The following is a 72,089-nucleotide window of genomic DNA, read 5'->3' as shown; positions in this document are numbered from 1 at the left end:
CCTGGATAAGACCTTATTATTATTATTATTATTATTATTATTATTATTATTATTATAATTATTATTATTATCATCATCATCATTATTATCACCAGTACCACTATGCTACTACTATTAGGTATGTTGTTATTACACACATGTAACTCACTCATCACAGTTTGATCCATTTGTTCAAACTGGAGTCATCTATGTTTTCTCAGTGTACCAGTCCATTCCATCGCTTTCAAGTGGAATCGACTGGTAAATCTGCCAGTTGTGTCTAGTCAAGTTCAATACAATTATTGTATCTATACAGGAATCGGGTAGTTGATATTTCAGTATGACACTTTATTCCGTTTCTTGCAATTGGAATCCAGTGGTGAATCTGTAGGTTATGTCAATGAATTCTAATTGGTAGACAATTGCCTAGTTTATTTCATTTGTTTCAGTCTGTCAGTTGGAATGAAATGTTAGTTTGGAGTCAACTTGTCTAAGTGGAGTCAACTAGTGAGTCTGCTAGTTGAACGACATGTTTTCCAGTTGGTACAAATAAAACTTCATAATCAATGATTTAGAGCCAGGCCATAATATTCAGCTGGAATTGATTGGGGGTTTTTTTCAGCGTGTGCCAGCTCATTCAATTTAGTGTCAGCTGGAATGGCGTGAGTTGGTATTAATTTTCATCTTTAATTGTATGGTAATTCACACCATGGTAATGTGAACGAGTATCGGCCTACTTCCAGTTTGCAACTATTTGAACAAGTTGGGTCAAACGGATAGCTATAATGGGACCATTTTTTCCTTGTGATACCAGTAGAGAATGTACCTTTTTTCGTCATTATTTGACATTTAAAAGGAGTATACAGTACTGGATGAGATGAGGATTCAGCTTGTAACATTTTGCGAGATATTTAGAAACCACTCTTTGAAATGATAAAGAGCAGAAGAGGACTCAAACGTTTATTTAATGAAAACAGGCTGAGAAATGACTGAGATATCTAAAAACAAATTAAAACAAAGAGCTCCTTATGAAAGATGGGGCCTGTCAATTTCATTTTGATTTTTTTTTTTTGGGGGGGGGGGGGTTGGTAATCTCAGCCATTTCAAGACGAATTTTCTTCAAAACGTTGAATCCTTCTTGAAATTACAGCTGTATATGCTCTTTCATACACTTTATTTCATGAGAGGTTTATCATCTAACAGAAAAAAATAAGTTGTAAATCTGAATCCTCATCTCAACCAGTACCTACTGTACAGTCCCTTTCAGCTATAAGAATATCATAATTGATATGTTGTTGTTGAACCATGGTATCACCATGGCTATTTTTGTGTACCCTTAGAAATACAGAAGATGACAAAAAGACTATGGTTATATATGCTGCGGTACGATTAAAGACCCTGTGGTTGTAGTACATGGTATGATGGTTATCATAATATATGGTATCTCCGTGGTTATTCTATGGTACAAGTAGGCCTAGTAGTGCCAGAACCGTGCCATGGTATGATGGTTATTACATGGTATATCCATGGTTAATTAGTGCAGCGATACTGGGGAAATTCCTTATATACCATGGTTATTTTATGGTACAAGTGGTAATACCGTGGTGATGCCATGGTATGATGGCCATAACCCGGCATCACCATAGTTATTTTATTGTACCTGTATAGTTATACCAGGCAAATACAGTAGATGGCATGGTTTTTCCATGGTACTGGTAGTAATACCATGGTAGTGCTATGGTATAAAAATTATAACATACTATTACCATGGTTATTTTGTGTCGCCTATGGTAAAACCATGGAAATACCATAGACTTCACAATTATTCTATAGTATACGTATCAGTACCATGGTCGTGTCATGGTATTGACAGTTTACCATGGTTTTTCTGTGGTATCACCGTGCATCACCATGGTTTTTCTGTGGTACTCATAGCAATACCATTGATACCATGGTTTTACTATGGCAATTGAGGTTTTACCATGGTTTTTCTGTGGTATCACCATGCATCACCATGGTTTTTCTGTGGTACTCGTAGTAATACCATCGATACCATGGTTTTACTATGGCAATTGAGGTTTTACCATGGTAATACCGTAAATTTCATGGTTATTTTTTGTAAGGGAGCCCTTGTTGAGCGTGCTGCTTCAGCCCTGAAATCTCCCGTAGAGATCGATTGCTCCAGTGTTCCACTCATAGATTCAAAGATGTAGATATGCTGGGTGGTATTGGCAATAAGAATTTCATCTGAAGAAGTTACGCTGACATTTGGGCAAGAATATTTGGTGGGGAGAGTGCTCTTGAATAGCTCAAAACCATTGGGGCTGAAGGCACAGATGTCCGTGGCATTGAGGCTTGGCGCAACTAATGTCTCATTGGAGAGGAAGGCAACATCAGGGTAACACTTCGAAGGAATGTATTGCAGAGGTTGTGTGCAACCTGTAGAGTCTATCAAGTCGATTCCTTCCCTGCTGCGTCTTCTGTATCCCAGCGCCACACTGCCCCCAGGGAGACCAGCCATGCCACTAGATGTGGACCGCAATGAAACACTCTTGGTGATGTGGTACGGTAAGATGGGAACATCCACAACAGCAAAGACATCTTGACCTGCCGGAGTGATTTGTTTGCGAAAGGCTCTCTCTTTGACTGCCACCAGCACTGCATCATCGACTTCTTCCTTCACAAGATTACCGAGTTCACTGCACAATGACTCATGAGCTGCTAAACTCTCTGTCTCTAAATATTTCAACTTGTCAGTAGCCACTTGTTTCATCATGCTGTTCAGTTTGCTTATTTTTTGCTGGTTTTGATGTTTTAGTGTATCAAGCTCCTCATTGTTATGTCTGTGGAGACTCTCGATCTCATATATCAGGGAACATTCTAAGTCTTTCAGCTCTCGTACACTGCAGGCTTCTCTGACCTCTGTTTTTAGATGCTCCATGGCAGAGTTTATCTCTTGGCGCTTTTCTTCTGCGACTTCTACATTTCTGTTGAGATATGCCTTCATGTCCTTGCTTCGAAAATCAAGGATACGCACTTTCTGCTCCAGATCATCTTCAAACTGCCTGCGTTGTATCTTCTCGTGATCAGAATGAGTTGATGGAACACAGTCCGAACAGATGTAGACTCTGCACTCTTCACAGAACAGCTCCTTCTCCAAATTATGAACCCTGCATCGTGCACCTTGTTGAATGCTCTCCTTTGCTCCCATGTTTGTATTCAGCGGCACGCTGGGCAGTACAGTACGCCTCAGTACCACCGTGTGTCTAAACGATAACTAGCAATAGATATCACACATATTTCTTCTACATAAGTTCATTGTCATTGGTGGTGAAGCACTGACTAGATACACAGACCAGGTGACAACACATTCTCATCACAGTCACTGTACACAAGTGTGTGCTTTGCACGGCGTCTGGTCGGGCTGAATACAAGCTCAAACAATTACTCCAGATCCAGTCCAAGTCCAAAACAAGCTAAATTTACATGTGAACACGCAATGCCAATGGTGCTACTGTACTGCTGATCCGACCGTCGGTTGCATGCATCCGTGTTACTGGAGAAAACAGCAAAGTGAAACTGCAGAGCTGACACACCAGCCACATATTTATCTAAACACGAGTCTTTGAATCAATTCCTTTTATGACTAAAAAGAATATGTTGGCTTAGAATTTACATGCACAACGTACACCGCCACCGGCCCGGTATTTACTCAGTTCAGTAGTTGGACACGTTTTAACATGCTTTCGTGCTCACGATCAGGCAGGTGCAGGCAGGCGCAGGCGGGCGGATATCACATCATGCATGGCAACTCTCAGTCAGCAAGGTACTTCAGATCGAATTTAGGCAAGTAAGATGAAAGCTTTCAAGCAAAGTGTGCAATACGGCCGGAATACCCGTCGATTCTTGTGACCCTGAGCCGGTGTGGTGACGATCCCTGGCCCTGCCCTGGGGTGTTGCTGTTTTGGACTCTCCCAGGCCCAGCGCAAAGACTTAGCGTAAACGGAGAAGGGTTTTCCCCCTTGTGAAACACGAACTATGATGGCGCAAGCACTTCGACCTATTCTGATTTTCAGACGGGGTTATAATTTCCTGAATGGACGGAGCGAATGGACGCTTTCAAAAAGGAAGCAACAGGTTAGGCTGTTGTCGAGGAACATCCATTATTCTTATCCTAGTAATTAAAAAAAGAAAAGAAAAAGAAAAGGTGTTGGAGCTTCTATAATTACATTCCCTCTATATAGTAGCTGTTGCGAATGACGGCATAGTTTATGATTATGAGGTATTGAAGGAAATTACAATGGTTTTATTATGTGGCCAAAAATGATAAGGCCAAGTAAAAAAAGAAAGTAGTTTCTCGTCCGGGTTTTTTGAGCAAGGCGATGAGGGAGGTCCTTACTATTTGATATCTTACTATTTTTTCGAGGATTGTCAAAATGAAAGTAATATGTGTTTCTCGTCCGGTAATTCTGAGAAAGGTAACGAGAGAGGGCTTTACTATTTTCTATATCCAATTTATGAAATGAAATATCACTCTGGTAGCTGTGCTTTGAGAGACCAGGTCCCAAGTGTATGTCTTGCCTGCACTCTGTGCATTTTCAACCAAATAGATATACATGTATTGTCGCTATGTATACCATACTTGAAATGAAACTTCATGAATGCAGAAATACATTTGCTTTTTCTCTCCACTACAGATGTCAAGGGAAAATGACCATCTTAATACTGGTATTTAGTGTTGTAATGGCATTTCTGATACCAGTGTACTTGCAATTCTGATGTATTGTGCTATTAATTGAAACAGGTATAAAACATTCTATCAACAAATGTACGACTGAAATAAATTCCATGATATTCAAAACACTGCTTTATCATTGTGTTTGTGACTTTTTGTGTCCACACAGCTGGTATGTTGTATCTGCATCTCTTCACAGTACAATTGTAGCACATTCAACTGGAAACTGGCTGGTACAATTGCAGATGGATGTCAAAATGATACTGATATGGCATTATAGCATTAAACATTTAAAAATGTTTCTTCATATTCTAAAAAGACATTTGATAATCACTCATCATTTGGATGATGAATTGATTGTATCACACTACAGGTGATAGGACTCACGGCCGTGTCCGTGAATTTACATCGTAAAGAAAAGTATCCCGCAGAAATACGAGACAAACCAGAATCCGTGGAAAAGTTATTTATTTTGTAGATACACCCATTTAATAATTCTACATTTGCTGGAAAAGCGCATTCATTTTCTCTTCAAAATAGAACAATACATCGCCGTCAGATGCAACGTTAGCAGAGCAGTGTTTGAGCCGCCCTACACATTCGAATGTGTTCTTGCGTGCGTGCAGACAGCTGATAGACCAGGGGGATGGGGACCCTGGCAGCTAGCTACAGACACGCATATACGCGGCCGGCACGGCCACTGCACTGGCACCGACCTTCCGACACTGCACACACGTGCACATAGTCACAATGACATGAAAATGTAAACTCGATACAATCCTCACAAGCATTTGTACAGTACAATTCATCCCTTTAAAATATGAGAAACGGGGAAAAATACGAACAATGCGCGAAATATAAGTGGAATACTAGTATCAGCGATCGTTCGCAAAAGATGTTGCCGCTATCGCGTTCACGACGTACCGAGTGCGCTGTAACAGCCCAGGCCCGCGCCCGCGCGCCCATCCAACTACAGTTCGACTGCTTTGTGGGTCATTCCTTCTTGCCGAGCTCGCAGTGTGAAATGCATGCGTTATTACACACGCACTACGGAAGCTACAGCTGTACTCAGCTAAGATAGAGGACGCGTACACATCACGATTAGTAGGTGAATTGTCGATTTTGTGTTTTCGGCGGCCGAAAAAATAGTAAATATCAAAAAAGTCGATGCGGCAACTGAAAATCGATGCGGGCGGAGAGCGGGCTTAGACGAGAATTATGAATTTCTTGGTATTTTCAGCGCCATTTTGAAAATAGTAAATAGTAAAAAAATCGATGCGGCGGCCAAAATCGATGCGCGCGAGGACGAGAAACTGGTTTCTTTTTTTACTTGGCCTAATGAAATCGTTATTCAAATTAATGATCCACATTCCTTGCCATGGCAATGACTTCACAGAGACTCCAACTCTCCCGTTTTCGACGGGAGATCTCCCGCCGAAAACCCATTTTTGCAAATTCTCCCGTTCTCCCGCTTGAGATTTAATTTCTCCCGCCCTGGCTCTGTGTCTCCCGTTTGAAAGGATTTCTTAGTATACTTATTGCTATTGTATGTCGAAAAAAATAAGCCCTATAAGATAGCACCAGAGAGCATCTAGAACCCTAGGAACTTCGCGCTTCGCACACATCAACTTGGAGTCTCCCGTTTGCTGGGGGTTTCAGGTGGGAGAATCTCTCAGATCAGAAGGTGCTTTGGGTTGGAGTCTCTGAGTTCATGTAAAATTTGGTTTACATCTGTCACTGTGTGAAATACAGTCCTTTTGCGATCACAAATATTCTCTGTCTTTAATTTATTCTCAAGTTGTTATTGATGTTATTTATGTTATTGATATCATTTTCATTATTTCATTATTGATGTCATAATTATCATCTTTATCATCATCGCATTAAGTTTTCATTTTCATTTTGACTAGCTTGATTCAGTGGCAGATCCAGGGAGTGCATCGGGCGTACCCCTTTAAATTCTTCTTATACAACAAAAGAAATAAAAGGAAAATAAAATAAAAGGGGGCGCTTGCCCCCCCCCCCCCGGCGCTGAAGCCTTTGTTTTTGTTTTTGTTTTTGTGCTTTTCCAGCAGATTAAACCCGAAAGTGGCAAAAGAAATGCCCCCTTATAGAATTCCTGGATCCGCCCCTGATTCTTTCTTTGTATGGCAGTAATTCCATATCATTTGGGGAGTAAGGTATAACTGTAACTCCCTGACATGATTTTCCTCTTTTGACCATGTCAGAAATAATGGCTTATAGTTTTATATCACACAGTGACGTCATCGTGCAATAACAAGCTGCCTCTGGAGTTAGTCATTCAAATTCGTTTTTTTGGTCACTCGATATTTCTCACTTTGATCAAAGAATTTAACATTTACATCACGAAACAGACGGCTAACTAATTCAGCTCATACCCATCACAAACGAACTTTTTGTATCAAGGCTGTAAATATAAATCAGTATAGGATTTCATGAACCAGGTTGTCATGAACATTGATTATAACACCCTTTCCTCAATAAAAGAATAAAAAGATACAAAATTATATTCCGAGTTATACTTCCCCCAAAAATGGACTGACCTCTTCGTGAAATTGGAATTATTTTTACGGTTTAAATTGAATGACAAATTCTTATCCTATAGATCTAATTGACATGAATACAAATTCGAGTGATCAAAAGTGAATTTTAACGACAAAGTGACTATAGGCATGACAAAAACCTCCGAACTGAATGAACGCAATATTTGAATAAAACATCTGTATTATTATTATCATTATTATTATTATTATTATTATTATTATTATCATTATTATCATTATTATTATTATCACAATAATTGTCATTACTATTATTGTCATCATGATCATCATAATCACTATTATCATCATTATTATTGTTTGAAGCATGATGATTGCAACAAAAACGTCAAAAAATTGTTCAATGAAATTGTCAAATTCGCCACGAATATTATCCTCATGTAAAACATAATAATAAAATATATGCCCCCTCCTTCATGACAATATTAATGAAGTTTAATTAGTATAGTACAAATCCGCAGCCGCTATAGAGATGTATAGCATATTTCTTTATGGATAATACTAACTATAGATCTCGTGTGTAATGGATGTGGATTACGAGAAGTTTGGAAGAGATGGGTCCAAAAGTGCTTTTGTTGTCTTGGAAACAAAGTAATGTGTGCTTGTAAAATATAATCATCCGTAAAGCTGCAGGGGGGGGGGGGGTTGGGATGGGGTTGGGGGTTATATCCCCGTCCTCGCAGCCCCCCTGCGAACCCCTGTTTATGGAATAGATCTATAATAGGACTATAGGTGTGCGTGTATGCCGGGAAGAGTAGGTTCCAAAAGTGCTTTTTGTTGTCTTGGAAACAGACTATGTATACAATTATTTATGTGTTCTTGTATATCATACTCATGTAACGCTGTGATGTTCTCAGCTGGAACTATACTTGGCAGAGATTGGAAAACTTGACTATCAGCCAAAGTTGGACACACAAGATGTGGAGGGCATTTCATGAAGCGTTTTGGTGGGATATTTTTCTGACAAACTGTTACAAGCTGCTGAAATCCTTGAAATGAAATGCTCCCTGTGCTTATCTTGATACATGATATGCCTGTATGGGTATATACATGTAGATCCTTTCCACATGCAGTGTTTTTTCAAACGATCTATTTTTATGATACTCTTCACAGCTGAGTCGTTGGTATAACTCTTGATATAACCGTTTAGAAAAATAGCACTAGAACCAATCAAGAGCGCCGGACGCGGGAGGGGGGGGGGGGGGGGCAGAGGGGGAACTTCCCCCCTAAAATTTTGGGGTCAAAACTAGTTTTTGCCCCCCTCCCCCCATGCATTTGCCCCCTGAAAGGCAACACATAATTTATCAATTATTCAAAGACCAAAATGAACAAAAGCACCTTTCTTGTCTAAAAATTGTCAATTTCATAACTGATAAATGCGAAATTTTCGCCCTTAACGGGGCACTTATACACTTATAAGTAAATTTAGTGTGTATACATGTATACACGTAGTAGCCTCGCGTCCTTCGAAGAGTGCCCCTTGAAACATATGCCTTTAGTAAACCCTTTCATTTTTCCTTTTATATACTTCTAAGCTTTTTAGCAAATATTTTCATTGCTCGAACAATGCGATCACGACAAAAACCGAAAGACAAAGTGAAAGTGGCTCACCAATGTATGCTTGCGCAACACTTTGGACATTACCATGAACATTTCCAACAGTTTCGGCTCATACGGATTATCGTTAAAAGCAGCTATATCAATGTGTATTGTTTTACCAAAGTGTGTAGTCTGGAGTCATATGCAAGCACTTTTCTTTAGATTTGCTACGAAAAAACTAAAGTTTGTTCGCAGTCAATGAGTATATCAATAATGCGAACAAAGAATTAAAGACTATGTGATTTAGAACAACCCGCTTTCGAACTGACGTCTCTAACACCTATTGTATTTTTTTTTCTGCACTCCCTAACGCATATCATATAATGTTCCTGAAAGAATTGTGGATGGAAAATATACCAATTTCTGGTATTTGACATTGATCAGGGAGGTTTTCCACCTCCCTGCATTGATACAGGCAATGGTTAATAAAGTAATAGAAACATGACCTCCACAATAACGTGATGTTGATAGTGAGAGAAATGTGAGAGAAATGTGTTACAATACCAAAAGGAAAGAGGGTATAACTTGTGCCAATATAATTCATCAGACAGTGCTCATCAGTCACGATGTGATATTTTAGTCCTTTTCACTCATCTAAAGCATAGAATCGTGGCAACTTGAACGAACTACAAACTGAGTGATAGAATAACCCGCTATTGGCATGCCCATTCCTCAACTGCTAGACCACGAAGCTCTCTCAGATGGACCGCGATGTCGGTCAAAAAAAAAAAAAATGTATTCTATCTATCCGGGCTTCGAAAAGAGAGAGAGAGAGAGAGAGAGAAAAAAGCTTATCTAGGCCTGTGAGGCAAAGTAATGGGCCTCAGGATATATAGGTCACTGAAAATGCCTTTCTTTTTGGGCACCTCGTAAGATTTGTTTTGCTGTATAATGCTTCGTCAAGACGTGTCCCTATAGCATAATCATCTGTCACGTGATCTCCATAATACACGTTATGGCATTATCATTGTGCTCTTGTCCACTAATGAAATTGATGTAACTGTCACGGATGCTGTTTATTTTGTGTTATACTGCTATTAAACCATGACAGAGAATAAAGATAAGTAGGAACTATATATCACAAAGTAATTTTTAAATCATTCCGTATATTGATGAGTATCAGGTTTATGCGTGAAATAACGAGAAGTTCAAGGCTCGGTATCAAATTCGTTGCATAATTAAAAGAATGCATGTCTTGAGATAAATATTGAGTGTAAGTATCCATAGGGCCTACACCTATAGTCTACAGAGCGCTCAAGTCTATACTGCGGACGGCTTATTGCAAGTCTGTACTAAGCACGTGCCTATCAGACAATGTCAGAGCGAAACAAACTGTCAACCATAAGTTTCAAATTTGCCAGTTCATCCATATAACCATTGCACTGATAACTGGTTGACATATAGATGGTGTTCCTCTTTGGCACAATCACAAAACTGGTTACCATTGTTGTTTGTACTTTTTATGAGCGCTGCAGGAAAAAAAAACACCAAAGAGCAAAACAATAAAAAAAAGTGAAGAAGAAAATGTATCATAATTATGATGATGATTAAACAATAATTCTAACAGTGATATTGAAAAAATTTTACGTGACTTTTCACGTGACAACTCCCTAGACCCTCTTTTAAAGAAGAAATCCACCCCCAAAAATAGATAAACTTCAAAAGAAAGAGAAAAAACCCTGTTATACACAGAATACAAAATGACAAAAATCGGATAAGAAGTGAAGAAGATATGACATTTTGCAATTTCACTATATTTTTCGGAAAACATTTCTTGACCAGTCCTTATGAATATTCAAATAAGCGAGTCGATGATGCCATATCCTCACAATTTTTCATGTAGGCCTACATATATTATGAAATTCGGTAACAAATCTTATTTTAGCTAATATAAGTAAAGGCATGTTCCTATATCAAGATATATCAGAGTGAACATTAATTTTTTTCTTTTTATTTCGGGTGGTTTTAAGACAAGTTTTATATTTATACAGCTGAAAATATGAAATTTTTGTTGTTTCTGTATATAAAATGAATAAAAAAATTGTGAGAGCATGACATCGTCAACTTGCTGATTTGAATATTCAAAATGACTGGTCAAGAAATGTTTTCCGAGAAAAAATGAAATATAGAATGTTATATTTTCCTTATTTCATCTCTGATTTTTTTCTCCTTTTTTGTATCGTTCTGAAGGGAATATTTTTCTCTTTCTTTTGACGTTTATTTATTTTTGGGGTGGATTTCCTCTTTAATCCGAAACATTGCCAGAACATGTGGACTCAAGACCGGATACTATTGGCAAAAAACAACAACAACAACATCATGGAGGATTTATACTTCCTCATCTGAATTCTACAGGTTTGATTGATACAACGAAAAAAAAAGTTAAACACGGTACCAAGATTGATTTCAGAGTTCGACGGAATGAAATTATTGCTGTTTTCACGATGCCGTCAATAAAGATATAATAGATTGTGAAAATAATCAATAGCGACTCTACGTTTCAAATGAAGACATGCAATCACTAATTCGCGTTAGTAATTCAGGATGGAGTGTGAAAACATACACTGTGTATTAACACGGGGTCATCCTGCACGAGATCGACACCCACGAGTAATAAACTTTTCATCAGCCCACGAGTTTGTAATTGAAAAAGAAAAAAAAAAAGGTTCAGATGAGTCATACAGCCCACGAGTTCTGCATTATACACGGGTCGAACTAATGGGCTGTGTGACTCGTGGGTTGTATTACTCGTGGGCTATATGGGCTGTATATGACTCGTGGGCTGTATGATTCGTGGGTGTTGGTCTCGTGAATTTGAATGAGCCCCGACTTCAGTAACATTTGAAAACCCATATTCTCCCGTGGAGGAATTAAACCAACAACCCTAAACAGACTATAAAGGTGTAAATCTTAATTGCCTATTGCCCACACCGAATGGATTTCATAGAAATTCGTCCAATATAAAGGCTACACAACAAAGAGATCATGTTCATTTACACATATGATGTGTGAGATGAGATGATTTATTAATTCAGAGACACCAAAATGTTACGTTATAGACAATTATTTTAAAGTGTAACCCCCCCCCCCCCCATATAAGCAGCCGCCTTGATTGTCTTCAAGGATCACAGTTCAACACGAGAGTATTGCAAGCAGGTAGCAGCTGCATGTTTCATAATTTTATTTATTCATCTATTCATTCATTTGTTCACCTATTTATTTATTTATCTATCTATTTATCTATCTATTTAATATTTATTTATCTATTCATTCGCTTATTCATTCATATTGGTATTTATTCATTCATATCGGAAATGTCGATGAGAATTACAAAAAAAAATGATAAAGCCCGCCTTTTGTGCGGGAGGAGCACACGCTATTATTATTAATGTGAGTTTTATGGAATGAAAAATAATGGCAGGTTAGCATGCTATATTAATCTGAGCTTTATGAAATGAAAAGTTAACAAAATGAACAGGTAAACTAAACGTATTCATTTCTGTAAAGCTCAGAGCAAAGCGTCTTTTTTTTCAATCGGGCAAAAGCTGTTAAGTGGTTTATGTTATTAACATTTATTCCTTGCAGGATTGCCAGAAAGGTAACATTTTCCGCGTACATGCAGTCACGAGTTGTCGTCAGCGTTTAGGTTTCCATTCTACTCTACTGCTGCCATACAGCGAGTTGCCATGGGTTTTACGGGGTTTTACCAGTAGTACTCGGAGGGAATTTCTTAAATTGCAATCGAGATAAGTTGACCACATCATGGTTACAATGGAACGCCAACATCTGTAAGGGATTTTTCGAATTTAGCCTTCTCCACATCATGCTATTCCTGTGATTGCAACCTGTCGTCTTGTTAATCTGTAGCTATGACAACGCAGTACAAAATGGCTGCAGTGTGCATCAACGCGAGATAGGAGGATGGGACGCTCACCCTCTGCTGCTACCGCTGCCTCTTTCTCTTATTTTCCGTTTCCTGTAGGACGGTTTGCACAATGGTATTCATGCACCTGGCAACGAACTGTAGTTCCGTGTGCGTTGAAAGCAAATGTTTAACCCCATAAATTTGTAGATTTTGACAATCAATCGTTAAAAAGTTCTGTTTTATACATATTGAAGTGCAAATGATGCTGATATATGTCAAAGAAATCAGGTTGTTGAATAAATATATCTCCGGTGCGGACTAATACACTTGATTTCCTTGTGATGAGGTTTAGCAACAGTTGCCTTGAGAATAAACGCCATAGTCACCGTAGTCCTGGCGACTGTTACCCGCCAACGACAAGGTAATTTTTTCCCTTTTTATCCTACGTGTATACGTTGTGTGTTCCTTATGGTGTGTGGAAGCCATTCGCTGGACTTCACAGAACAGAGTTAATTTATCAAATTGTTTAATGATAATCTGATGGCTTAGGTGTAGAAGAGTAATTCATTGTTCCAAAATGGCGATTTTGCAATTTTCAAGTGCGTTCGTGGATATTGGGTTGTGTGATGTGGAGAGTGGGAAGTTGTATTGCAAAGTAGTACGAACACGCTATTCAGCCATTGCGTGTTGTACGCTGATATGAGTGTTCCTGCTTGATCACGCTACGTAACGACTTAGCGACTGGACGATTTTATGCCGACTATTGGACTTTGATTCTGCAGCTGTGCAGGCCATGACCGTACTTTAAGACATTAGTAGTTAATGATCATGTATATTCTTTCGCTTTTATAATCATAAATCGTCAAATTCGTAAATATTCATGGATTCTAATCTGGGCACTTTGCATGCTGGCGATTAGGCAGACTCTTGACGCTTGACGGTAGTAACGGTTGCGCAGCTTGAATAGCGGTACGGTACTTGCGTGTTGGCATGCATGATACTCGTATGTGATGTGCATGCATATGAATGGGAACGCGGGTAAACGGGGCACAGCGTATGAATCTCGGATCGGAAAGGGAAACGTGTATCGGTATCATCCGGCAACAACTATCCACACATAGTAAAAGGAGAGTTAGATTATAGATAGTTAATCCAATGAAAACACATTAGTCCTCGGCTGATCTTGGGAAAAAAAGAATAATGGACAGCTTACATTGGCATTCATTGCAAAATAGTGGATAGATTACGCTAAAATGTTAGATGTGGATCTCGGTCTAGAGTAAAACCACCACCAGTTTCCGGACACTTGGGCTTTTTTGCAATATTTGTTTACCTAAAATAGACATACCTAACGTCACAGAGTCATATCTACAACAATGTATGTTAACTATGTCCAATTTCTTTTATTTAATGTTAAATTTTCCATCATAGAATTTCACTAAATCCCAAAACAAAACATCACTTTGATTTGATAATCCACGAGAATGCGGACACGCACTACATGCGCTTTCAATGTCAGTGAGCTTACAAGGCTGCTGAAAAATGTGCTGCACCATACCTTGTTGGTGCAAGGTTGTATTGGGGACACTGTGGCACCCGTTGGTGTCCGAATTCTGGCAAGTTGGCACTTGCATTCAACCCCTGTATGGTACATTTAGTCACTGAGCTGCATTGGCCCTTGTGGAGATTTTTTTTTTTCTTTTGTGTTTTGGAGGATACCATCACACTTCGAACTTGCGCTAAGCGAAACTCTCGCAACGGAACGGCTAATTTCTATATTTTTAGCTCTCTTTCGGCAACCCTGGTTCTTACCATGGTAATTTAGGCGCTCTTTGGAAAACTTGCGCCGATTCTGCGGGGTTTTTTTATTGTAAAATTTGGGATTTGAGAATTAGATGGATTTTTGGAGGTGATTTTATAAAGCCACCTTCCTGATCCTGTTATGAATGACAGTGCCAGCTTTTTTTTGTGATGATAGAATTTGCTGGCTTGTGATAAGTGATAGGTGTTCGGATTCTGAAGGCCAGCCCAAAACTGGGAGTTTTACTCGAGTTACATTTCTAATTTTTCAATTTTAGGAGCATTCTTGAAGTTGTGGTTAATGTTACACATCTAATGTTACCGGTAGTCTTTCTAGCTAATGTGTGAAAGATAAGGACGGGAGGTGAGGAAAGATGTGATAAATTGGCAAATAATAATTCATGTTAAATTCTACGGCCACTTCTTACGAGAGAAGGTATTTATGGACAGGATGCAACATATGGTACTTCGTTCAGACAACATCTTTGTATTCTGAACATAAGACATTATATGTTTTCTGAACATTAGACTGTCAAACATTCTGTTTTAAAATTGAATTTTCTATAGATATAGTCAAGACTCAGATAATACCTGTAAAAAAGAAGAGAGAAGGGAAAGAGTTTGCTTGATTGAATTCAATGAAAGGGATCATTAAACAGCATTTAGCGTGATTTTAAAAGATGGAGGAAAAATGGAATATGTGTAGAATTATATACAATTGTAAGCCTACCCTACTGAGTGAGTTACAAGTGTTCATTTTGCCAAAATCATGCTAGGCATCGTACAGAAAAAATGTCATGCAGACATCTAATCATGAAAGATTTTTGTTTGTTTGTTTGTTTGTTTTTTTTTTTACGATTTGCTCAATCTGATTAACGTGCTATAACATTAGAACATAATTATGAAATTTGTATAGTTGATGTACAGGAAAAAAAAGTTGTGTTACATTGTAGGTCCTACATGTATGTGTTTCAAAGAGCTGTTACTGTAAAACAAATATTAAGATCTATTCCCGGCATGAAATTTCCGCAAATTGGAGCCAACAGCCTCTTTTGTGAATTTCCACTGGCATTCAATGCATGTAGTGTAGACAAGAACTTTCGCATGCATTTTAATTTTGCGAATTGGGGTCTTGGCTCTTGCAAAATTTGTGAAATTAAATGCAGGGCTGCCAACACTGGAAACTAGTTGAGAGTGAGACTCCCATAGGCCAATGCTATAATTTAGGAGTCAAAATGAGTGAGATCAATAGAAATGCATGCAAATAAGATAAACTTTTAGAGTGAGAAAGGACCAAAATGAGTGAGTCTCACGCTCAATGCGTGAGAGTTGGCAGCCCTGTAAATGCACACAAATGTTCCTTGTTTTACAGTATTTGCTTTCACTGGGGAGAGATAAGGAAATTTTTTGGATCATTTAAATATATACATGTAACCCTACAAGTGTATGTCTGTCACATTTGTCGTGGTATAGGCCCTAATTATTTTGAAGCTTCAGGGCACCGTTTCTAAAGTTGTCAACCCTAACAAGTTATCAGTCTCAGACAGTTACCATATTAGCAGTCAGTGACCAGAGCATCTCAGGCAATCAAAACCAAGAAGTGTCACTGAAATTGTCAATAGGCTAACCCTATTGCTCCTCATACCCTGCCCCGCTGGCTCCGGCTAGAGACCCATTGCACCCCTTGATGAATAGTTAAAACTGCTGTAGGGGCCTGCTGTATACTTTGTAGCACTGCAAGTCGGTATGAAATACAACTGTATCCATCTGATGTATTGTACAAGTACATTTCCAGATACGTGGCAGATATTACCCGAGTTATACCACTTCACAGAATTCGAAGATGTTGAAATACCTTTTCGGAATGTTTTTACTTCATATTTTACTATTTTGACTGATATGAAATAGATGGAATACCCCATACACAGTCTTTTTCTCGCATGCCCCAATTGTTATTACAACATTGATTCGTGCAGATTCTCCACACATGAAGCCTACATGTACATAATGGCAAAACTGTACACAATACATTGCAGTCTGAATGCAAATGAACATGAACAGGGCCACCACAAATTCTTGATCTTTTGGAGGGCTTTCCTGATTGGTTGAAGGGAGTGAAGCAGGGTGCTACATACACATAACTTTTTTTTCCCCACTTGCCCTGTCAGATAAGCAGAATTCAAATTGTTGCAGAATACCTTCCCAAACATGAATTTTACTTGCCCCCCTAAAAAAAGAAAAAAAAAGAAGTTCTAAGAAAAGATCATATCTAGACAATTACCTGTACACTGTATGTAAGTCAAGGGCTTGATGAAACACAATTATGAATTTATAAACAGTGCTCACTTGTTAATTCACACACTTCAGAGACATTCAAACACATTCAAACACTTTAAACACATTCAAGTAATTTACTTGGTTTTTCTGAGTGTTGGTGTTGCATTGCATTGGGGGTTCTTCACAAAAGTGTAGAAAAGTTGCTTAAATGATATTAAAGTACATTTCATCTCTAAATAGTCATCTTTTGACTTCTTTATTGTTGACTTCATTTCAAGGTGAAAAAGAAAAGTGGCTGCAGTAGTTTTTGCTCGCAAGCATTTTCCCCCGTTGTTCCAAAATGCATGCCTGACTTTGATTTTTAGCAGTATTTTTGAATAAGGTAAACAATATTGTAACCAACATTTCCTTGACAGAATTAGGAAAGTTTATGATACATTTGCTACTACATGATGTAGTGATATGATTTTAAGATGAATATCAATGCAGAATACACATTAGGATTACATTTTGCCAATTGTTATTGAATGTTTCCTGACAAACATGAGAAGAAAATGTCAATGAGAACTCTTTATCAGAATAGAAAAAAAACAACAAAGAAATCCAAATAAGAAGACGGAAACAGAGGGAGTTGTACAGTAGAAATGTATCATTACTATGGCATTAGCAATTACAATCCTTGTAGGTGTGATCGACTGTAGAGTACTAGAAGCATAGTGACTAATTGTGAACTGGAGATAGTATACCTGATACTTACAGTGTTGCAAAAATAAGCAGAAATTTGAGTGCACTGCATAGCATACATTATATTCCAGAGGTGCTTCCGCTTACATGTCATTGAATATGTAGCATCAATTTATAATCTGTTTTGATAATTACTTCAAGTTCAGAGGATCATAAACATTAATTATTGTTCATTACAAGCCGTATCGAAGGCCATCGTCAGTGCATACACTGTCACTGCGATCTTTCAATCTCACAATCACACTTGCATGAATCATTGTGACCTTTACCAGCCCAAGTCATCTTCTGCACAATTGACACAGTCAGCCTGTTTCCATGCAGCTCCATAGTTTCTGAATCATGTGGCAACCTGTCAAGTTTTTTGGAAGAGCATCAGAATTTTTTTGAGTAAATCATTCATATTACATTGACCAAATATATTTGTTGACCAATAAGAGGTCCTGCAGAATTAATATTTTTGCAGTCCCCCACCCCCCAAAAAAAACAAAAAACAAAAACAAAACACAAGCAAACAAACAAACAAAAATCAGAGCAGCTTCAAGTTGCCCCCCTCCAGTGAGTGGCCCAGGGTCCAATTTTTTTAAATGACAGATGTTAGCATAGCAATGCTTGCTAGAGAATGAGCAAATTGTGGTACTGGTATTAACAGTCGAGCAAGAAAAACGATTAATACTAGTACTTGGCATCGTAACAAGAACTGTTATTATACAGGTGTACAACATGGAACAACTTTTTAATAGAGAAGTTGATGTGGGGCCCAGGGTCCCATATTGTAACAGATGTAAGGATAGCAACTTCTTCTATAATAACAACTTCGAGTCGAATAGTAACTTACAGTAGCAACAGCCAATTAGGAAGCAAGATTATTGTCAATTTTGTGACGCTTGTCAGTGCAGCAGGAGCTGCTATCAAAGCAACTTTTTATGAGATCTGGGCCCTGTTAGTGACAGTGAAATTTCAGGGCAGCCTCAAGGTGCTCCTCCAGAGAGTGGTTAAAGGACAAGTTCACCTTCATAGACATGTTGGTTGAGTGAATGCAGCAATATTAGTAGAACACATCATTGAGAGTTTGAGGAAAGTGGGACGATCCCTTCAAAAGTTATGAATTCTTGAAGTTTCTGCTCAGTCACGACTGGATGAAAAGGCTGTATAGCTTGTGATGTCACATGTGTACAACTATATAAAGAAAGCATAAAGAAAATTCAGCATATTTCCATGTTTCTCGCATAACAAAAGAATGCTCGACTTCTCTCTTTCAGAAGGCGGGGGAATAATATTACCCTTAACATACGTCAGTAATAAGTCGAAGAAATGTGCACTTTATTCAAAAAGTAAAGTTTTGTAAAATTCTCTTTTTATTTTTCTTATAGGGAATATAGTTGTACGCATGTGACATCATACACTGTAGTAGTCTTCTGATCCAGCACTGACTGCACAAATACTTTAAAAATTCATAACTTTTGAACGGATTGTTTGATTTTCCTCAAATTTTCACTGATGTGTTCTACTACTATTGCTGCATTCTCTCAATCCTTATGTATATGAAGGTGGACTTGTCCTTTAAGGTGTTGCTCAGTAAATTTCAAGGCAGCCTCAAGGTGGCCTCAAAAGGGTGGCGCTGGTTGTGTCCATTGATTTTCAGGTCAGCCTCAAGGTGGTCCTCCAAACCCAGAGGTGTTGCCCCTTAAAATGTCAGAGTGGCCCCTAGGTGGCCTCCTAAAACTGACCTGGTGCTGTCTATGAGACAGTGTGTTTAAAACGAGTGTCTCTGTTGAGGAATCTTTTTAGACTTGCAGTGTAGGGCTATAACATTTAAAATATGATATGCTCACAAAAACAGTACTACATCTGTGTGTTGTATCTTACTAGATACAGAATCTCATTAGTCAGGACTCAGTCACATTGCAGTCTCACCACTTTTTGTATCAAGTTATGAAATTATCATGAATAAAGCAGTAAAGTCCTATTAAGAAATCTTATGGTTTTGTGTCCACGGTCACCAACAAGCTTTAAAACAATCATTCTGGTCCAGAGATTTTGCTTTGATGTACAAGCAAAGTACATTGTAGATATTCATTCTTTTCTAATTGTATTTAGCCCTAGGCAGATGATAATTTTGACACCCCCTCCCCTACATGCAATTGAGACAATTAAAAAGTAAGTTACAATGATGCACTGTACTCCCTAAAAGTTTTGATGGTTAAGTACAATTCCCAAGATGTTCATTCCCAAGAATACCAGGTACCTGCCATTCTGTGGTGCTGTTGACTGTAAATGGTGGTCAATGAATTATTCATTGTATTGATTGACGGCTCCATGCCGATTGTCCCTGTTCACACTTAAACAGAAGAACCAGATGTTTGCCTGACACACATCAGCGATCACACAAAATCCTTCCCAGCCATTGGAGAACACTAGAAGTGTGTACAATTGCAGGTTGAGCTTTCTTTTGTGCCTCTGTCTGTTTGCATAATCATCATGGTGCACTCTCCTGCAAGTATACAAAATTTGTGTTATCTTGAGGGGATGGTATAGTACCGGTGGAGATGAGGATTGGGCTTTTAACTTTTTGTGAGATAACCAAGAAGCCACTCATGAAATAGTACAGAGCATACCATTTAATTTTATTTGATGAAAATTGGTTTTGGAATGGCTGAGACATAACGTCTAAAAAGTAAACCAAAGCGATTGTAGTAAAAAGGTGGGTCCAACCTTTTATTACGATTGCTCTGTTTTGGATCTCAGCCATTTCAAATCCAATTTTCATCAAATAAATGGTGAATTTCTCTGAAAATTACCTGTTCTTTCATATTTCATAAGAGATTTCTTGTTATCTCACCAAAAAAAAAAAAAAAAATGTTAGAAACGTGAAAGTAGGACTTAACCAAAACTATATACGTGTACTGTCTAGCTTAGTATACATTTCACATCCATACTTCTTTCAGTCATGGTGTTCATTCTGTTTATGACAGTCTATGACTATACACTGTACATGTACCATTGGGGGGGGGGGGGGGGGGGGGGGGGGACGAGGTACATACATTGTAGCATGCAGAAATGCCAAGTTGCCCTGATTCTGCTGGAATCTCCCTCATCAGTTAAATCATGGGGGAAAAAACAAAAAACACTATTCATTTCTTTACATTGTATGTCCTGACAATAGAGCATGGAAAGTTGCCTAATTTGGGAATCAAACTTGCTTTAAAGGGACTGTACAGTACTGGTTGAGGCAGGGATTCATGTTTTGAACATTCCTAAGTGAGATAATGAAAAGCCTCTTATGAAATATGAAAGAGCATGTAATTTTAAGAAGGATTCAATGTTTATTTGATGAAAATTTGTTTTCAAATGGCTGAGATATCCAGAAAAGTGCTAATAATAAAAGGCGACATACCAGAACTTTATTAAGATATCTTTGTTTCACCTTGTTTTTGGATATATCTCAACCATTTCAAAACCGATTTTCATTGAATAAACTTTAAATATCCCTTAGAACTGAATGCTCTTTGACATCTCATAGAGTAGTTTCTGAATATCTCGCAAAACGTTACAAGCTATAGTGTAAATCTTCACCTCGACCAGATCTGTACACACCCTTTAAACATTTGTACATGTTGCCCATCAAGACGACATCTGAGACTCCCAAATAGCTGTTTGGAATCTTGATTTTGATGCATGAGGGTTAGCAGCCCTGTTAAATGTGTAGGAGTACCTGTATTTTTGTTTACCATCATCATTGCAGTGCTTGTAGGTAAAACTGCTCCTCTCTTGAACCTTATTGGTGATTTTGAGCACAAGTTTTGATTTCTTGTATTCTTTATGGCTCGTAAAACACATACGCTGGATTCTCAGAGTATGGCATTCATGGAGCAAAAACATTATACCTTGTACCTTTTGTTTCAGGGGTCTATTTGCTAAACTACATGTAAGCCAGAAGAAATTGTCAATTTTGTTGTACTTGTGAGTTGTTACCCTTCAAGTACATTTTTTTTTTTGGGGGGGGGGGGGGTGGTGGGGGTTGGCTATTAACTGTATAACTGAGGCACTACTGGCATCAGCTGAATTTCCCTTTGATCTTCACCAATGTACGTACATAAATCTCTATCAGCATGGACCAGAAATGTCACGTGATGGGCAATCGACCAATCGGATACATGTAGCTACATTCTAAATAGGTGTTGTATGTTTGTAGTCAACAGCTAATGTTAGGCTTTGCACATCCATCAAAAGGAGAAAATGTTATGTGATATTTGTGTACTTTCATGTATGTACTATTAAAGTGCTCAACTATGAGTAGGACTTGTCTGCAGCTCAAAGCTGCATCAAATTTGTGCAAACTCAAGGCACGTAAAACATTGCTAACTATTTAAATCCATTTTTTTAGAGTAGGTTTTGTCAGCTTTGCCATTTATTTTTCTATTCGTTTATGTATTTATTTATTTATTCATTTATTTATTCATTCATTCATTGATTTCCAGCAATAGGGTGGATAGCCCTTTCGGCACAGCTGATTTTCAAAGGGGTCCACTTGACATGTACAGTCATCTAAAATTCATTTAAAAACAACAGCGATAAATACGCATTAAAACTTATACACCATGGGTATGAAATCATTAAAAAAAAGTGACTTACGGTCGACAAATTAATATGATTCATCAAAATTATTTCAGTAGCAAAAGAAAAAAAATTATACACAAAATGACTTGCAGTCGACATGATGATACGTTAAAATAATTGCAGTAATAGAAATAATCAGACAAAAAGACGATAGAAATATACTCAGAGAACTCGACTTAACACAATTAAATACCTAACAACAACAACAAAAATGTGTTAGAGTTTGTGTGTGTGTAGATCTACACTGTACAATGTATATACAGTCATATGAGGAAGGGGATATCCAAAACCTAAACTTGGAACCGGTGACCAAATAATAGATAAAACAATACTTTATATAAAAACAGATATTGAGAATATAAATGAAATATATCAAATTACAACTTATGTGAAAAGTCTGAATCTCATTTTTCATCTTCTGACAAAAACAATGTATATCTTTCGTGTTCCGGGTGACCAATGTCCATGAATTAAATAAGCTTGAAATTACAAAACTTCTATAAGGTTTCATAAAATTTGTTTTAGGTTTACAGGAACCAAATGCCATAAAAAAAGCCATGGACTATATAAGAGCGCACATAGCCATTGCCTACATTGAATGCTACCAGCTTTAATTTCATAATGCAGCTTTTAATATTTTCTTTTTTTAAGCCAAAGCTTTGCTCCAGTTTTGCATCATACAAGTGCATCTTGGCACACAATTGATCCTGAAGTTCCTCTTCATAAGATCTTGTGTGCATAAATAAAAGTTAGACTAAATGCACCACCTACTTTACTGCTTGAAGCACTGAAGTGTGCCTGCAAACAGTATGGAGCTGGATTTAGATGTCATTGTAAATGTCAGGAAGCATTTTATAAGATGATCAGGGCGTTAGCCAGCAGTTCATGCAAGTCCTGAGCAAAGGACATGACCACAACCCCGTAAAGTTCACATGACCTCAGGGTTGTTCTTTTTTCTCACTTTTTTGTTTTGTTTTTAGTGGAACTCTTCTTGATGTTCAGTGGAGTGCAGTGCCCACATGTGAATTGATGGTGTAGGATTTTATTTCGTGAGCACTTCACTTAAAAAACTATCCTATTCTCCTCTCTATCCCTTCCAGAGAAGCAAGCATTTTTGCAGCGCTTCAGGATGTTGTCAAGCAAAATATCCAATTATAGTGTCAAGAAATCTGATGAGTAATAGTGCTGTCAGAGAAGACCCTGCCACAAATGGCTGAACATGACAAGAGAGGTAGCCTGCACTCTTAAATCAGGGATTAATCTTGATAAAAAAAGAGAGCAAAAAGAAGCAAAATGGGAGACGTTGGAATATCGCTCTCAGAACCATAATTTAAAAATACCATTGACATCCTCTATGTATTTTGCTTTCCTGTAGTATAGAAAGTGTTCCCGAGGGCTTTGTAGTCTTCTAGTGAATGGAAAATTGAGTATTGATTTTAAAAGTTAAGGAATACATCTAGTCTAATGTTATCCCAGGTATGTCCCTAGGGATAGCAAACATTTGAATTCAACATGTACTAGTACCTTGCACCCACCTTTTTCTTCACCTGTGAAATTAGTAACTCTAGTTTGGGTGGTGTGCAAGGACCCAAATAAAATGTATTCTGTAGTTGGCAGAAATATGAAAATTAGTGATCCACAGAGCAGCCTACAGTGTATAAATCTCTCTGCATACTGCATTGTAAAGACACTGATCCTCAGTCTGCTTCGCTATCACACAACATGGAGATGCCTGTTTTCAGTCAAAAACCTGAATTTAGGTCCTGATAATATCAAATTTCAGGCTTTATCATATAAAGGGTAGCTTCATACAAGTGTAATGTATTTCAAACCCCCTCTTTCTTTCTAACTGGCATCCCTGTGTGTAGCAGCATTAATTTGAATTGTAACCTGAACATGGCCAGTTTCACTCTGGATTGATAAGGGACATTCACATTGTTTAGTAACTAGTATTTCCATTAAGTATATATACACAATGTATATATGTATATATATTTATTTGGTTGGTTTTTTTTTTTTTTTTTTTGGGGGGGGGGGGGGGGGGGAGATTGATGACTATTAAAGTCTGCATTAGCTTCTGTCAAATTAATTCAGCTCTTGCCTCTGCTTGCCGTTCCTTTGCTCTGTCTGCCTGTTGACCAGGCACAGTAATCCCCAATTCTTACTCTGTCTAAATTTGTACTCGATGTTTGACCTACTAGGCTGTCTGCAGTAGGCTGCCTGTGTGAGAGTCAATCTAAGTGCATCTGGTGCATGCTAGTTTGATTGATAAAAAGGCCCATGTTCATTGGATGTGAACGTAGGCTGCCTGTGTGAGGGTACAAATGTGTGGCATGTGTGGCTTTGATGGCAGCAAGACACTCTTGCAAGCTTTGGCCCCTAACCGTGCCAAATGGCATGTAGTGAAAGGTCATTGGTGATATTAAAGTCTATAAATATTGTACATTGTGCCCGTGTCTACCTACATAGAGACAGTCCCTTCACTAAGATGAATTTCTGCCGTTATTATCAAAGTCAAATTTAGTGTTTTTAACGTAGTAATAAGTGTTGAACATCTTGCAGGAGTATGTACAATCGTGTAATTGGATGATTATTCTTGCGAAGGCAATCTTACAAATCTCTGTTGATTGTGTGAGAGGATACTTGTACACTAGGATTGCAGTAAACCTTGTCACATTTTATTTCTGTTTCAATGTTTACGTCTGTGAGATCTACCGCTACGTGTTTCTCATGGTTTATCACATTTCATGTGTATCACACATGTACACCATAGCTCACCATGATCACACCTACTAATCAACACATTTTAGCGTCCACTTGGAATTTGTGTGCATTGTGTGTGATGTAATTGGAAGGTGGGCCTTTGATTCAAGCTTGATACAGGATATACCTGTTTTCATCCATGTTGTTATTGCTGGATTTTGATGGAGAAATTTGCAAATTACTGTTGGGCCCCAAATTTAACAACAGGCGAAAATATTGCCATCTAATCTTCATTGCATAAAGTGGCAGAGTGAATGGACAGGCATTAGTGCAATGTTACAATAGCCTCGGTGTCAAATTGTGAAAACTACATCTCACAGAAATGTCTGTGACCTCATTCATAACAATATCTGTTTGTGAAAATAACAACTTTTACAGTTAACTGTATCAGAATTGCAAAGACCCATCTGTACTGTATGTGTACTTCCTCCATTTTCTTTCTTTTTTTTCTTTTTTTTTTTTTGCTTTAATGTTCCCGTTTTTATATTGTGGAATGGCAGTGAGATTTCTTGTACTTTGTAGAATTGTTTGTTGTATGACATAATTCAGTGCCTAACTTTCAGTCTTCCATGCTCTTCATGATCAACTCTTTTCTATCCTGTTTATCCTTCTTCAAAGTGTATAATGGCCACACAAGCTTCATGAATGATATCCATCCATAGTCAAGCTCCTTTTACTCTGAGCCACCTCACACTGTAATTTCTTCTGTCGGGTGAAGCTCAACTAACAAAGGTACGTTTTGTTGGCTTGCACCTAGTCCACACTGAATCATTAGCTTAGGCATCCCCTTTGTAGTTGTACAAGATTCCTCTTCTTGTCTGTTCACTTTCTGCCATTGTTTTCCCTGCATCTTTTCCTCATCATTCTGACTGTGCATTGTTATGCATTGTTGCCATTCAACATAATTCATTCGAGGTGTTTTTACCTTGTATATAACATCGCTTTGCTGCAGACTCCACGTCTCCAGGCAGAATTTTGTGTATGGAGGTCATTAACATTCCCACCCATCAATCTTGGACCATTCATTTTCTAAAACACATTTCATGCATTACATAATTACATGTAGTTCTAACAGTCATGTCATGATATCTCCTCATCATTGCTTCTATGTATATTTGCAATGTGGACTGCTTACAATGCACACATGCTGACTTCAAACTGAACGTTGTTCTTTGCCACTTTCAATATGTACATGTACTTTTCCCTTTCTGTAAGCTGTTGGGTTGATGGCATTTCAAAGTTTTCATTTTGTCAGTCAGAGATTCTTGCACACAGATTCTCCACATGCCCATATCATGAATGTAAACAGAGTATTACATTGTGTATTTATTATTTACAGCTACATGTGTACATTATAGGAAGTGTCTGAAGTGAATAACAGTTTTTATCCTGTTTTCTCATTGCAGTGTATTATGGCAACACAGAGCTTTGTGAATGACATGCAGACTATATCCAGTCAGGCGCAACAGCAACAGACCTCGCAGACGACAATCATTGCAACACAGCCCGTCACCGCCCACTCCATCCAGCCCGCTTCACACACCATTCAGTCCGGAGGCCAGCAGTTTCTGCAAGTAGCAAGTTAGTCACTTCTTCTGTGTCATTTGCTACACTGCAAGTGTGCCCGTAACAGCATGCTGTATTAACAGCATGCTGTATTGGTTGCAGCATTGGTTTGAGAGCTGTATCAGCTTTAATCAGGATAGTGAAAGTGAAATACTGAAACATGCCTTGTAATTCTAAGAGTGCTTGAATTTGAGGAAGTTGATTAGCACTACTTGCCCGCAATATATGCTAATTATGGGCTGATTTATTCAATACATTTTGTTCTGGACCACAGAATTCTTTAATGAAGCAGGCATTCTGAAGCTCCTTGTGAAATGCAGGTCAAATCCATTGGCTTTAAGATTATGAAACAAAGGAGTCAGCTAATAGCCTTCTCAGTTAAAAAAAAACAAAGAAGGCACTGGTATATTGATTGCCTCCTCTGCCTGCTACAGAGTGTCATTTGGTTGAGCCAGTGGCTATTGATCATTGAAACTTATTTCATACAAGGCAGATCAAGTCAATGGCTTTGAAATGTCACACTGCCAGTAAATATGAGCAATGAAGAGTTCTTGTGCTCCCCTCAAATGTCCTTGTCTAATGTGGGCTTAATGTGCTTGATATACCTCTTTATGTGCTTTTTGCTCTCTGAAAATATAATATTTGAATGTGGTAAATATTTCCTATTAAAAGACACAGAGCAAACACGTGGAAATATTTGTAGACCATGTGAAATACATACATTTCACAGACAAAGGAAATTAGAGCAGCACTTTCCACAGCAAATTCCAGAATGTTAATGATTTCTTTCTATTGTTAATCTGATTCTTGGGAGTAAGTTCTGTAGAGACCAGGAACCAATATCTCTATAGAAGAATTATTGCAGTGCTACCTTTAAACTCCAAGCAGTCACACACAAATGTTCTCTTGTAATTGCCTCTTCCATACCATCCTTTTGCCTCCCATCCCTTTTTGACTGGCAGAGGTGATGGACACGCCCAGTTCCGGTACCACCGTGACCCTGCAGACTACCCCTGCAGGCCAGCTGCAGCGGGCTGCTCAGCCCACCATTTATCAAGGACAAGTGCAGTACGTACAGGGACCAGACCATCGACACTCAAGTCCCATCTATGCTAACGGCGCTATGTGAGCTCATTCAGAAAGATCAATTATAGTCGTGTGATGAATCTTGTCTGCACTGGTTTTTCCATTTACTTTTTTTTTCTTCTGACATTTTCTGTTTTTATTCTTTTAACTGTTTCTACTTGAGCAATGCTTAGAATGATATGTGTGAATCTGACACTCTTGTTTTCATTTCTGACAATTTTGTTCTTATCTATCTTTTGCCTTGCAATGCAGTGCACTTATAATTTTGACTTTCCTGGAGCCAAACTTTTCTGTTTGTCATAACTCACATGACTCTCAAGGTTGAATCTTTAAATGAGCTCATAAAGTGATTTTTCTCAAAGTTACCCCCCCCCCCCACCACCCCTGTAAAGTTACAACCCTTAGACATGAGCAATGTGAACACCATTTTGTACTTGAGCAAAGCACCACTTTGATTAAAGCCGATGCAATATCTCCTCTGGGATACAAAATATTTTTATTTAAGCCATTACAGAACAATGATCATTGGCTTCAAATTGTAGTTAATTAACCCGTTGAGGACGAGTCCCGAGTATACTCGGGCAGGGGTCTGTGGGAAATGCGTGTATAGCAAAATCAGCCTGTCCTCAATGAGTTTAATGAGTCAAAATAGGGAATTTGTACAGACTAAAAGAGACTTGAAAAAATCAGTTTGTATCTATAGCAAAGATAGCAGTGAATACAAGAAATATAAACCAGATAGTATACTAGTACTCTTCCCTAAAGCTGCATGCTTGCTTCTAATGGTGTCCACTTAGCTCATGTACCAGGGTGCTATACTTAGTAGACATACTGATTTTGCTCTGATGTAAAAAGGTTTAACTTTATGTTTTGGTAGTTTCGTTATATATTTCAAGCTAATGCTGGTTTCCATCCAAATCACATTCTGCTCCCATTCACTCAAATAAAAAAGAAAAAGAAAAGGCCAAATTTTCATGTATTCATCGATTTCACCTCTAAATTTATTTAATCTCTGAATAATGTACAAGTTTGAACTATTCATGGGAATCAAGGAAGTTTAACATTGGAAGTGTAACTCACTGAAGATAACATTGATAAAGAGCTGTTCCACGTGCCAGGACACACATGCATGTGTTGTTATTGTACATTAACCCGCATGATTCTGTCTTGTATTAGTGGAATGTATGTTTTGCATATCAGTGCAGTTCAGTATTTGGAAATTATACTCTCTATCTGTCGCATGACTATTGTCACAACGTCCTCTTCGCATGACAACACAAACATTGTTACTTGACACCCACACTGAGATACAATTTATGTAATGACTTCATTCACTGTGCAGTGAGTGCATTGAAACACTGGTCTCATCTCTTCATTCACTATTCTTTGGGCCAACATGTATCACGACAAATGGTAAAGTGTCCCTATCAAAGCAGATCGTATGGGTTACTAGTCTCCCCTTTAATACAAGTTTGTACACCTCACATTAGAAGTACATCTTAGCGGAAGAAAGAAGTATGTCAGGCTCATACATGAATTGCGGACAAGCAACAACCAGTGACATTGACCAAATTATGCTCAACAAGGGCAGTAACATAGGCAGCAATTGAAATTGAAGTTACCTGCAAAAAAATTGATAACACATATAAATAGTGGGTTTCACTCAGTTTCTCAGTTTCGTTCAAAAGATTAGCCAGCAAGTGTTCTCCAGATTAGTCAGCAAGTGTTATCTATGATGTTTACAAAGTTGTGGATTGCATACTACAGAAGAAAATACCCTTCAGCTTTGGGAAGAGCAGGTGAAAGCTGCAAAATGTTTAACTAGGCATTTAATCAGTGAAACTTTTGTCAAAGTTGATGAATCATAACCAAAGTCTGAGTGCTGGAATTTTTGGCAAAGAGTCAAAATGTGCAGCCTTGCAAAGGAAGCTCAAAGTAAATTGATCAGTCATCACTGCATTGGATTTTGAAGCTGTACTTTCATATTTTGATATGTTCATCACAGTTGTAGTATATTCCTGCTCGTACACCAGCATGGAAACTATTTTCTTCTCTCACATATACCATACAGTGTGTGCATATTCATGCAAAGTGAAAAGCTAGAAAGAATACTGATTTACTGTTCAAGATGTCGTATAAAAAGAGTCCCATAAGAGTGCTGCATTCCACATGTGAAAATGTTTTTAATCATGGCACATTTGCTGCAAATGTTTGCTGAGTGACTACTTGGGTTCAGCTCAAAGAGATTTTCCCCAGTGACTGCTAGAGTGCGGACTCTTCATAGGCCCTGTACTATTGTTTTGTGAGTGCAAGGGGAGCACTGGATGGCGATGGCGGTGGGCTCACCCCTCATGCTAACACGCAAGTAAACGAGCAATGGAGGAGCAGCCAAATCACAAGGGCGCACTCGCATAAAAGCTCAAAAGCTCGCGTAATACGTGCTGTATAAATGTTACTGTAGTACGCAAAGTCCGCCATTACTAAGTGGGTACAATGGCAGCCCCCATGGAATCACTGACACCATTGTAGAGTCCGCCCTCTAGTGGTGGGGAGGAGAAAAATCTCTTTGGTTCAGCTAAATTTGGATTGATAGTATTCTCATTCCCCTCCTATTCACATTCCATCTGTATGATCATCTGATTACTATGCCATGCCGCAACAGCCTTTGAGCCTCATCTGCATTGTGGAATGACACATTTTATATGTCATCATTAATACATGTGTCTGCATACTTAGCTTGTGATATTAACGAGACTAGTACTAACACCTATTTGAAAATCCATGCAGTGTTTTACAAAGGCACCCAGACATAATTTGAAGTTAATCCACACAAGAAATTATGGCATGATTGCAATGTCCTATAAAAGGGACTCCCTGATGAAAGTGAATAATCTTTCTTTTTTTTCTTTCTTTTCTTTTGGTCTGCAAATTGTTCCTTGATAATGACTATAGCCACATTATCTGTAACTTTCATGGAACTTCTTTGATATCCATTTTGTGTGATCTCTTTTATTTTTTGTGATGATAGAAGACAAAAAAACGACAACAAGCTGTATGATAAAACAACATAGAAATAACACTTGCAAAATAGAGCACCGAGGTTGTTAAATGAACGTTGCATACAGAATTACTACAGTAAATTGCTATTTGAAAACTTGTCATCTGCAATTTGAACTGACATGCATGCCAAGTTCAACTTTAGTGATAATACTACCTCCCCACCCGTTATTACACACACACACACACTTTTTTGGAATGGAAAATGTATTACGTACATATAAAGCACCTTTTTTTTTTTTCTTTTTGGGAATGGAGTATGTATTGCATACATATAAGGCTTGCTTTCTAGTTGCTTGTACATTGTTTTTACCATTTTTGCAGAAATATGGTCTCGTGTATCCATCAAATTTAAAAAATGTGAAATTGGATGGAAAATCATTTATCATTACTTTGATTTTTAGAGTAAGTCTCCCTCAGTTTTATTAGATTTTGATGTTGTCCTCTTAAGCAATACTGCATGGAAGAGACTTGTTTTAGTCTTCATGTTACATGTACTTATTTACAGTTTGTTTGCAGTATGCTATGTATAAACCTGGCCTTGGATGATAGACAAGACAATATGGCCTGCCATAAATGCTGTATGAATTTACTGTAGATATACTATGTGTGTGCGTCCTGGCAGAGTTGCTTCCCTATCAAGTATTTATTATTTCCCTGTATATTATTCCCCTAGCTCATATCATTAGTCAGAATGAGTGTGGCAATTTGTTTGTTAGCTTAGAAGTTTGTTTGAGAATATGATACCGTATGCTGTAGATAAATCGCATGGGTGGAGTCCCCAGTAGTTAATCCAAGACTGTTTGTGCCCTGTATCCTACAGAAGAGTGCAGAGAATACTGAAGGAATATATTGTACCCATTAGATCTTGCCAAACTAACATGACTAATCCTGTGTGTCTTTCCTCCAAACATTTATACACCTTCCTTCCTACGCTGCGTTCCCATCGCTTCATCCTCACCTTGCTGTTTTGTATCCTCTTGTGTGCTGTCATCTCATCACCACGTGGGGGCGCTGTCTCTATTTAAACAAAATCCGTGTGTGGTGTGCTGTGTCAAATCACCATACAACAACTACTCAACCACCACTACCATCCGAAATCTTTAAAAAATACCACCTACTACCAAAAAAAAAAAAAAAATCAACAACGATTGATGAAACAGGACCAACCCCTATCCTTACAGTGAAGGAACAACGATGTACACGCAAGCGACACCGGTTGCGAGCTACTTTGCATCGGGGCAGGGCACTGGCTCCTCGACAGCCAACCTTCAAACGCTGGGCACTCAGAACACCATCACTGGAGTAATGGGTGGTTCCATTGTTCCTGGAGGGGTTCTTGGGGGATCAGTGCTTCAAGGGGCGTCACAGCTGATTGCCCAGCCAGGGAGAACATACCTAGTGCAGGGCCACAGCATAGATGGTGATGGACACCCCATTACACACACCACCAGGGCGTCGCCAGCAACAGTGAGTTTTGACCTTGACAAGGAACACCATTTTCAAAAAGTTTTACTTTCAGAAATTAAAAAACATCAGAACATAATTTCACCACTCTGTAGATACAGTATCTCCATACATCTATAAATGTTCAGGGTGCTACACAGCTTTATTTTACCACTTGCCCGGTCAGGGAAGCAGATTTTCAAATTTGCTGCAAAACACTTGCCTGAACATTAATTTTACTTGTCTGAAAAGAGAAATCAAAGCATAAGGAAATAAAATAGAAAATCATGTGTTAGTAAAGGGCTTGATGAAACACAGTCATGTGGATAAACAGCATGCGTTGATTCACACGCTTAAACACAAGTATGGAGTAACAAACTTGGTCCGATCAAGTATTGCAGTTGCATTGCATTGGGGCTTCTTCATGTAAGTGCTGGAAAGTTGCTGAAATGAAATGTAAAGTATGTTGCATCACTAAACAGCCATTATCTTTGGGCTTCTATATGGTTGACTTTATGGGCTTGTTGGGGGGGGGGGGGGGGAAGGATAAGTGAAAAAGGTGGCTTAAAAACTTTTTGCTTGCCTAATTTGGCAAGCATTTGTTCTCGTCGTTCAAAAATACTTGCCCAAATTTGATTTTTACTTGCCCAGGGCAATCTGACAAGTGCTTATGTAGCACCCTGCTGTTGAGAATAAAATGCATAGTGTGCCATCATGTGCTTGTATAAGTCAGCAGAGAAACTATAATTCATCATTAGACTGCAGGGTAAAGATAGGGGGTTTGGTCGATCATGATGGGTTTAACATCAGGAGTGTATGAGACTTGCTCTACATTGATATTCCTTCCTAGTTTGTATAACTGTTGGATGTTGGCTGAACAATGTATGCTAGCCTTTGTCTGTATCCCTGTATCACTGGTTCAACAGGTACAGTGGTTGCTGGATAACTATGAGACTGCGGAGGGGGTGAGTCTGCCACGCAGCACGCTCTACAATCACTACCTGAGGCATTGTCAGGAGCACAAGCTTGACCCCGTCAATGCTGCCTCTTTCGGCAAGCTCATCAGATCAGTCTTCCTAGGGCTCCGGACAAGAAGATTGGGCACAAGGTACGTGTTCTATTTGAAGAGTTTGTTTGCAAAAACCGATAAGTCCATTTTTGAAGATATTGAAGTACGGTCTCTGTCATAAAGTACAAAATAATACCTTTTAAATGATATATTGGTCACTACATATAAACGTACATTTTTGAAGTTATGGTCAAAAGAAGCAAAAATTTTCTTATTATTCTCTTTATTTTTCTTGACCTTTAATCGCGAATATATCCATTTGGCAAATATGGACTTATCGGTTTTTGCGAACAAACTCTTCATTTCTAGCAGTTTTGTCTCTGCTTTGTGGTGTGTGGAAATGAGGAATTTGTGTGTAATGTACCTGTAAAATAATAACAAACTGTCTCATTCTTAAAGTTGAGAGCATTTGTTGGGTACATTATTGTCTCATGCAGTTAGACTAATTCTTGCAATGTTTGAGGTCAGCTGCAGACTAGATGGTTGCAAAAAAAGAAGAAAAAAAAGTAAATCATGGAATTCTTCATGAAAGTGATTGCCCTAGTTTCCAAGCTTTCTGTAAGCCATGCTTCAATTTTATCCATAAAAAATGATTTCTCGGATGGAATGCACATAATCATATCCATGCATATTTAAAGTGTCTTACAGTCACTTAAGTGAAAATGTTAAGGTACTCCTTTTGTATTACAGTCTCATGTCCATATGCTGCTATGACAATTTTATTGAATAAATCATAATCTGGCACCATTGTGGGCCATGTTCTGAAAAAGTCTGGGAAGCGTGCCCCATACAGGAGAGTTACTGTAGTGACGAGCGCATACAGTGTTGCTAACTGGTTAAATAGCAAGAAAGAAAAAAAAAAGATATGTGTACAGAGGAATACAAAAAATCCCAGTTTTAAATAAGTTACTCAACCACTCAAATTGGATATTTAGTGTATTTTGTGGCAAATTGTATGCTTCTACTCAATGACCTATGACCCTGATTATTAGAATGCTCAATGCATTGAAAGTATGTGTAATAGTGCAACATTTACATATGATTCTTTACAGAGGGAACTCCAAGTACCATTACTATGGGATTCGCATCAAGAGCACATCCTCCCTAAATCAGTTCCAAGATGACGGTGGGCATGCTGCCATGAGACAACAGCCTGTCAACTCTGCAAAGAGGTGATGATTGCTTGCCTGCGACCTTGCAATATGGAAAAAATTATTATGAAATATGAACAAGCTGTAGTGCCCATGCATACACAAGGTGTAGTTTGCAACAATTCCAAAGTATCAGAACAGAAATCATATAATGGTTTCTGTTTGTGAGCAAGAAGTAAATGCTTCAGAGTTTTAGACATGGCAAAAAAAAAAGAAGGAAATTTTTATTGAAAGAAGTTGTATCATAAATGAAATGGCAAATTGATCTTTTCTCCATATTGTTCCGTATGTTTGCCAAATTTGAAAATGATATGGCCTGAGGAGTTCACATATTGTTCAGTATTTTTTTTTTACCCCAGTATTTATATATTTTGTGGTTGAATATATTTTTGTACTCATAAATGGATCAAGTAAGCAGATATCAGCTCCTGGCAAGTCACCAAATCTTGTGAATGGAATATTTTCCAGCATGTGCATTTCATGTGCACCGATTGATGATGAAGAAGATTCACTGTAATCAAACAAAGGCAGGAAAATGGCGAGTTTTCAATGTATATTTACAGTATACATGTTGTGAAAGGAGACATATTTTGCTATCTGTACATGAATGAAAGTATGTGGGACTACTAACTCCTCCAGATTCAAGCCATCCCCCATGGGTGCCAAGCCGGAAGATGGCGCCAATGCAGGGGCGGGTAACGCAGGTGACCACCCCCAGAGCCAGACGCAGCAACACCAACAGTTCCTTGGAGATTCTACTACAGTGCTGCCGGAATTCAAGGAACTCATCGTGGCCACTGACATGCTGCCGGAGGGCATCGAACCAGACGACATCGACATCTTTCAGTCATTATATCGGGAACATTGTGAGGTAGGTGGAGGATACAGTGTGATAGATACAGTGCACTCCTGTTATAACTAACATGGTTATAACGAAATTCTGGTTACAACAAAGTAAAAATCTAGGCAGCAACATTAACCACTCTATGTATTTCTATTGTTTATTTGTTCGGTTATAACGAAATTTCGATATAACGAAAGAAAATTGCCGGTCCTGAGGACTTCGTTATAACGGGAGTCTACTGAATAAGCAACATTTGCATTGAGTTGTGCTTATGCATCATAGTATTCATCATAGAGATAGATGTAATAGCACATGTTTGAATAAATTTGAGCCACACAGAGGGGTATTATGATATCCCAGGCATCATAAATGACCACAATCTTTCAGGGTACATGGGTAGCAAGATTGTCTTACAAGGTTTGTGTAGAGTTACTTAAAATGAAAAATGCACTTTTTCAGAAAGCTGCAATGTCAGACACAATCACACTATGCAAATAGGATGAGAGAATGATGTCATCACCTGGTAAAACTCCCAGTCACTGGCTCACAGGTCTTGGGAGAGATTTTAGCCACAGCTGTCAACCCGTCTTTCTTTCTTCTCTGCTACGGCATACTTGTGATAATACCCAACAGCTTCATATCTCTGCTAAATTTGAGAACTTTGTATAACAAGGTCTGTGGATTTAGTCAGCCATGTGCTTTTCAGCTGACAATGTTATAGCTAAGTGAAGAGACTGTACCTACAGTACACGCCGACTATGGTACACTCACTGGTATCTTTTTGTCTCTGCCCTGCCATTTCTTGCAGTCGATACTGGATGTGGTGGTGAATCTGCAGTTTCCACTGATCGAGCAACTCTGGCAGACATTTTGGAGATGTCCTCCGCCGGACACAGCACTGTAAGTCTTGTGAAAAGAGTTTTTGATGTCACCACATGATAGTCCCAATAAAGGACTGTTTGTTTTCTATTTGGGTAGCTTGACCAAAGTTCTAGGGACTGATCAGCTGAACAGGAGGGCAACCTTTCAGAGCAAATTGATTGCTTTATCGTCTAATTACCTCACCAAGTGTTTCAGTGCCGTAGTATTGTGTTCTCATTTTGCGAAATAAAATATGGTCTACTTGCAGTTAAGATATTGTGAATACAATGTATAAAGATATTTTGACAATTAAATTTGAAAAAGATCAATGCAGAACAGTTACAAAGAAAACAAAATACCCTACTCTTGAAGTATTAACTTGTGATAAAATAGAGCTCCACCTCACTAATCTGGTGTGGTAAATGAGATGACAAGATTATGATACCTACAACCATATAGCCATATGAGAACTGAATGTAAAATACATCATACATTAACAGAGTGCCGTGAAATGACACAGTGGAACCATGATGGAGTACTTTTTAATGAATATTGTTACTTCATATTCTCACGATGATATTTTCAAAACCTTTTGCTGTGTCTCTGAAGAGAAAATGACTGCATATTTAGCATAAGTTCGATATTCTAAAGTTCTGAGTGCTGTAGACTGTGAAAGTCTGACGTAATCATCTCTCTGACAGAAATTAATTTGTGACCGTGCACCTCAAAACGAACATAAAGTCGCACACACTGATTTTGCGTGAGGACTGAAAATAAGTGAAATGGGTCAACCTAGCCGAACTTGACTTTTTCATATTTTCTGAAAGAGCGGGTCTTCTTTTACATTATGCTAAAATTTGGTATCATAAAATGGGCAGGAAAGTGTGTTTTTTTAGCAGTTTATCTCGAACATTTTTGGTAGAATAGTGTGATTAGGTGTGTCTTTAGAATCCCTTTCACTTCTGAAAAACCTTGTCCACACTCTTCACTTTCAACTCTAATAACTTTTGAAAGGATAGTGCTACCGCTTTGAAAGTTGGCATTAATTATGGGCAGAATGTGTTAATGAGGCATGCATAATTTCACTTTAATCTGATAATCCCTTCATTGTTGTTACTCTGGTGATTTACTTCCTGTTTTTTTTGTCCCATTCATCGCACAGCCAGCAAGGTTTGGTAAAGATTAAGTGCTTGAATAGACACTGTACTTCAGAGCCTCTTCTCAGTTCACACTTTTCCTGAGTTTGTGCTTTCTTTCCAATATTTAGATAGGTTACGAGAGTTCATTTGATTTGAGTTATACATCATTTTAAAACTTAAATTCTGCTCTTTCAGAATATGGTCTGAACTAAAAATTTATGTCTGGCGACTTTTTGTTTGTTTTGAGGTGCAGGGTCACATTTCTTCATTGCCTGGGAAACATACTCTCATGGCGAGAGCTTACCCAAAGGGAAATTTATGTCCATGTTCAAGCATACTTGAATGATGGAAGGTAAGGTGAAATACAGAGGATAGTGATATGAGACAAAAAAGTTAGGAATTGACTGACACAAAGCAGAAACATTAGCCAACATGACTGGAGTCTCGCTCTGTGAAGATGTCACTTTAATGGTGTTTGCTGAAATTGGGTTGTACATTAGTGAGTCATCTGTAATAGTCGCAGTCTTCACTCATTTTGCAATGCGGGGGGCCTTTTGCATAAAAGCTGCAATCAAATGTATTTCAGAAAATCAAACATAAGTCAGGTATCAGCCAATCAGAATTGAGTATTTAGAGACTTTTGTCTGATTTTCTGACCTGAGTTTGATCTCAACTTTCATGCAGTAGGGCTCAGGTTTGAAAATATGTTATTGTGCTGATAAGTTCTTTCCAATTGTATATTTGACTTCACTTACTGTATACGCCGAATATTTCGCGAGATTTTTATTTTCGCAAATTTCGCGAGTCAGGTGCTATTCGCGAAATTAAAGACGCACGAAAATATTGACTCTGATCGCGATGTGAATGTGACGTGCGCATGCATATTTCTCTGTTCAGTATAGGACTCCATGATGGCAAATTTGACCACTCGCGAAATTATCGCGGATTCCCGATTCGCGAAATTTTAGACTCGCGAAATATATGGCGTATACAGTACCCTGTGTATATGACTTTATATGTTTTAAATCAACCCTGATTTCAGAGATGAGGAGCAGGAGAAGCAGCTGTCAAAGGAGAAACTCTTTCAGCTCTGTAAGCTGCTGCCGATCCAGACATACATCAAACACTATGATCACATTCTTTACCAGGGGCTTGTCGAGGTTCTGATTCCAGATGTCCTCAGACCCATCCCCAGTGAGTATCCCACTCCAACCTAGCTAGCCATCACAGAGCTCGTCTTACATCAGCTGGTATGGGGCCTATCAGTTAATAGCAGTATAAGTTTCATTTTGTTTTCTCATCTGGTGTTGATGCATGGACTAGCAATGGAATTAAATCAATTATATAATGTTGCTTCTGCATACTGTCTTTTTTAAAGAAGAAGGAAGAGTGTGTTTAACTATTTTCCATTGTTCGGAGATTATTTTGCTTGTGGATATGAGATGATCCACATTTAGGGAATTTCTATCTCAAACAAGTCGTGATATTCTGTACACTATAACCCCATCTTTAAAACCACAACGACTAAAGACCACACTATTTCTCGTCCGTATACGAGGTGACCACCACTTCCTTGCTCCTTACAGATCAAAATGTCAGCACATAGGCTACAGTCTCTTTGGTAGCACTCAAGAAGAATAGTAGAGCGAGACTATGGATATTGAAATTTGACCATGCAGAAGTCAAACTACAGGTGATCCCCATTATAAAGTCCTCACAGTTTCCTTTTGTTATCAAAATTTCATTATAGGCAAACAGTAAAGTATGTAAAGATATATATATAGATGACAATTCTGCCACCTGAATTTGTACTTTGTTGTAACGACAATTCCGTGATAACCATGTTCCTTATAACGGGAGTGCACTGTATCACTAACATGATATTATAAGTCCAGGTAAAATGTGTAAGTCTGTCATCATTTTTTTGCAGGTGCCTTGACACAAGCTATCAGGAATTTTGCCAAGAGCCTTGAGAGCTGGCTGAGGAACAGCATGCACAACACCCCACAAGAGATGCTGAATTTAAAGGTCAGAGGTCATGATTGAGCTACTCAGTTTACACCCATTTGATGGTTTATCTGTAGGAGAAACATGATTTGCATTCCACCTCCTCAAATCGGAACATTGCAAGTAATCACTTTACCACAAGAGATGACAAATTAAGTGCAGGTTATGCATTTGCCTCCTTGCATGAGTGGACTGTAATCTGAATTATCTTTACACACAGATTTTGTTCTGCATCGACTATAATCAGATTTTGATTTCATGGAATTTGCTCCTTTCCTACTAGTAGAGCTAAATATAAATTGTTATTCACACTTTACATTTAAAAGGGTACTGCCTTTCCCTTAACTTTTCTGGAGTTAGTGCTTGTGTAGTTCTCACCTAACTTTTGGCTATTGTGTCTGTTTTTGTATAGAAATTCATTCTTATGTGCTTATTTCTTGAAAGTGCTTATTTTTGGCAGTAAGCATAAATTTAGGTAAATTCAAAATGTTTTTGTCCAGCGTAGGTAAGGTATTTTGTAGATATTTGTTCGTGATTTGACACAACTCATAAAGGGTCTGATCTTTGTCTGTAAAAAAGTATTTCTTTGATCAATAAAACAGGTTGGAGCTGTGACAGCGTTTGCCCAAACCCTTCGACGCTACACCTCCCTCAACCACTTGGCACAGGCCGCCAGGGCTGTCCTACAAAACACATCACAGATCAATCAGATGCTGAGTGATCTCAACAGGGTAGACTTTGCAAATGTGCAGGTACGTTACCATGGAAACTTGGGGATTCTTTCGGTCTGTTGGAAGCCAAGTGTATCGCTATCTGTGTATCACACATTTTTATAGCTACACGTTTGTATGTGGAAGCTATCAAAGCTATAGAATCAAAGCTACAGAATTTTTCCAGTTGTGCTGGAACCCTGTTGAGTTATTTCACAGAACCACTTGACAGCACACACTTGCCAAATAATCTAGGTAAAGATATGTATGCTTGCTTGCAAATTTTGTGTGTATGTCTGTGCATTTTAGGGAGAGTCCTGGAACACTGGTTCAATGCAGCTTGAAATTGTAGCATATGCGCAAAACATATCTTAATGTTTGCTTATTATTAAAAATATAACATCGCCGAATGAAAATAGATCATATCAATACATGGCTTGGAAGCTGCCTGTGTAATTCAGGGAATATTGTAAGAAATTAAAAGGATTTCCTTTCAGGACTTTGCAGTTTGTTGAATACCTGTGCCATGTGCTGATTTCTGTGATTATGATGATGCACCACTCATCAGTAATTATGTTGGATGTACACAGGTTAATGAGGCAGTAACCAGAATTGTGTATTTTAGTCCAATCGTTATTGAAGTGGCATCACTGCAAGCATGATAGACTGTCTCTCTTGTACAACAGCAGTCTCACCTGCACTCATAGTGGCAATTATTGTCAAACGTAATGCTCAAAAGTCTGGCCTTGTCAGTTTTGTTTTGATAGTTCTGTAGTATTTTTTTTCTTTCTGTGAGCAGCTTTTAAGAAATAACATCTTCCTATCTTAATCAAATACAAATCTTCAGAGTTCTCTCTTGCTTTGAATTATACATTTTTTTTTTGGTCACTTTAAAAATTCTGATGCTTGCATTTTGACTAACATTTTTTGTAGGGAAGGCACACACCTATTGAGATGGTTCTCCTCAGTGATAAAGAATTATTATTTTTACATATTGATCAAAGTTAAGTGATATGTTTTGTGGCAATGCTCTCGTTTTGATACAATCTCCCAAATCCACTGTTACACTGCAAATCATCAAATGACTTTACAGGAAATAGAACTTAACCACCTACTTGGATTTCAGCCAATATGATTCAGTGGCTTGGCACCATGCACTGCAGCCAATGTGAAAATGATTATTCTGGCTTGTGTTGCCATGGCTACTTGCAAGTGAGGTTAATAAATTGACCTTTGCCCGTGCAGGAGCAAGCATCGTGGGTATGCCAGTGCGAAGACTCCGTTGTCCAGCAGCTCGAGCAGGACTTCAAGCGGACATTGCAGCAGCAGAACTCCCTGGAGCAGTGGGCGGCGTGGCTGAAAGGCGTGGTCAACCAGGTCCTCCAGCCCCACGAAGGCTCGCCCCAATTTGCCAAGGCAGCTCGGCAGTTCCTCCTCAAGTGGTCTTTCTACAGGTGCGTAGCTGCGTTGGTCTGTTGGTATGTTGTTGGTGGTTGGCTGGTTCTGGGGGTTCAACCAAGGCCACTTTAGAAGTCTTCATGCTGCTTGAAGATGTTTTTACAAAATATCTGGGTTTGTCAGAAGAGAAATTGACTAATTGTAGTCAGCTTTAAGTTCTACAGGTGACTCCTGTTATAATGAAGTCCTCAGGGCCAACAGTTTTCCATTGTTATATTGAAATTTCATTGTAGCCATTATAGATAGTAATTTGGGCCACTGAATTATACTTGACGAAATTTCCTTATATCTGTATGCGATATAATGGGAGCATACTGCAGTTGAAAGGCTACAACTGGAGACTCTGCAATACAGTATCATTCACCAGAGAAAATCAAGTATCATTGTCTTTCTTAGAGCAACTGGAAAGTAAAGTAATCATTTTCAATAGATATTAGTGCTAACATGCTTAGTGTACTTCCTGTGTGCCCCTCTCGCAGCTCAATGGTCATCCGAGACCTGACACTCCGCAGTGCAGCTAGCTTCGGCTCCTTCCACCTCATCCGCCTGCTGTACGACGAGTACATGTTCTATCTCATAGAGCACAAGGTGGCATCGGCTACAGGAGAGACGCCCATCGCTGTCATGGGTAAGGACCACTCTTTCCATAAACAGTCTTCAAATAGGCTTGCTTCCAGTTTCAAGCGAGGGACAATAGTCAACACTGACAAATTTATACCCTGTGTAATATGTATGACAGGGGTTGGGTTGAGCTTTTGTAGTTTTCTTACATAAAGGGGCAAACCAAGAAAGTGGGGGTGGGGGATAAGAACAAAGAAGCAAGAGCTGTTGGACCTGAAAAAATCTGTGATCCGAAGATCATCATTATATACATTGCTTTTAAATTTCATGTGCTGAAAAGCTGTGCTGGAATTGGAGCAGACTTGTTATAAAGGAGAGAGAGTGGAAATTGTGGTCATGATTGAAATATGTCAAAAAAGGGACAAGATAGATTTGTTATTTGAGAAATATACTAGTAAACTGTTATAAATTGGTAACTGCCGGCCTTTTTTGCAGCATAAAATTTACAAGAATTATCACTGGCATACAATGCATATAGTGTAGAGAAATTTTCCGAGCATCTTGGCTCGTGCCAAATTTGCAAAATTAAAATGCACGCAAATATTTCTGGTTTTACAGTAGTCTGAAGTATACTCGGACAGGTGTCTGTGGGAAATGAGTGTTATAGCAAAATCAGCTTATCCTCAATGGGTTAGTGTGCTGACACGAGTAGAGAATGTGCTGCTAACACGATACTTTTTTCTCTTGTCTCTTTGATCCAGATAAAGTGGACAGCAGAGGAGAGAGGATATCAATGAGTGGGGAGAGCATCACCGAGAACGGAGATGTGGTAGAAGAAAAGAAGAGTCCGGTAGAAACAAACAGTGCCACGACGAATTCGACCATCACATTAGCAACTGGAAGCAACGGCAGTGCAAACTGAACAGGGTGTTGCATCTACCTACCCTGAGAAAGAGATGGACTGTGTATATTTCTTTTCTGGCCTTTTAAATCTTCTTCTTTTTTTCCTCCCCCCTCACAAAAATGTGTAGGAATGAAAATGTTGGTTTTCAAACATCTTGTACGTCTGACAATCATTCGTTCATAAGGCTGAGTTAGGGTCGCCTTTCGAGTGTGTCCATGGGTCGCCAGGTGAGCCAGTGAAGCACTCTTTGTCAAAGCCTGCTAAGATTTTGTTGTGCCCGTTTGTCATCTGTATGGTTGTGAAGGATCAGCCACTTGATGGCAGGCTAGTCTGTAATCCTAAACCCTTGGCTCACCACTGACTGACCGTGACCGCCTAGATCACTGTATTAAGCTGCACAGGAGGTCAACTATCAGGGCTTTGCTTTCTGTGTGCAATCTTGTTCTGACCGAGCCTAGCTTGGGTGACTCGAACCAAAGCAGTGGATGTAGTTTTGTTTTTGTCTTATGTTTTCTCCTTGTCTGTCTGTATTTTGAAATCATTTGGTTGGCAAAAATTATGTTATTTAAATAGTTAGTTGACTGATATGCACAAATATGCTGTATCAAGAAGGGAACTTTTCTTAAAGAGGTGGTTAAAACAGTATAGTTCTTCTGGGCATTTCATGAAGCATTTTAAAGGACTTCTGCAGTAAGTATGAGATCTCCTTATAAGCCTGTCTGTGCAGCTGCTATAACACTGATCCTGATCCAAATTTTCCCGGCATGAAATTTGTAAGAGAAATGAAGTATGCTAAGCAAAGATAAAATGACAATGCCAAAACAATTTAAAGGTGAACAGAATGATGAGAAGAAACCATGTGTTGAAATTGCATTGTGTGGCATGCAATGCACGGGCAGTGCGATCTAACAGACTAGAAGCAGCCGTGACCTTCACACAGATGAAACTATTACGCACATTTGCAGGGCTAATTCAAAGTATCGCTTGAAGAATTGCAAGCCTTATGCTTGTGTTAGTGGCATTTAGTTGTATTTTCCTTTGCGAGTGTAATGCCAAAGAAACTGACAAGATGTCTGTGTAGTGTGTAAATGTGGCGGCAGCAACAAATACCACAACTACATTTTGTCTGGAATTTGGAGAGATGAAACTGATTGCCTTTTATGTTTTGCTGTTGGAGAATATAAAGAAAATTTCTCTAAACCTGCCATAAGAATTGCTTGAAAGTAGGATGTTGATGTGCGTGTTTCAGTTGTCATGAAGTCAACAGTCTGGTTAGTGAATAAATTTTATCTTAATGCAGATGAGTGATATATAGCGCTCTGAATTTATTTTCTCCACTGTAACATTGGGCTGCTGGGTATTGTGAAGCATTGACTTCAGTACTGGAATGTACTTTCAGCCATTTTATCAGGCTTGATATATTTTTCTAGAAGGCAATCTGCAAAATTTAAATGTCACAAGCTGCACATTACTGCACTTTTGTTGAAACATCAAAACACATGATTTTTGACTTCAGTCAATTTCATGCTTGCCACAGCAGGTTTTTTTTTTTTTTTTTGGGGGGGGGGTTTGTAGGTGTTGTTTTTTTTTTTTTTTTGGTGTACGAAGTTGCATTTGGAGAAAAAGCAATAAGAAAATATTTTGTGGATTCTTGCAGCAGCACAATTAAATGACAAGAAAGAATAGGGATGTTGAAAAGCTAATGAATATATGAAGTTAACTGAAAAGAGGTTCATAGTCTATTTTAAGAGTTGATTTGGAATTAAATGTGATGAATGAACTAGTGTGCAATATTATGACATTCACACTATGTGGCAATGAAATAAAGAATTATGTTTTAGCAACTGTAAAGAAATTTAGCACATTAGGCAGCACTTTAATGAGGAGAAAGTGTTTCAGAAGTCTGAGGATTATTTTACCATGTCCTTTTTACCTTGCTCTGTACAAAAAGTACAGTGTAGAGTCAAACTGAAGTCAGTCATCAAGCATTCCTATTGAAAGATAATGGTTAATCAGTCTATGCACAGTAAATTATTACTCAGATGGCAGTGAATGTGGCTCGTGTTGTTTTATTCAGTAGATTTTTTGCTGTTGCAAGCTGTATGCTTATGATTCTGTGAAGTAGTTGAGCTCGATCAATTTTGGGATACAAATAGTGCATGGGTGTCAGCTGAAAGAATGAACTTGTTAAATTATCAGTAATGTTTCTGCTGCCAGGCATTGTCTTTGGAGAGACGATTCCCCCTCTTAAATTAAACAGCCTTGATGTTTTGACTACAAAACAACTTAGGCAGCAGTGTCTCGTATTGTTTGAAGGATACTTGGAAAAGGGGAGGATAAATTATGTGTGGTTTGCTGACTGACATGACTTGGAAAAAAACAAAGGGAAGTGTGGTGATGGTGTACATTTCTTTTCAAGTCGCATTAGGTGCCTATCTTAACCTGTTTTACTGTCTTTCTCACATGCTCCCTCACACGTTAGAGATGAGCGTGTGATGCGTTTTCTTTGCCGTTTCCTTTGTTGACTCTGTTGTTACATTCCAATAAGTGAAATCGAGTCCTGTTTCTTCTAGTCATGCAAATTTGAGGTGTTGTTGAAAACTTGTGTGTAGTTGTGTTTGTGTCATTACTGAATTTGAAATATCGAGTCACCGTTTGATGCCGTGTTCAAAGATGAATATTTATTCAATTCTGTTGCTGTATTTCTTCCCTATATCATTTGGGCTGTGATGCTATTTTGATATGTTATTGATGATAAGTAGTTGTTTTCAGTGAGAAAGTTTAAACTCTAAGTGTGACTTAGAATTTGCTTTGCTAGAATTCAATTATTAGAAATGTATCCATTTTGTGATTGTAGACTGTTACCAGAATTAATTTCACAAGTGAAGCATTATTGTCCTAGGGTATTATTTTCAGTTAAGTTTAGCAACATGCTCAGTTGTAGAAAGCTGCTTGGATTTAATCCTTTCCAGAAGTCTTGCGCCCTCTCTTAGTGTCGACAACTCAAAGAAGAAATTGGCCTATAAATTTGCCATCTTCTGTACAAAGTACAATTGCATTTAGTTGTGCTTTTATTTTGCACAAGAAATGGCTCAGGTAGATCTTTCCCTTTTGATATTGAAATATTAGAACAAGTAAGATTGCACCATCGTTTGCTTTGTTGTGGTAGAACGTAGCATTTGAATATTCCTAAAAGATTCATGTGTGGTTGCCACCATTCTCTGCTTGGTAGTAGAAGAAAGTAAGAGTTTGGCCTTTTATAAGTTTGAGTAGCACACATATTTTGGTGTTACCACACAGAAAGAGATGTCATATGTAAGTGAATTTTCATGCAATCCGTTGACCATGAGTCCCGTTCCACTGATGCAAGTCGTTTGCTTTGTCTGTGTGTCTCCTGTTTGTACAGTAAATATGCTTGGTTTGTAAAATATTTTTGAAGATTCTGATTTTTAAGAGGTAATTTTTACAATTTTTTATGTACATGTGTTTGTATAGTGACTTATCACAAAATCATAAATGGATTGCACTCTCCATGTACAGACACTATTTTGTGAAGTTGTTTGATGTGCATATTTATCAGATTTATTTCTATCTTGATTATCTTTGATTAAAGATGATCACAATTGTACAATTTTAGTAGGTGAAATAAAAGTAGGAAAGGCAAGTGTGAGAGTTAGAAATTTGTAGGTATATGTGGATGCATCACTTTTTTATATGAATTACAACGATGAAGCACCTGCTTATTTCTAATTTCTGCCAAGTAATTTTTCTAAGGATTAATTCTGCAAATGCATTTTAAATGTCAATGAATTAGTTACTTGTTGAGAATCTTTCATGATTGTTGATTTTTGTACGTATCTGTCACACGAAACCAAAAGGAGATTTACAGTGATCCCAGGAAGAAGGCCATTCATATGCTATTCCCTCTCGTAATAATATCACTGAATTATAGTGGTGTTTATGTGAAATTCAAGAATGAATTGCCATTTTACAAGATTTCTACAGTTTCCATGTGGCCGTCTCCTGAATGCACTTGGCAAGGAGGTGGTCCAGCTGTGCAGTTTTTTGCACTTCTCTCCGATAATCAGTGCAGCATTTTTTTTATTTTAGTAATTTGTGAAAGTGCTTACTCAAGATGGATGACTGTAATGCCTATTCTAATTTTCCTCCGAGTAGAGAATGTATGTGATGTGCTTATTGTGCAGATAGTATTTTTCCTGAAAATTTAATGTGTAACGAGAGACTGTAGTGTCTAATTCATGAGAGACTGGATATCCCAACATGAAATGTATCGGAAGCCATGAGGGCTTCTCAACGAGAAACAAGTGCCTGTAAATCCAGAGGTTTTTTTTTTTTTTTTTCTTCAGTATTTTTTTCAGACTGTGAAATGAAAACATGATGCACATTGTCATTGATATCATCAGGTCACAATGCCTCAAATTAATTGACAGTTATGCATTATGATTTGCAGTTGATAAAAAGGACATTGCCTGGCTGAATTTTCATTGGGGGTTACAATAACTGTATTGACCCAAATATAGTGTTGAGGATTATGAATTTAATGCGAAACTGAAATAGTGTTCTCTCCCCACCCCCCCCCCAAAAAGAGACAAGAACAGAAAAATAAATAAGGCCATTGAAACAAGGAAGCACAATACGTGTGCCAGCAAACAATGTAAAAACTAAAAAGACATTAAATCATCCCAGTCTTCGTAGAACGTTGTCACAATGCAACCTGCATGGCTAGTTCAAGATGCCGAGATAAACTCTGACTGCTGATAGCCTGAAATGTGCTAAAGTTGCATCAAGTCTGGAGTGAACACTATGGTTGCTGTTAACAGTGAATGTATACATATAGCTTACCTGATTCTCAAGAGGGGTTGCATTATCCATAACTTCAGATAAAATCAAAGTGTAGAAAGGATGAGTTGGGGAAATACGCTGTATGCTCTTCTGTTGTCTAGATTTTGTGCTACCATTCTCCTTCAGCTGAACAAACAATGTAATGTGTGTATTCTTAAAGGCATAACAGGATATATCCTTACTCCCAACTTTTTATGTACAGCTCTAAAAATGTTATTTATTATTTTGCGTAGCAGTATGTATCATGGAATTATTGGTGTTTTTTTTTTTTTTTTTTGGTGGGCCTGGAGTCTTGTTCCCCACTTGATGGTAAAATGAAAGCAATAGTTTTGTACTTAACTGCTGACAATTGAAAGTTATGAAGTGGCAAAGTTTTATGTCCCAACTATGTATTACCCAACAAGTCAGAGCTTTGACGTTGAGAGAAGATGAAGGAGGAGATAGACAAGAAGAATTTAATTGCTACTCCATTTGATGACTCTTATTTTATTGAAGGCCTTAAATACCTCCCTTTTCATCCTTAAATGCTATTTGTGTATATAGAATAATTTCCTCTTGCTAGGGTATACTTGCATTTGCTTTGTTGTTTTGTTAGTGCAGTGAAGGCCTGAATGATATTGATCACTGTATCTTCAAGAAATAAAGTGACACAAGCTCTACTTTTCTTGTGCATGTACCTCATGTTTGAGTGAATGAAATCGAGGTTGTTGAGTGTTGGTGTGAAAAGCGAGTGGTTTGGTCAATGTGGCAGTATACAAGTTGTGATTGGTTCTTGAATATCTGGCACATCTCACTCAGCAAATGAAATCTTTTACGAAATGTGGTGGCTTGGCCAACACAATGCACTGCTCCTGTTTTAACAGAGTTCAAAAACAAAATTCTTGGTACAATGAAGTAAATAATCAGGTCCCCAAATTATCATCTGTATCATCCTTATATTCTCTATACTGTTCAGCTTTATTGAAATTTCGACATAACGTAAGAAACTTCTGGTCCTGAGGACTTGGGGTATAACAGGAGTCACTTGTATCTCGATACACATCTCATTTTGCTCCAAAGATAATCATTCATGCAAATTTCACTTGACTCAGTTGCTACCATGAGCATGAGCTATCTTATATGTACTAGTATACCTACATGTAGGTACATGCAATGGTGATCATACTGTCGGCTCTATCAATTTCCCATGCAATATGGCACCTCAGTCATAAGAATTGGTGCTAATTTTTAACAAACTTGTACATGTATATGAAGAACTGAACTCGTATATGAAAGTGTTTCAGAGACCTTTTACAGCCCTGCCCACTTGGGGACAGTTAACCTTTTGTGGAATAATAATAATAATGATATGAAAAATTCATATAGTGCTTATGACCAAAATGTTTCTAAGTGTTTTACAATAAACAAGAGAAGCAAACATATAATCAGCTACAAATACAAATTATCCATAAATGACACAATTGATATTGCTCTTGAAATACGTGGGTCCCGAGTTTCCTTTTGAAAATGTTGGTACAGCTGTACTTGTACAAGCTCTGCCTCTCCTATTGAAGTTAGGGCCTACATAAACAATACCAAGGCACTAGTTGAAGAAAGTACAGGACATAGTTATTTACGAGTACTAATTTTGTTCTTAAAGTGGCTTTTTGATCTCGTACAATAATTCTGTCTTCCATGGCAGTCACCCTAGTTGCTGGCCCTTGTCTATTAGAATGAGACATAAACTGGTTTGAATATAGTGCCTGAAGCAGTTCCAAAAACCCTCTGTATGCGTCTGCGTGTTTAATGTGAAAATATTCGTTTTGTTACATACTCTTGGCTTTTAAGACATTGGTGTTTCCCTTTGTTTTGTGTTGTATGCGACGTTGAACATGGTTGTATGTATTCGACTTAGAACTGCTCTGGACAGCGGTACTGGTATGGTCTGGACGTTGCGCAATACCCCGCACACGTGGAGCATGCACCGCTTCGTCCGTTGGGTGTTTGGTTGTGAGCGTGCGCGCGATGCGCATGTAAAGCAAGTGCGTGCCCGTGCGTGGCCCGTGCCACTTGCACCATACCATGTACCACCACTGCTTGTTATAAACGCGTATCCCCGAAAGATGAAGACGATTCAACTCATCACCAACGATGGCAGAATCAGCTGAAAAAGTCGACACACAGAAATTAGCGAAAGAACTCGATGAAAAACTTGACAATTTCATCGAATCTCTTCCAAGAAGAAATTATGATGGTGGACTATCAGAGGAAAACTGGGAAGAGGTAATACACATTCTTTGTAACGCCGATAACGAGAGTAGATTTAAATTTACATATCGTTTTCTTCGCAGTTTTGGTCCGTAGTCCCGTCTGTAGTAATACATGTACGTAGGGCCTACATGTCATCTCTTGACTGGCATTGCATTGCCAGTCAAACTCAAAGGTTAACTGTTTCTGGGAAAAGGATCTTTAAAAGTTCTGGTTTAGAAAGAATGGTTTTAGATGTGGTAAATAGAGAAAATAGGGTAAAATTTACAAGCTGAATTCTTTGTCTTGTTTCTCTAAACTCGATAACTGAGTAATTAGTCTTAAAAAATATAGAGTCTATAGAGTAAAATATCCCGTTTGCGGCAGTTTAAGCATTGTTGAGGGTTTTTCCAACTTGTAAACAAATCAGGCAAATTATTTTCAACCATTTTATATATCATAGACAAGATTATTAATTAACGCAATTGTTTTCATAAAAGAAATTTACCATTGACCAACGCAGTTTACATGATTTACCAGAGCAAAACCCGGCACAATTTTCACCGATAAGGGCGATATGCGACGTAGTATTTCTGCTTGCGGCACGATGTACAATCCCTATGCAATACGCGCGTGCTCCGCGATCTGTAGCTGAACGCCTTCACATGTCTCGCGAACATTGCGCAAGTGCCAATTCCCATTGCGAAAGCACGTGAAAATAGCAGGCGCACATGCATTGGCCGCAAACAAGATCGCAAATCTGGCAGTGTTGTTGATGTCTTTCTCGTGTATTTCTCATTTTTTTTCGATGGTAACCTCCACTTTCCAAAAAAAATGGCGGCCCACATCGGCTCGCGAAAGTTCTATTTTACGTGAGGATATGTTTTCAAAATCCATGAACATCGAGAAAACGACAAAAAATCCAGTTTCTTGGACCATTGTTTCTTAACTGTTATGTTAAGAAGTACCGAAAATTTCATTTTGGATGCGATATGTTGTCATTTAAGTGAGAAAATTTCACTTTCGTCAAGAGATCGTGCCCATTTTATCGGTTGGTTTTTGTTGATTGCTAGTGTGTTAGTATATGTGTAGTGTGCATGTAACAGTGCAGTGCTGTGTTTAGTGGCATATTACCGTGTATGCTGTACCTGCCGCGAACGGCTGCATGGCCGCATACTGCTGTAGTTACTCTATATACAGAGGCAATTGCTCAGCAAGAAGCAACCAGTGATATTTGAAAAGTTTACAAATGATGGATTTGACTGAAAACATAGAGCCCCAGACCCCTCTCAATCTCAGCGCAGATGGTTACAAACCACTGAAAATCTAATTGTACTGTGTTCACCATACTGAACTTGTTAATCACGAATGAGATATTTTGCAGATTGGGACTTTTACGACAATTTTGTGAGTGGTTAAATTTGCTAAACTGGATCTGGAGAGCCACATAAACGAAAAGAAACTGAGAAAGAAATGTCAATATTTAAAAGGGAGAAGATGGTGGTCCCACCTTGGAGATGATCTACAAATCTACACATTGCATCTGTGTCATTGGAAGCAATATTTTTCGAGAGATGCTTGTGTAGCAAATATCGGTTAACTTACAAAAGTGAGGAAAATAAAAACACTTCAAAATACTCTATGTACATGCAAGGTAATTTATGCAGTTAATGAAAGGACAATAAGAAACCACTCATCTTTCGATTGAGGAACTGTAACCATTCTGATCATGTGCATTTTAATACGTTGAATAGATTTCCAAGTGTTGGATTTACAGACTCATTAGAGTTGAGGGTAGCCTGTGTAAAGCTCTTCCAACATATTCTCAAGTTGAGTTTCAGTGATACTGAATCTGCCCTTTCCTGGAGCTTATCTGTATGTGCATTTTTTGTTCAACAGAAGTTACTTTTGGGAGCTCTAGGCAAACTTGGCTGTTTCTGATCGTGGGGTGGTCCATGCTACTTAGATTATCCACTGGCAGACTCTTTTCGCAAGCTTTTTACAAGTGCAGATCTTTTACAATTACCATGTCCCACATGTTCATTTAACCATGTGCAATGATGATGATGATGATGATGATGATGATAATAATAATGATGATAATAATGATAATAATAATAATAATAATAACAATGATGATGATGATAATAATAATAATAATAATGATAACAATGATGATGATGATGATGATGATAATATAATGATAATAATAACAATGATGACAATAATGATAATAAGAATAATAATAACAATGATGATAACGATAATGATAATAATAATAACAATGATGATGATAATAATAATAATGATTATGATTAACATATAGTGAATCGAATACTTACTTGTACATGTTTACTTTAGTTCTTTTTTTGTGTGTGATTTTTTTTTCCGTGCCCTAATGATTCTTCTTCTCTTTTCTAGGAAATTGAGAAGATCCCTCTGTTTATGAAAGAGCTCCCTGAAGACATGAATGAGAGTCCAAGTCTGGTTGGTCTGCAGGAGATCAAATACGCCAGTGAGGAGAGCACTAAGGAAGGTGTGTTCTCCTTTCCACCATTCATTCATTCATTCATTCATTCATTCATTCATTCATTCATTCATTCATTCACTCATTCATTTATTCAGTCAGTTATTCCTTCAATCATTCATCCATTAATTTAATCATTTATTCATTCATTCAAATGTTCATTCATTCATTTCTGCATTCATTCATTCATTTTCTTTTAATTCATTCATCAATCTATTAATGCTTTCATTTGTCTAGATTCATTCATCATATGCTCATGCGTTCATTCATGTACTACAGTTCATCCATCCATCCATCCTTTCATCAAAAACTTTACCTTGCCCAGTGGAATGTACATCATATGAATGATATTTGGAATGTAAAAGAAGTTATGACTGCTTCATTGCTTGTGTGAAAAGGAATACGATATGTCACAAATATGACCAAACTAATTTGCAGATTGCAAAATTCTCCAGTGTGCTTGATAGAAAGATTTTTGCCCCTGATAAAGGTATTGTTAATCCTTACAAGATGGAAACTGGGCACATCTCGTTTCTCTGGGCAATGAGTTAAGACTAAGAGCTCGAAATATCATTCACATCATGTAAGTTCATGAACAAAACATGCTTTGACACAATGAATGGAACTCCTGGTACAACAATAATGGAACATCCAAAATGGCCATGCATGTGTTCTTGTTAACATTCCAATTTCTAGAGGCTGTACATGCATTGTAAATACTATGGATAACAGAGTGAAGTGGCCATAAGATATAGATAGATGTATAATGTATAGATTATGTAGATAAATTAATCATTTAATCATGTATTAAAAGACAAATTATCTTTCCTATTTACAACATTGTTGTGGGTAAAAAGAACAAACCACCCTGAAGTTGATTTAGTAATGTGATTGTACACTCTGAAATGCTTTCTTGTCCTTACTAGTAACTTTGTATTTACAAGTCAAGCATTCCCCCGTAGACATGGATGTATTGCTCGTCACACAGTCTTTTGTCATTTGTGTTGCCATCTTGAAGATAATGCTCTGACCCACAAGGACGACGGCAACCACTGGTTCAAGAAGAAGTTGTACAAGCAGGCTGTCAGGGCCTACACGGAGGGTCTGAAGGAGAAATGTGGGAACACAGAGCTCAATGCCATCCTTTACACCAACCGGGCTGCAGCTCACTTTCACTTGGGTGAGTTTCCCAGTGTCCTACAGTTTCATTGGGGGGGGGGGGGGGGGGGGGGGGGGGGCAGGGGGTAGGGGAGGTAGTGCTCGCTTGGAAAAATATCATGGTGGAGCCCTCCAAAAATCATGGGTTTTCTTAATGTATTTTAGATTTCCAATTTTTTTAACTGTTGTAGTATCAATCTTCTCCCAAATTTACTACAAAAAGATATGGTTGATGGTTGTCCAACTGTGACCTAATTAATGATTCAAGAGGAGATTACTGTTTTGATAAAGAAATGACAGATCTATAATAATGATTATGATATAGATAATGATGATGATGACAATGATTATGATAGTGATGATAATGGTAGTTATAACAAAATGATAGTAAGAAGGGTTATAAAGGTATAAATACTAATGATTATCCTAGTATCTGCTTATTTCACCCAGAGTTGCCTCTTTTAGTGTAAGAAAGGTTTCTAGAGTTTCCAAATAGTTGGGTAAAGAGGGACATATCATAGTGGATAGAATATCTTGTCTGAAGATGTGCTGGTATGCCTGGTTGGGTTTGATCCACAGATCTCCTACTAAAGAGCTCAGGGCCTTACCTGTCTCACTGTTGTTTGACTCACAGGTAATCACAGATCTTCGCTGAATGATGCCAAGGAGGCATTGAACCTCAAACCTGACCATCTGAAGGCGGCACTGAGAGTCATCCAGAGCTGTATGGAGCTAAAGGATTACAGCGAGGCGGTCCTGTGGTGTGACCGGGGACTTCAAATATCCTTTGAGTAACTCATTGCTGCTCACTCTACCATTTATTTTGATTTGCAATGTATATCTTTTGGTAATCTTTTATTCTTCTGTTAACTTTCATTTAAAGGAGAATTCCAGAGCAGTTAAAAGTTAGTCTGAAAAGAAAGAGTATAAGTGCTTTGTTCACTCACAAATATGCTCCATTCTCAAATTCTAATGTATGTTACTGATCATTATTTCAAAGTTTTCAGCCATGAATAATTACGTTTTATAATTCATAGCAGAAGAAATGAATTTTCATAATTCTATTATTCTTTTAACACAATTATTAACTCTCTCGTCTGTGTATTGATATTAACTTTTTAGACTAGCTTCCAACTGATCCAGAATTCCCCTATATGCAAGGAGATTTCAGCCGATACATTTATACTGCTCTACCTTGTAGAATTCTAATGCAGTCAAGTCTCCAGGTCTTTGATAGCTGAATTTTTATTCTTCTACATTTTATCTTAAAAATGACAAGTCAGGTTAATCTTCCTTGACCACAAGAGCACAATCATCCCCAAAATGAAGTGATGATTAGTACAAGAGCAAAAGCATCCAAGCTGAAGGTGAGTGTAAGCTTTGTGATGAAAAATTTCTTCATGTCTGATGTATTTCCAAAGTTTTTGGTGCCAAGATATTTCTTCCTTAGCCTTTGTTCACTAAAGGAACTGTACATTTCATGTTGTCATTGGAGCTTGAATAGTGCAATTCAGTGATAAAGGGATGGTATGAAACAGGAAAAATTCTTTAATTTGGTTTGCTGAGGAGTTCGGAAACTTTGCATTGCTGTACAAAAAACTTTTAAAATTAATGGCTTTTTAAAGGGCTGTCTGATATTCCTCCAACTTCACAGATACGTTCTACCATAATTTCTGCATTCACTCAATCGACACTTATGTTTGAGTTTCATTCCCCTTAAAAGAATATTTCTATTTAGTCTTTGTATTTGTCATGTTTAGTCACGATTTTTTTCGGTTGTACTGCATATCTTTAGTTTTTTATTATTTTAACAGTGAGAGAAGAGTAGATCAAGAATTCTTCAGTCTCTTTTATTTTTTTTTTTATTTGAGCAGAAAGCGGCAGACAGGGAGAAGAGGAAGGAGCAGCTGAAGGAGAAGAAACAGAGGGCGATGGATGAAAAGCTGATTAATGCAATCAAGGTTGGTTCGCTGGAGGAATAACAGGTCTATGAGATTAGACTTGACTTACCAGACTTTTAATGCCCTGATGGAATATTGGGCAGTATGGTTATCATTTATTTAATTTTTGAATGGACCTTTTGTTTTATCCTTTGTTTGATTGGCTAGCAGTTACTACACAGGTTAAAGGACAAGTTCACCTTCGCAGACATGTGGGTTGAGTGAATGCAGCAATATTAGTAGAACACATCAGTGAAAGTTTGAGGAAAATTGGACAATCCTTTCAAAATACATGAATTTTTAAAGTTTCTGCTCAGTCACGGCTGTATTAGAAGACTACTATAGCTTGTGATGTCACATGTGTACAACGACATAATGAAAGAATAAAGAAAATTCAACATATTTTCACTTTTCTCGCATAACAAAAGAACACTCAACTTCTCTCTTTCAGAAGGCAGGGGGAATAATATTACCTTTAACATACGTCAGTAAGAAGTCGAAGAAATTTGCATATTATTCGTAAAGTAAAGTTTTGTAAAAATTCTCTTTTTATTTTCCTTATATTGTTGTATGCATGTGACATCATACACTGTAGTAGTCTTCTCATCCAATAGTGACTGTGCAGAAACTGTAAGGAATTCATAACTTTTGACCGAATTGTCCAATTTTCCTCAAACTTTCACTGATTTGTTCTACTAATATTGTTGCATTCACTCAATCCCCATGTATATGAAGGTGGACTTGTCCTTTAAAGACTGACAGCTTGAGAAATATATAAGGAGGCTCTGTAATGGCATTCTACTGTTTATGTGTTTATTTTTCCTTGGAAGCTCTTAAATAGCCAAAAAGTGGTCACTAATCATAATTGAATAAGTGTATACTATGAGTCTGAATATGATGCAATACCCATAATGTGTCAATAGATGTAAAATGACAAAATCTCAATTATACAGAAACACATGGTTGTCTTCAAATGTGTTTGCAAGAACATATCAGCTCTGAGTAAATACCAATATATACATATTGTGTGCCCTTTACCGGTACATTCTTCTAAAAGTACATACAGTCATTCATATCATGAAATTGTTCATGAAATGAAATTTATTATATTTAAGTATACATTGGATCCAGAGAAGGTAGTTGATACAAGTGAAATCAGTTGATATGTGACCCGCTACAACAAAAAGGTCGTAAACTCGCGCACGGTTGAAGCTGTGAAAATCAAGTTTGAAATCAGAGCATTAAAATTGGTCAAAACTTCCGATTTTATGATTTTGATATATTATTGGAGTCTAACATGTCTTCTATCATCTGTCGAAATTTTGAAGCAAAATGATCAAAGGAAAGATTTAAAAAATAGCGTTTTTCTGAGCCATGTTTTTTGGCGTTTCAACGAAGCAGAAACTGGTTCGAAAATTTGGATTGAGCGCCACAGATAGGTTCCGCCCCTAACAATGACCAGAGTGATCTCATTGGTCAGTTTGCTGCTTGCTGCTAACCGAAGCGTGAAGCTCGCACACTGCCCAGTCGACTGGTGCGTGCAGGCAGAGTGCGCTATGCTCAGCCGGTTCTCATATCCTGGTCACTGATTGGTTGGTGAGGAGACCGCCGACGCTGATGTGCTTGAATGAACTCTTCGGGGGTTGCTAGGGCTTACCTTCTATTGTCCAGAGGTGAAAACTGACTTGCCTGTCCCTTGATCGCGATTGCGTCGAAAGGAAGACTTTTAGGGCGCTTTTCTCGAAACAGTGATTTTCCAGACGTCTCGACATGCTCTCTTTTAAACATCGATATCCCCGCAGCCGATTGTTTTTATAAAATGTGTTATGTATCGATTTAAAGCAGAAAGATTAGGGGATTATATCATGCAATTTTCAAATAATCGACCTCGCCCGACTTTAGGATCATTTTGTTGTAGCGGGTCACATATATCATTCGAGGCGACAGATAAGTCGCCAGAACTTGTTGAAGCAATGGACATTGCAATGGATACTGATTTTCCCAATGTGGAGATGACTGATGACATCATACAAAGAATGAGCATTAACCCATTGAGGACAGTTTGATTTTGCTACAACATGCATTTCCCGTAGATGCTTGCCCGAGTATATTCTGCACTCGTCCTCAACGCCTTAAGCTACTTAATAAACTTCATGTGACAGTCAAGTGTTCAACCTGCTTTCAGCCAGCCTGCTCTTTTTCCTTGGTTGCAGTCGCGGAGCATTAAATTCTGGAAGGAGCCTGCAGATGAAGACGATGAGGAAGAGGACGAGGGTCAGAAGATCAGGTCAATTGTGACATCATTGACCTCAAATGAAGTGTCTGGACGTGCCATTGTCTCCATCGACGAAGAGGGCGTTCTTCACTGGCCAGTTCGGTTCCTGTACCCAGAACATGGACAGAGTGATCTTATCTCTGCCTTCAGTGAAAACACAAGGTAATGTGTGCATGGAATGTTTTTGTTGTGTGGATATTGTCACACGTAGCGCAGTTGTGGGATCATGTTAACAATGCCAAAGTTTTTTTTTTTTAATTGTTGAATATTATGTATTATACAAACATTTCATCTTTGTAAAATTTGTATTATTACTCATATTGTATCAACAACAAAATTAAGAACATATTAAATTTGTCTTTTTAGACTAAATGCGAAAAATTGATCACAGAAGTTTTTACGAGGTTGAAAAACCTGATGATTAAGTAATGAACCCATTATAAACAAGAGTTTCACTGAGTTCTCCTAAAACATCTTTTTATCAGGTCATGATTATTGATTCAGATATATTTATGCTATATGTGTGTGCTACTTTACTCTTTTCTGTAGTTTTGTGTAATCGTGAGCCTTTCGGAGTGCTTAGAAATCAACACTTATATTTGTATTCATGCCAAACAAAAGCTATAGTCAGGTTATAATTATTATTCATGATTTATCCAAATCGTGACTTGCAGCAATGAAATCGTTGAATTGCTTACAATTGTACTAGGAGTAACACTACTTTGGTATGTATGTATATTTGTTTCTGTTTACAGATTGGGCAAGTAACTCTGAGTAATACACCTATGGCCCACCAACTCCAAAAAAGTAGAAATTATCATGCTGAAAAGAATTCAGCGTATTCTTCACAAATTTTGTCAGATACTGTTAAAGTGGAAATGTTCACGATGTGGAGATTTTTGCATATTTTGCTCAACAAGAAAATAGGGTGAAAATGAAAGCACTCAAAATTTTTGCTCGTAATATGCAACACTATTGAATGTCTTGACTCAGCAGAATTAAAAGCATACAAAATGTACCTGGTATTTAACCCAGCCGAGCAAGAAAATTACACAAAAATTTCCACTCTTACAGTAGGGGACATAATGCGTGGTGTTGATCAGTTCTCCTATGTGTCAATCTACAGATTTCTAGACCACCTTGAAGTTATGTTCAGTGTGAACGAGGCTCCTCCAGCATGGGATCCCAGCAGAGAGTACAGGGTGGAGAATTTGAAAGTAAGTCCAAAGAGAACATTCGCAGTGCGTCCATTCATATGAGTAACAGAAAAAACTTTGTGTTAACCCTTTCTGCGCCAGGAACTCTGTTCACTATGTACAATGCTATGGGGTTTTCTGTGCCAATCAGTACTCAAGGCACACAAAGGGTTAGGTAGCTGAACACTGGAATGTGTGGGTAGTTCAGACAATGAAGAGACTTGAGCTATTCATACATAAACAGTTGTGTTATCGTCAAACAGTATTAAAAATCACAGGATTAAAAGGGGAAAGAGATGGAGGTGTAACCAGGAAGTACTTATGGCTCTGAGCAATTAAAGTGGGCCAATCTCAACAACAGTTACAAATAATGAAGTTTGTAGGCACAAGAGATGCTGTGATCTTTAGCAGAAAAGTGAGTGAGTTGACTAGAAATTCATTAGAAGAAAAAAAAAACCTTAGGTAAGGATGTTAAGATGGAATAAGTTGACTCTTCAGTATTCGGTCAAGAGAGATTATGAGACCATTACACTGGAAGAAGATTCTATATGTTTGAGTAGGAAGTTGGATAGGATTAGTGGAATGACAAAGATAGGTATGATGAAAACAATCATACAGATTTCTTCCCTATTTTGTTTGTGACTAGGAATCTGTGCAGTCATTATTTCAAGTCGCAGATCAGTAGATAATGGTAATTTGTATGGAACTATATTGATGTCATAACACATCACTTTCTTCGATTGTCACAACTTTTCAGAAATGGGTCTTGATATTGCTCATATATCGATAGTATTTGAAAGTGTTAAGCTCAACATTACTGGTAGCCAGAGATGACTTAAAAACAAATGATGAGACAGTGATTTGTATGAATGGAAGATATACAATCCGTGTCACATCTCCTTCAAATCATCCCACAGGTGTACTTTGAAGATTACCATAGCAACAGCCTTGTGGAGGTGAAGCCAAGACAGACTCTCCTAAAGACGTTACAACATCCAAGGTGGGAAAATAATGAAAGTAGAGCTTGAAATGATGAAAATGATTAGGGAATCTGTAATGATTGTTGTCCTGATGAGGTTATTCTTTAGCATGATGATGATATTTGAAACAAATAGATATGCAGTGATGCTTCTGCTTGGGCTGTTAAAGGCATGGTACAGTATTGGTGGAGATGAGAATTTGGCTTTTAACTTTTTGCGAGATACCAAAAAAAAAACACTTATGACATCGTACAGAGCATACCATTTTAAGAGGAATTCAAAGTTTATTTGATGAAAATCGGGTTTGGAATGACTGAAACATCCAAAAACAGAGTAAAACAAAGTGATTGTGATAAAGTGTGGGTCCCACACTTTATTATAATCGCTCTTTTTTGGATATCTCGGCCATTTCAAAACCAATTTTCATCAAATAAACGTTGAATTCCTCATAGAATTACATGCTCTTTCATATTTCAAACGAGGTTTCTCACTATCTCACCAAAAAATGATAAAAACCTGAAATTAGGTCTCAACAAAACTGTACGATCCCTTTAATTAGTGGTACTGCGGCAGATAACGATGGTGATAAAAGTATATTTCAAAAATCTGGAACTACAAAGAATAAAAGCATGTACAAGATGCAAAGCAAATACGTTATTATGCCATTTGATATGTTACTCTGTGTGATGGCTGTATGAAGAGTAATTTTGAGATTAGAGTAAATATACACCAATTGTTGGAAGAAATAAAGTGCATTAACATTATCGACAAGGCGACAATAAACACTTAATTCATTTAATTCCAGGCTCTAACTCCATAACTAAATTTAGTGCCATATGATTTGGCCACTATGTCTCCAAAATGGAATAAAACAGTGTTTTTATAACATTGACTAATATCATGAAAGTCCTTTGATTCCAAAGTCCCAGCTCCATTGTGTATGTGAATACTTTATGAGTCGTCAGTAAATCTCCACAAGTGAATATCACGTGATTCCCATTTGCTTGCACAAATCACATTATGAATATGCCATTCCCTATGACTGTAGAAAGAACTCATGACATGGAGTTTTACCGTATCACTGTTCTTTATGTAACATCCATTGTCTGTTTTATTGCAGGTATGTAATAGTCGGCGGTGTTCCCACGTTCTTCCTCCTGTCAACTGCGACTCCGTACCATGAACAGTTTTTACAGAAATATGTCAAATAACCGCAGGACACGGTGAATGACCAGATGTTTCATGGACATGTTGCTCCTGTGCTCCCTGCTCGGAAGTTTCAGATAGCCGACAACAGCTCAGTGCATTGCTGTTCAGGATGCTGAACAAGAGTCGTACATAGTGACGGTATTTGTGAAGAGCTGTAGACCTCCATCTTGCCGCATGAGAGCAGCACACGATTGAATCAGTTATTCATTCATACAAACATGGAGACATACATACATACGTACATATGCACATCAATACACCTTCTTGCATTCATACATACATACATACATACATGCATACATACGTATGTACATACATACATACATACAGACACAGACACAGACTCATACAAACTACATACACACATAATACATGCATACACACATACTCACATATATACACACAGACAGACAGACAGACAGATGTACATATATAGTACACATGGAAAGATGTGCTTGGTTGATTACAATTCGCATACGGTGTACTATTACTTGTCTATCGGCACACACTACAATGACTGAGTATCTTTCACCCGTTTACCGATGTATGTTCGTACTGGACTGATGACTTCACTGTGTTTGAAAAATATTCTTTCTTAGAAGGAAAATGCGACTGTATACACTCACTAGTGTTGACTCTCATGCACATGGGACTTAACCTGTTGAGGACGAGTCCCGAGTATACTCGGGCAAGTATTTATGGGAAACGCGTGTTGTAGCAAAATTAGCCTGTCCTCAATGGGTTAACATCCAGTTGAAGGAACTGAATACAGTGTATTTTTGTCTCTTACTGACGGGGACAGTGATGACTCACAACTTAAATTCACTGGACCTACTGTTCCTCAGACCCCATCCATTTTAGATGGAGCTTTTACTTCACCCATTGAAGACGGATCCCAAGTACTGTATGCTCGGGCAGGAGTCTGTTGGAAATATGTGTTAGAGCAAAATCAGCTTGCTCTCAATAGGGTAACAGGTAACTTACCACTCACTGAAAATGCTGCATGTTATGCACTGTAGCCAAGGACCGTGAAGATATCATATGGACAAAATGGGTTTGTCACTCCCATCCCCCCGCCCCCTAAAACTAAAGAAAAATATACATGCCCTGAAATGGTCAAATGGTAATTTATACAATGGTAAACCAGTCAATCTTTGTACAAAGGCAAAAGAAGGTGGAATGTTTACAACTATTTTCTGTTGACATAATTTGTAACTTCTCGATAAGTTCCTTGGTAGTGTATGAATGGTAGTGATCGAGAGTATTGAAGAAATCATTTAGCAGGCTTTGATAGAGATTAGATGTAGGGTCCCGGTGACATGATGAATTTTAACTCTAAGATGCATGGAATGCACATGTTGCATCAACATTTAAAGGACAAGATCACCTTTATATACATATGTATTGAGTGAATGTGGCAATTAGTAGAACACATCAGTTAAGGTTTGATGGAAATCAGACATTCCGTTCAAAAGTTAGGAATTTTTTAAATTTTTGTGCAGTCACTGCTGGATGAGAAGACTACTGCAATTGTTAAATGTGTAAAATGTGTATAGGGAAATATAAAGCTGCAGTAGTCTTCTCGTCCAGCGATGGTGACACTGAGACTTCAAAAATTCATAACATTTGAACAGATTGTCAGATTTTCTTCAAACTTTCACTGATCTGTTCTACCAATACTGCTGCATTTTCTCACTTCACGTACGTATATAATTTATAAAGGTGAACTTGTCTTTTAATGGTAGACCCTTGTCATGTGTACATTTTCATCACTGATTGGTACATTTTGTTTTAAATTACAGTCAAAATCTAGATATAAGAAATTCTTTATTATACTAGAAAGTCTTGGTCATGATATGAAGTATATTGTTATATTACCAACCAAAAGCAATTAATAAAAGAAGGACTTTATTTATGAGGACCGAAGAAATATGTTAATTGTATTTTGTCCTGTGTACATATTGGGCTCCATTCCTTTTTAGGTAAGGCATTTGCATGTTTTCTATCGTGAGATCATTCTTTCTTAAAAGCGACCTTCAGGCTAGGGAAGACATTTGTTAATCTTTTTTCTTCAAAAGCATACGCCATTGCAATATCAATATCGTGAAGAGAGCACCAACAAATGTTTTAGGGAGATGATGTGTTAAAGAGTTCATGGGAGAAGGACCAGTGTTAGGAAAAGGAAAATTTGTGTCTTAAAGCGGATATTCAGGTATGAACGGTGCACGTACATGTATGTATTTTATTCTGATGAACAAATATGAGTTAATCATGATAACAGTTTTTATGCCTCCGCCACGAAGTGGTGCCGGAGGCATTATGTTTTCGGGTTTTCCGTCCGTCCGTCCTTCCGTGCTAACGAGAGTATGCTTGTGTGGCTAGGAGAACAATAGTGCACAATAGATGGCCTTTATACCGTCAGGCTTGTGTGGCTAAAATTTTTGCTTGTGTGTCTATTTTAACAAAAGGGAAAACAAAGGGGTAGACACACAAGTATATCACCGTGAGGTCCGTCCGTCCGTCCGTCCTTCCGTCCGTCCGTCCTTCCGTCCGTCCGTCCTTCCGTCTGTAATGAATTTTGTGGACAGCGTAACTAAAAAACCTTTTGAGGTGTCCTAATGAAACTTGGCATGTATGTGTATTAGGGGGTGAAGTTGTGCCTATTAACTTTTGGGTGCACATGCTCAAGGTCAAAGGTCAAAAGGTCAAGGTCAAATACGTAAAATTTCACTATTTCCACCATATCTATGCAATGCCTGAAGATATTTTCTTAAAACTTAATTTATACATGTATTACCCAATTAAGATTCTCTGGTGAAAGTTTGGGGTCATGAGGTCAAAGGTCAAAAGGTCAAGTAACAATATTAAAACTTCACTTTTTCTCCGTAACTTGGAAATTGTTCAAGGTATCTTCATGGAACATAGTATATATACATGTAGGCCCTACTGACTGGCAGTGATTATCTAGAGAATTTAGGGTTCATGGGTCAAAGGTCAAGGGCAACACTTCAACATTTTACTATTTCCCTCATATTTATGCAATGCCAGCAGGATTATTATTTTTTTTAACACTTAATTGGTGTATGCATGTACATTGTATTGCCTAATAGAGATTTTCTGGAAACTTTTTTTTTTCAGTTTTTTTTTTTTGCCTCAAAGATCAAGGGAAAGTGCTGAACTAACTTTTTCCTCCATATCTCAGAAGTGGCTCAAGTTATCTTGAAACTTTCTACATATTTTGCATATTCTGCCTGACAGTGATTATCCTATGAATTTTAGGGTCAAACGCCAGATGAAAATGGTAACAATGTACTTTTCAATGCAGAAATTGCACTTTTTCTCCATACCTTGAAAATTACTCAATGCATAAACTTATGAATGGGCAAAGTCAAGTTAAAGTCCTTAAGTCCCCAAATACATGCTCTTCTATTCATCCAATTAAACCTAGGTCAAGGAAGGTGAACATTCAACACATTTGTGACAAACCTGTCATTTTAATATTTTGCCAATTTTGTGAAAATGTAATCACACATTGTCCACATGTACTATAGACCTATTAGGAGAATCATGCATTATGACGGAGGCATACCAGTCGCCTTAGCGACATTTCTAGTTGTACATGGTGTAAATTAGATCTCAAACTTCTAGCACACTGTAATGGATTTAAGAGATAGCCATTTAAGGGCTTTTTACACTTTTAAATTTTTGCTTAGTCCCGTACCAACGGTGGAGCTAAGGGGGGGGGGGGGGACCATTAGCCCAACCGTTGGTACGGGACTATCCTTAGCCCACTTTCTGTTTACACTCGTTTTTGCCAAAGTGGGCTAGCCCCACCGATAGTCCGGTACTATCTGGCCCTGCAAAATAGAAGGGTTAGCACCGCAATTGCGGTGCCAAGCAAGTGAGTGTAAACAGAACGAAAAAAATAATCCTGGGCTAAGCGATGGAGATGAAGTCCGACCCTCACTGACCAATCAGAAACGAGGTAATCAAGTGCTGCCGGTGCGTGCGTGTACGTGTACAGTACACAGCGTAATCATGAATATTCATGTGGTTTGTAAAGTCCGGGGCTAAGAAATACGAGTGTAAAAAGGTCAGTTTTCTCCTTAGCCCCGGACAAGAGATAGTACGGGACTAATTGGCGAGTGTAAAAAGCTGAAAAAATTGGTACGGGACTAACGATAGTCCTGGGTCAGAGAAAGTCCGGGGTTAAGAAACACAAGTGTAAAAAGGGCTTTAGAGCGTTGGTTTTATACACTTTTAGTTTATTGGAGGGATGTGATATTTATGTTCTTACATTTTGCGCCTATGTCTGACCTGCCTAAAATGTAGCCTTTTGCAAAGGCAGCTCGCAGTGGACTTGCATACGGCGGGCGGTGGACTCGCGTGCACACAGCGATCGGATGGGATGGAGCGAGCTTTCTACTCGCGCAGCTCGCCGGTTGCGCGCTGTGTGTGCGTGTGCTGAAATAATAGCGAGCTACCTTTGCAAAAAATGCTACCTAAAATGCGTAGCGAGCATGCAAATACCGTCAGAGAACGTTAGAAAACACGGCTTGCATTATCCATTGTCCACTCTAGTCTTTTGAACTAAATCCTCGCCCATACTGGAAGAATAGCGTCAGAGTTCCTATTTACCCGACAGCATAAGGTGTATACCAACAGGTGTACCACTATTCACACTCACTATTCACTGCTTACACTATTCACAACCTGTAATACAAAATTCCTCGAACTCTGGGATTGTGGTTTCGAGGGGGTTAATTCTTTATTTTGTAGCTACATTGTGGCCACTTGATCCGGACTAAAGGGTTTGATCTCCACAGGCAAGTCTTTTTCATACCACTCAACATAATGTGCATGGTTGTTGTCCTCTGTGGATTTTAGAGAAAACGGCTGGCAAGAAAAGACTGAGCTACTAGGGGAGCATTCATGCAGAACGCCTAAAGTCAATAAAAAAGAAAAAGAAAAAAGAGATGCAACCCCCGGATAGTCGGGCGGAATTCTCCCTGGTGGTCGCCATGAGTGGACGCGCAGCACAAGTCCCTCGCGCAACCGCAGACACACCCATCGCAGGCTCAAGCATCCACACCACCACCCACACAAATGCCCACGCCCAGCAACCATACACCACACGCACATTCTAGTCCGGGAGCCAGCGGGGGTCAGCCTAGCTGAAAAGGTTACCAATTTTTATGTATATAGCAATTTAGTGCATATGCCCCTAAGTATGGAAATGCACGTCTGGCTGGTCATCGGTGGTGGGTGTGGCCAGGAGGGCCAAAAAAAGGACCCCTCAAAATTAGGCTAGCCTAGCTGGAAAAGTAACCCCATGAAAACAACTGGAACTTGTTCGTTACACTTACAGGATAAATGAATGACCATTGCCAGACGTTTTAAGTGGTGGGGGTAGCCGCCAGACGCTCTTAAAGGCCCAACTCCAGCTAGGCTAGCCTAGCTGAAAAAGTAACCTCATGAAAACCACTGGAACTTGTTCGTTACACTTACAGGATAAATGAATGACCATTGCCAGACGTTTTAAGTGGTGGGGGGTAGCCGCCAGACGCCCTTAAAGACCCAAATTTTTCCAGCTAGGCTAGCCTAGCTGAAAAAGTAACCTCATGAAACCAACTGGAACTTGTTCGTTACACTTACAGGATAAATGAATGACCATTGCCAGACGTTTTAAGTGGTGGGGGGTAGCCGCCAGACGCCCTCAAAGACCCAACTTTTTCCAGCTAGGCTAGCCTAGCTGAAAAAGTAACCTAATGAAACCCACTGGAACTTGTTCGTTGCACTTACAGGATAAATGAATGACCATTGCCAGACGTTTTAAGTGGTGGGGGGTAGCCGCCAGACGCCCTTAAAGACCCAACTTTTTCCAGCTAGGCTAGCCTAGCTGAAAATATAACCTAATGAAACCCACTGGAACTTGTTATTTACACTTACAGGATATATGCATGGCCGTTGCCAGACGTTTTAAGAAGTGGGGGGGGGGGGGGGGGGTAGCCGCCAGATGCCCTCAAAGACCCAATTTTACCAGCTAGACTATAGCCCTGGCTGGAAAAGTAACCTCCTGAAACCCACTGGAACTTGTTCTATGTTTGTATCTCACCTGATAAACACTGTCGACATAGTATTCTGGTGTTCTTTCAATAACTTTCCACACTTTTGAGCTATTATAATTATGACCACCAAATTCACTCCTCAGATCATCTAATGATTGCTGTCAAGTGTTAATATTGGTGAAGTCCGACTACGACAACAGTCAAAAAGTCAATGAACTAGGCCTGTGCCATTTGAAAATCTCTGTAATCACAAAGTCGATATACGTGGACGAGACATCACTTCGCTTTTGCCTTGTTAGATGGTGAATATTTGTAAGCTTCCGTTTCTAATTCATACAGCACCAGCATACATGTCTGAGAATAGCGGTAAAGAAGATTAGAGTCTTTGGCAACAAGTGCAAAATTAAATTCTGTGCCTTATTTGCTAAACAAATGTGGTAGGAGGACAACAACCTGTTAGGCAATATGGCGGACCAATAGCTCTATATTATTAGTGTTATAGAATAAATGACAATGATGTAGTTCTGAAGCATACTTTTCATTAAATGCTTTTGCAATGACTCAATGTATACTTTTAATCGAACTAAGTATAATTATATCCATGACTTGCTCATGAATTACGGCAGAACGATTCGGTGAGGAAAGTTTTCTGTCATGTCATTACGGAAGAAGTGAACGTGTCAATATTTTGCTATTTGTTCCATAATTATTTCTGAAGTGGTTAAATGTATTTTCCTCAAACATTTTTTCTTTTATATAATACCTACGTTGCATCCAAATGCCTATTCGTTGAAAAAATGCGGGCCATGTATTCAAAGGTCAAAGATCATAGGTTAATGGAAGTAGGGCATACATTGTACAACATTTCACTAAGTTGTTGTTTTTTGTTTGTTTGTTTGTTTGTTTGTTTGTTTGTTTGTTTTTTTTTTTGGGGGGGGGGCATGATTCAAAGTGTCCTAAAACCTTGTATAATACATGTAGGCCCTATTTAGTTTTGTAGTCACGACTCTTGCTATGTACGATGCCAAACTCTTCCCGCTCATACAAATGCAGCCGTTTCAGGGAAATAATTATGATGATTGGTAATGCTGAAGTGGTTCATAACATTCCATTGATACTATGTATAGAACAGAAAGTGAATTTGACAATGGTATATGATATCCGCAATTTACTCTTTGACAGGTTCTATCATCCGATTAATAGTGTATAAATTGAATATACAGTAGTCCCCTATTCAGTAACTACAGGTTAAGCTGCATTCATTTTGCACGCGACCATGGCGTTATAGCCAAAGATGATTGAATTCTGTAAATCTCTGTGTGCCTGCACAGGATTGGAAAACGAACAACTTTCTGTGTATAGAACAACGAAACAGAAACTGGTGCATGTTACTGCATGCATAATTCTCAGTCACTTTGTTATGCATGATGATGGTTTGCTCATTGCAGTTCCGAAATCTCAGCTCGAGGGACTCGAATTGATCCCAAATCAGTCGGCATGCGTGTATCACCCAAAACAATATCTGAACACAATTATAACTGCAGTCCTCCATAGTCTGTATTGGTTGCCGATAAGGGCTGGTATCAAGTTTGATTTTCATATCATTTACAGTACCTTGTATTTAGATGTTTTCATCGAAATGCCCGTATACGGTATGCGTATCTCAGTTAACTCTTTAAACCATAGTTGTAATCTACGTGCCAAGAATCTCATGTTTTCAATAAGCGTGAACTCCAAGACATGTCGTGACAAGGACTTTAAGACAATTGGCATCGTCATTATAAAACGAATTCCCATTTTACAAGACACGTTTTAGATTTTAGATAGAAATATGGATTCGTTTGAATGCATACAAACAGCTTCTTAAATCCTCTTACATTTTGTTTTTAAGATAATGGTGTATACTTTAAAAGTGTAAGAAGCATGCTCTTGTTTTAGAGGCTTTGACTACTGGTAAGAAGCATATGTTATTCTTATATATTATGTGAATAAGTACGCATTCAAGAACGTTTTGAATAAAACGTATCCAGACAACTGCATATCATATTTTCACCTCTTCCTTCATGCAGATGTATACTCTTGCCGAGAAGGTTAACTGTTTGATAGATATAGTGCTCACCTTATTGAAAAGGTAATTGGGTAAATTTTTGGTTTCAGTATAATATTCAAACACAACTAAGTTAACTTTTACATTAACATTTTCACAACTCACAAATTCCACACGCACACACATTTCATGATTCTCAAGATCCAAGTTACACTAATCCTATTTACTTTGCAGAGTGCAACAACAACATAAGTTATATACTGAGCAAATAGGCTTACATCAGTTCGCACTATTCAAGGTTTAGAGTAGTTAAGGAACTAAATCGTATCCGATTATGTGATGCTAAGTTGCACCTTGAGATGATGGGCAATATTGTCCCTATAAAGGAGCAGGCAGTGACACTGACTTGCTCCTTTAAAGGAGCAATTTTGCAGCAGTCATGGAGCGAATAAGCACCACATAGGTGCAACATCATACCAATAAGGCACAAGAATGCACCCTCAAGAGAGGGTACATTCTTGCATCCTTCGGGCGTAAAGTTGCACCTAAAGGTACGAGGTTGCGCCTTTTTCAAGGGGGCAAAGTTGCTCCCGAGGGTGTAACTTTCACCCTTTCTTGCGGGTACAAAGTAGCACCCAAAGTTCCAAGATTGCACCCTCAAAACAAGGCAAAATCTTGGAACTTTGGGTGTTTCCTTGCACCCTCACGAAAGGATGTAAAGTTGCACCAAGATGTAAAGGCTACACGGGGTGCAAAGGTGCGCCGAAAGGTAAAGGGTGCAAGATCGCACCCTCAAGAAAGGTGCAACTTAGCACCACTTAGTGTGGGTGGAAAGATGCACCCTCAAGAAGAGGTGCAATCTAGCACCACTTAGTGTGGGTGGAAAGATGTACCCAAGGGAACATTTTCGCACCCTCAATAAAGGGTTCAACTTTGCACCCTCTCTGCAGTATTATTTTATACACAACACGTGAATTCCTTGTTCCTGTGAGCTACGGTTAATATGAGCGTGACCCAGCATTAGACACGTGTCAAGCCTTTGCAGACACATAATTTTTTTCTTCATATTGTTTAAAGGTCATTTAAAACAAATTTAAATATATACTTATTTCTTTTAAGTTAAGAGGAGCAAATGTGGAGATCATGACCTGTGATACAATATGTTACGGGAAGTCTATATTTTTATGTGTACTCGGGGTTTTTTCAACTACAAGGAATTACCTATGAGCTAATTGGATAAAGACGCTGAGCATTCCTTTTTTTCATCAGTTAATGTCAGTGCTGGTGTATTATTCTTGAAAAGTTGGTATCTAAATGTCCTCCAAACCAAGTACTTACTGTATAAAATTATATTCCTGTGAGTTACGTTTCTTATGAGCATGACAGATCTGTAGACACGTGTCATAGTGGTTACAAACATTAAGTTTCCTTTGCTTTCATCGTTATCAAGAAGCGATTTTGAACAATAGTTCAGATGTTCTGGTTTTTTCAATTTCGTTACGAGAAGGCAATAATGATTTCATGTAAAACATGTTAAGGAAAGTTGATAGTTTGGTTATTTTATCATTACTCATCTTCGTCTTCTCAACAAGAAGATGATACACATGAGCTCATTTGCTAAAGAAGTTGAAGGATGTTTAATTGCTGGTAGCCACGTAGGGGCTTTTGTCATAACATTTTGCATCTTAATCCCTCGAAACTAAGTACATGCAGTATTAGTTTATAGATAACATAATATTTTTGTTGTTGCTGTGAGCAACATAATATTTTTGTTGTTGCTGTGAGCTTATTCATATGAATTTTAGACATGTTTCTCATATGTTTCTGTCATATGCTTTACTGAAGAACAGCAAATGTTGAGTTTATTGGCAAGAGAGGTTGACCATTACTTTACATTTAAGTTCATTGAAGTGCCGGAGCATAAACTTGTCTTGAAATATTAGCATCCAAAATCCTCCAAACCAAAAACGTGCAATATACTAGACACGACAGGAATTCCTTGTTGTTGTGAGTTATGTTTCTTAAAAACACTGATTTTTTCTGCTTTTGCAATGTACTATGTTCAAAAACACTCTTGAACAATTTTCAGATTTCGTTTCTTTCTTAAGAGAAGAAAACGGTGAGGTCATGTGAAGCATGTTCCTGTAAGTTTTATTTCGTTAATAATTTTTCTTTACCCATCTCCTCAACCGCAAGGTGATACGGTACCTAAAAAGTCATAGGCCAAAGGTGTTGAGCTTTACTTCCCCTTTTTAAAGTAAATTTAAGAGCTGGGGAATTATTTTTTTAAAGTTGGCATTTTAAGCTATGTACACCGAGGACGAGTCTTACTGAATGGATTTCTTGTTGCAGTAGAATTGTATTTTTTATGAGCTTGATGGAGTATTAGACAATTGTATAAAGTGTTTGCAAAAACTGTTAATGTATTCCCTTTTGCTAATGTCCAAAGAGTTCATTTGCCAAGTTTTGATTGTCTTTTGTTTTAATCAGCAGGGGTTTGTTTTATCATGGTCATAGAGGAAAGAAACTTAATTATAAAAAAAGGCCTTCATATAAGAAGAGATACTGACAATTTCATCAAAAGTTGTGATTTTCAACATTTCCAAAATGCAATTGATGAATATTTCTCCCCAGGGCACAGAAAGAAAATAGTTTTTGGTCTTGTTATTTTTTTTCACGTCAGTATGTTATAATACCCGCGGGTTTACGCCCATCCCACCAATTTCCATCCGGATACTGTACCCGGCCCTGTTTTTTTGTTTTTTGTTCTTTTATTTTTG

The 72,089-nt window shown here is 38.2% G+C and overlaps 2 protein-coding genes and 1 pseudogene across 2 annotated transcripts; 2 read left to right on the top strand and 1 right to left on the bottom strand.

Moving 5' to 3' along the window:
* LOC139741516 (uncharacterized) overlaps positions 1-3,318 on the bottom strand; it is a 13,858-nt pseudogene extending 10,540 nt beyond the window's left edge.
* Positions 3,319-13,145: 9,827 nt separating this feature from the next.
* Positions 13,146-42,838, top strand: LOC139741515 (DNA-binding protein RFX2-like). The gene is made up of 15 exons (XM_071652098.1): positions 13,146-13,181; positions 25,580-25,693; positions 26,368-26,542; positions 27,487-27,652; positions 31,855-32,140; positions 33,043-33,224; positions 34,238-34,357; positions 34,976-35,207; positions 35,989-36,080; positions 38,223-38,374; positions 39,111-39,208; positions 39,790-39,939; positions 41,143-41,351; positions 41,835-41,983; positions 42,678-42,838. Exons 3-15 carry the CDS (start codon positions 26,374-26,376, stop codon positions 42,836-42,838), a joined length of 2,166 nt encoding a protein of 721 aa, XP_071508199.1. The 5' UTR covers positions 13,146-13,181; positions 25,580-25,693; positions 26,368-26,373.
* A 6,975-nt stretch (positions 42,839-49,813) lies between these two features.
* Positions 49,814-61,237, top strand: LOC139741547 (tetratricopeptide repeat protein 4-like). The gene is made up of 10 exons (XM_071652125.1): positions 49,814-49,945; positions 52,331-52,445; positions 53,455-53,616; positions 54,229-54,385; positions 54,934-54,961; positions 55,469-55,555; positions 57,748-57,971; positions 58,936-59,026; positions 59,923-60,005; positions 61,106-61,237. Exons 1-10 carry the CDS (start codon positions 49,814-49,816, stop codon positions 61,194-61,196), a joined length of 1,170 nt encoding a protein of 389 aa, XP_071508226.1. The 3' UTR covers positions 61,197-61,237.
* The last annotated feature ends 10,852 nt before the right edge of the window (positions 61,238-72,089 follow it).

This window comes from Diadema antillarum, unplaced genomic scaffold, assembly GCF_040938485.1.
Source record: "Diadema antillarum isolate AM-2024a unplaced genomic scaffold, OU_Dant_1.0 seq00000932_RagTag, whole genome shotgun sequence".
Classification (NCBI taxonomy): Eukaryota; Metazoa; Echinodermata; class Echinoidea; order Diadematoida; family Diadematidae; genus Diadema; species Diadema antillarum.
Note: the sequence above shows the minus strand (reverse complement) of the source record. Positions and strands in the feature narration are given on the sequence as shown.

Excerpts from the sequence above, each read along its gene's own strand:
- LOC139741515 (XM_071652098.1), top strand. The coding sequence starts at position 26,374 with ATGGCAACACAGAGCTTTGTGAATGACATGCAGACTATATCCAGTCAG. Across the intron at positions 35,208-35,988 it reads TATATCGGGAACATTGTGAG|TCGATACTGGATGTGGTGGT; the intron begins GTAGGTGGAGGA and ends CATTTCTTGCAG. Across the intron at positions 41,984-42,677 it reads GACGCCCATCGCTGTCATGG|ATAAAGTGGACAGCAGAGGA; the intron begins GTAAGGACCACT and ends TCTTTGATCCAG.
- LOC139741547 (XM_071652125.1), top strand. The coding sequence starts at position 49,814 with ATGGCAGAATCAGCTGAAAAAGTCGACACACAGAAATTAGCGAAAGAA. Across the intron at positions 59,027-59,922 it reads ACAGGGTGGAGAATTTGAAA|GTGTACTTTGAAGATTACCA; the intron begins GTAAGTCCAAAG and ends ATCATCCCACAG. Across the intron at positions 60,006-61,105 it reads AAGACGTTACAACATCCAAG|GTATGTAATAGTCGGCGGTG; the intron begins GTGGGAAAATAA and ends GTTTTATTGCAG.